Source organism: Polyodon spathula, chromosome 5, assembly GCF_017654505.1.
Source record: "Polyodon spathula isolate WHYD16114869_AA chromosome 5, ASM1765450v1, whole genome shotgun sequence".
Lineage (NCBI taxonomy): Eukaryota > Metazoa > Chordata > Actinopteri > Acipenseriformes > Polyodontidae > Polyodon > Polyodon spathula.
Window position 1 is genome coordinate 21,020,018 of NC_054538.1, and position 68,331 is coordinate 21,088,348.

Consider the following 68,331-nt stretch of genomic DNA (forward strand, 5'->3'; position numbering starts at 1 on the left):
TGCAGCAGGATTAGGCATACTATATGTGGTAGAGATGAGAATATATGTTAAAAAAAAAAAAAAAAAAAAAAAAAAAAAACACTTTTCCAAAAACATTTAGATTTGGTCCCTGCTACTATATACTATATCGACGATATATATTCCTATTCTAGATGCATATCACATAATATATATATATATATATATATATTATATATATATATATCACCAACAATACCGCCCCTTTCAGTGTAGCTGCTACAATAAGGAAACCTAAGCTATGAACTCTGGCTGTGTCGCAAAACCGCACCCTTGCTCAATCTTTACCTTCCCTAGAGAGACAGAAGTACTATGTTTGTCATCTTAAGGGTTGTCCCAGTTCCTTAGGGAACGAGTGAAGGGTGTTTTATGTGCCCTTCACTGCACCCTTCGACTGAGTGTAAAACATTTGACATCTGCAGAAGTGTTTTTGTGCTGAAGTCCCAGAACTCGTTGCCTTGAAGGCGGAGACACGCGGCTGTAGTGTAGTTAGCTATAGTACATTAAATTATTTGTGAAATGTATGTTGCATTGAGTCGCTTAGCTAATAAAAGTTTTAAATTTATGATCACGATTTAAATATATGATTAGAAAGTACAGCGAAAAATCTTTTCAGTACATATCGATTGCTGGAATTAATTATCTGTCAATTAATTTATGAACTAGATAGGTAGCTACAAAAACTAGCAAATGATATAAGCGAGCAATATATTTTCAAAATTATTATTTATTTTTTATGAAATACAGGGACAGAGGAAGAGATCCTAAAACTGATCCAGCTGCGTGCGGCAAACAATGTCCTCTTCACAGGGAAAAGAAACACCGCGAAGCTGGGCTGGGAGTGACATTTGAAACTTTAATGTAGCCTGCACACTTTTATCATTTCCATTATATGTTTTTGCAGTGATTAATAAATTAGCGTAGAACCTTTAGTCATTTCGTAGTCATATTGAATAAAGCAAAATATATTACCTATTGGATTTAAATTAAAATATGTTCACCATTATCAATGTTTTTCAAATTATCTCAAAGTTTAAAAATTACCATATACATGTTAAATGTTCTAAATATCTCTTGTTCGCTCAGTATCCTCTGGTTTTTCTTTTAATTAGTTAAATGCCTATTTATTTAGCATCCTCTTTTACGAGGATGCTAATTGGATTTTTTTTCTCCACCCGTCACAAATGACGGCTGGAGGTGACGTTTGCCTTTTAGGCATTTAAATAGGACTACTTGCCGAAATCCTTGCCACAGTAACTACAACGACAAACGCCAAGTAAAGTGTACACTTCTCAAAGGGCATAGGGTGCAGGGGAATAGTTTGAGACATGATGAGAGGCTTAACTTCAGGCGATCGTTGTTTCGAGTAGGAGTACCACATACTCACACCCAGTACGTCTTTGGAAAACCCAGAGTCTGTACTTTTGAAAAAGCCATGAACCAGGTAGGTGCTTTTACGGTGCCTGCGTAATACGTGCATAATCTAGGGTGCGCTGGCGCCCCAAAATGAATGTGGCTGAGTTTTAAGATTTAAAGCAAAAGTCACCGCTTGCAAAACAACACACAGATAGCCTTAATATCTTCTTTTTTTATTTTCAAAACCGTTTACTTACTGTTGTGTACTGAGTTTCTATAATGCTTAAAGATAGCGCCCGAGAATCACGTACGAGAGAATAAAGTCTCGCGGCACTTAAAATATCCAGCATTACTTTTATTTATGTATTTATTTCAACCAGAAGTAATAAGAATGCGGCTCATATTGCTTTCATCACTGACACCCACTTCATTAGAGGTTGTTGTAGCATTCTAAAGTGGGTGGAAAATACAGTAGCTTGGTTTCTTAAAATATCTCTGCAAGATTTTCCCACACTGAAAGTTACAGATATGCGGGAGCAACTTGGAAAATGCGCGATTCCGCTCTGAAATTCAAGCCCTGCTCATATTGATAAAAAAAAGAGTACACTGGGATCCAAGTATCGAATTGCTCTGTGGTTTTTGCAGTATGGAGCACACAGATACACAATCGTGCTTGGTGCGGCCATGGGAATATGCTGCTTCCAAACACTTTTTTTTTTTTTAATTGTCAAACTAAATAGTTTTTTTTTTTTTTTTGTTAGACAGAAGTTGTTGACATTAGTTATTTTTTGCAAAACTTAGAGTAATCGTAAAAGATTAACTCTGTCATTATACTGTGTGGTGTGGCAGCCTAATTTAGGCATTGCTCGGGTGCCTGTAGAAACACATGAAGTCATTTGGGGTCTATGTTTATCTAATTAAGGACGCTATTTTATCCGTGAAACTGGGGCAGCTGTGAGAAATGCCTGTGTGGCATGAGCTTTAGGGAGAGAGAACCAAACTGAGACTACAAGAAGTGTGTAGATATTTAATGTATATAGAGTATAAATCGAATACGCTGATTGGTTGACTTCCTCTGTTGACTTTTCTGTCTCAAAATTGTAAGCAACCTTGTAAACACTGGGAGTCCATGTTTTGTCAAACCTACTGGATCAGGTGACATTGAAGGTGTGCATGAGTTTATACGAAAACAAAAGGAAACCTTATCTTGCTGTGTAAATGGAAACAAGAAACGCAGAGGTGTAATTCACACCTGCTTGTAATATGAATTAGCTCCTTAGCTAACTGTCTGAAAGCTGCATTGCTATATCAATTGATTCAACATTGTTTGTAACATTATAATTTTGTAATCCTCGTCTAGAACATAACATAAGAACATAAGAAATTCTAGAACGAGAAAAGGCCATTCGGCCCACCATTGCTCGCTCTGGTCTATTAACACCCAGGAGAGGGAAAAAAACCCAAAAAAACCTAACCAAGTTTGTACGGGAAATGAAACCTTTGGCTAAATGGACCGCCCTTCCTCCAGGTGGCTAGCTAGAAGTCTTATTATGGTCACAGAGAGGGTTATACAGTATTGTTCGTGACAGCATCCAGTCTATTCTTGAAGGATCCAATAGTCTCTGCTTTCTTCAATTCTGTATGGCAGTCTGTTCCAATGTTTCACCACCCTTTCTATGAAAAATCTCTTTCTCCCCTCGGTTGTGAATATGCCTTTCTAGAGTTCTGTTCTGTGAGCTGTGAAAAATAATTCTCAGCAGTTAATTTGTTAAATCCCTTAACAATTTTAAATACCTCTGGTTCTCCTTTTTTCTAGGCTGTACAGATTCAGCTCTTTCACTCTCTCTTCATATGACATAGCCTTCAAGAACAACTGTTTTAACAGCAAGAGACCCTTAAATGGGAGCATTCGTCTTTCAGAGAATTTAAATTCAGTAAAAAACACTTCTGCCCATTTTGGAGATTCTGGGTTGATTGACATACATGTTGTTGGCATTAGCTTCAGGAAACTGTTTTATTACCTTGTTTACTGTAAAGACACAATCTAACCCCTCCCTCCATTTTAGATTCAATCATAAACACTTTGTTTTTACTTGCACTTTGTACCAGTTTTATGATGCTATTCAATCAATTCTCCGGACACTGTTGTACACCCCAGACATTAGGAAAGATTAAAGAACATGTGTGTTTTGATCATTAAAATATACCATGTAAGTTATGAACCGTGCCTCTAGAAAGTAGATGCAAGGGTGGGTTGTTTGTGCAAATGAAATGTTCCTTTGAGCTAATTAATTTCAGACATTACTGTTCAAAATCACATGTTCTGGCAACAGAATACACAATATAAAAGTGTTCTCAGTTAAGTCCCTCTTTGACAGCATTCCTACTGTCAGTGTGACTTTGGGTGGGTTTATGGCGTGAAGTGTGATTGCATTGCACAGAACCACAAACCGACTGACCGCGAGCCTCTGTGAAAGACCACTTTACTCTGTAGTTTGGTTATGTGTAAATACTTGTTCTATCTTCCATATTAGTGTTGCTTAATCTCTTCTACTTAGTTTCACCTCCCTCCCCCAGGGGTTAGGTGAGTCCCATTTCGTTCAAGTGACTCAACCTCCAAAAGAGACAGAAACATTCATCAGTGTGAATCTGTACTCTTAACTGGTTCCAGAAAGCAATTCTCCCCAAACAGTGCTATTCAATTTTTTTTTTTAATAATATGACTCCAAAGTACTTAAAATAAAAATGCCTGTTTGTCAGGTTGTGAAAAGTACTTTCTGCCTTCTGTTTCCAGTTACAGATTATATTGAAACTGTCCCTGCACATTCTTTAATGGTACTATAATACAAGTACAATAAAATATATATTTGCTGTGTAAACATGCATGGGAATATTTGGGATAGGGTTAAAAAGATGAGTAGGGTGTTTTAGTGCAAAGTGAACTAAAAACACTAGGTCCAATTATAAAACAACTGTAAAACAACCGAGGACTACTTAAAAGTAGTTTAAGATTTGAAGTTAACAGCCCATGATTGTACTATACATTAAAGCGATAGTTGATATATACATGCAGTATTCTTAATATTTCATTTCTTACCTGTTTAGTATCCTATTATGTGTGTTATGCATGGTTTTCTATTTCTCAGTTGCTGTGCTTACTAGCAATTGCAGCAAAAGGCTAATTGTGGTGAGGTGTGATGGGGAAGCATATTATCGTTGCAATGCGTACGCTGAAGCCCATAGGTGAAGCATTGTGCACTGAAACTTGTGCAACACTAATGCACTTCCCTACTTCACTTGTTCACAATTAGCCATGAAGAGTCATTTCATAAGCCATTCCTGATGGAACCGTAAGTAAATATACAACGCTGCTGTTCAACTGATGAATCTAAGCAGAAATAACAAAAGAGAATCATACAGAACACACAAACTGGAAAACTGGAAAAGTCTTACTATGGACAGAAACTATTAAATACAATTAATGTTTGTGTATAAAAAGGATATATGTACTGTGTATAACATCAATGCAGTCATTTTGATGCAATGTATATTTTAGGTCTTTTTTTAGTAAATTTATTTGAACATGTATTTCTCATGTTTTACATCCTTTTAACATGTATTTTAATATTTGACTATTCATTCATTCCTGTGTGCCTCTTTCAGGTGACTGCTGGCTCCTTGCAGCCATTGCCTCTTTGACTCTGCAGGAGGAGATCCTGGCCCGGGTTATTCCCAGCGGGCAGAGCTTTCAAGAGGACTACGCTGGAATCTTTCACTTCCAGGTCAGGTAATATAAAGGGGAGAGGCTTTACTAGACAGCTGGAATACATTTCATTGTAGCAGCCAGTGCCTTTTTCTTGAACGATCACATTGTGTATCAGAATTATTAATAATTTAACAGTTCATTGACGATAATAATTAGTCAACACGTCTATTTCTAAAACCAGACAGGTTCTTACATAGCTGATATAAAATGAGGAACTTGTTTACCTAAATAAATATTGTAATAGATGTGTCTAACTTACTAATAGTTTACTTATATTTTTCCTGCTTTCAGTTCTGGCAGTATGGAGAGTGGGTTGACGTGGTGATTGATGACAGGCTGCCCACGAGGGACGGAAAGCTGCTGTTTGTTCACTCAGCCGAGAGGTCAGAGTTCTGGAGCGCCTTGCTGGAGAAGGCTTACGCCAAGTAAGTAGGCCTCACTGGTGTGTCATTTGTGGACAAAAAAAACCCCACTTTGGGATAGGGTTGAATAGTGCAGACATTGAAAAAAAAACTCAGTTGAGCCCCTTTCACACTGGCATGATCTACCCAGGTCAGAACTTACCTGAGCAGGACCCAGCGTCATTTTGATAAAGCAGGGTTGACCTGGGTGACAGACGCAAGTAAACAATGCGCATATCGATACCCCGGAAGCAGCTAGTTACAGACGCTTCCATCCAAGCTTCTCTGGATTGAACCGATGTTGAGCCAAATGTTGATTAGATTAAATGTTTCTTCATCTCTGCTGCAATATGGCTCATGTTGTGTCTCAAGCAACAACAATATGGCTAAACAGAATAAACCAAAACATTCCTTGCAGAAGTGAAACCTTCATGCAGATGTGGCTGTTTGTTATTTCGTACATTTTGTCTCGCTCAACCCGGGTCAACCTACATCCTGAGGTGGGTCACTGGGATCCAGCTTAACCCGGGTCCGACCCAGATACGTGGTTTCACACTATGCAGGATTGTGACCCAGTTAGCCAGGACCCAGGGCCAGACCTGAGGAGGAGTTCCAGTGTGAAAGGGTCGTTGGATTACAAGGTTAAAAGTAACACCTTGTTTGTAAACCTCTTTCCTCCCACTTGTTTGATTTATTCAGCTCTTTGAAATCAAAGAAACTTAAATAATGAAAAAACCTACAGCTGCTTTTTGTGCTTTTGTGTTTTCAAAATAATAGAGCAGGCATGACTGTATATAGCTGGAACAATTGTGCTACAACAACATAAATGTGTATAGAGTTTATCAGTTACACAGGTGTGTTAGAGTCAAGTGTTAAACTAATGGCCACACTCACCCAAAGACTCAATAGATAGTATGTGAACTCTCATTGACCAGAGCCAGAGCTCATTATATAGGGCAGTCTTTGAGGTTGCCAGTTAATGTCACATAACCTCAAGGGTGGTAACATATAAGAATGGTTGCAGGAACTGTTGTGGTTGTAACACTAGTATTGTATTATTATCTGGTAGGTCTTATTTAGATAGGTGAAGGCAAAGCTCTTGCTGGTTTGAGATGTAGAAAGCAACAGTGATTTACACTTGTTTGGTTTATGCTCAGGGTCAATGGCTGCTACGAGGCTCTGTCTGGCGGATCCACCACTGAAGGCTTTGAGGACCTCACCGGTGGCATTTCGGAGATATACGAGCTGAAGAAAGCCCCGCCAACCCTCTTCAAAATCATCCAGAAAGCCTTGAAATCAGGATCCCTTCTTGGATGCTCGATTGATGTAAGAGAAATAAGAATAAGTCATAGAGATTAGAGATTCCTAATGCCAGTATGGTGCCTGTAAAAATGGACTCCCTATGATTTCAGAAACGATCAGTCATTCAGCTGTTTAGCAAATCAAGCCCTTCATTAACTTTCAGTGATTTGAAGGAGTGCTGCAAACCTAGGTGTTAAAGGGTGTTTTCTTTTGTTGTAATTCAAACTTGCTGAGCATTAATAGTTAAATGGCTTGCCATGGACAATCTGGAGGATAGATTTTGCCACCTGTATAAACTGTTGCATAAACCATGAAGCTTGTCCAGCTCACAAACTGTGCGTTTTGTTTGAAGATCACCAGTGCATCCGATTCTGAAGCTGTCACCTCTGAGAAACTGGTGAAGGGCCACGCTTACTCCATGACTGGAGCTGAGGAGGTAAGACTGAAATTTAATCTGCAGTAATTCTTCACGGTGTGTACTTACATAGAAGACTGACACTCAAGACTGATTTGCTGTCTTGGCTGAAATTCTTATTACACAGTATCAGATTTCTCATAGCGTGGAGCAAAAACCATGTCACCTTGAAACATAATACCAACAATAATTGAAGTAGGAACAGAATTTGATTCAAATGTGTATTATAGGCCTATAGTTTGGGCCTTTGTTTCCAGTTTTTACGTTTTTTCTTTAATAAAGCACACCTGGTTCTTAGTCTGCTAGTAGCTGACACCCCAGGTATGGGACTCACTGCAGTACTGCATTGTGTCTCAAACAGGTCATCTATAAAGGACAGACAGAGAGGCTTGTCCGGATCAGAAATCCTTGGGGTCAGGTGGAGTGGACAGGAGCATGGAGCGACAAGTAGGTTTTAAACAAATTGTTATGACGATGATGATGTTAACTGTAATTTGGTTTTAAAGAAGGACGAAAAACACAAACACAACTGTCATCAAACAGTATCATTTAGAGGGGAGGGAAGACAGCCTAACTGAGTTTCTGATGAATGAATGCCCCCTTATAACAGTTTACAATGGGAACTTATCATTTACTCTTCTTAACTACAGTTTGATTTGCTTTCACCAAGAAGGGGGTTTCCCTGCAGATTAACTGTAGGCCTGCAAAGTAGAATGCACTGAAGTAGCACTATCAGTAGCTTAATAAAGAGCTCCAATGTATGTTTCAAAGTGTTCGGTGGCTACCTCTAATCAGACTGTGAACAAAAGTGCAAGACAAAATATATGATCAGCTCTTAGGTAGCTAACTTATTATAAGTCATTAACTCTAAATACAAAACAGACAAAAACCTGATATTAACATACCTAATCTGTTTTTATAGAACCAGTTGTAGTTTCAACATTTCAATTGCATTGCCATTGACATTTAAAGTGTGAGATCTATACTCTCGGTGAAATTGTAAGTGTAGTTGTTACTAATTGGTTCCTATGGGGAGGTGACTTATAATGAGAATTTCAAACTTTGTTTATCATTGGAAAAGTATGTTTAGGGTATTTTGTTGTAACTACACTGTATGCATATTACTGTTGCTTGGTTAGGAAAAAATTTAAAATTCATGAGCAGGACTTTTCAAGCTGGCATCGCTGTATTGTTGTCAAATAGCCATAACCCTTTGAACAGCATTGAACTGAAGACCCTTTCTTTGTTAGCTCGGGGGAGTGGGACCATATTTCACCTGATGAGAAGCTGAAGCTGGATAATAAAGCAGAAGATGGAGAATTCTGGTAAGATGTTTTTTGTTTTTATTTAAAAAAAAAAAAAAAATCCTTTCTAAATCTATTCCTGTTTCCATTTTCATAGTCAAAATGAAAGAACTGAAGAGTTGTCACAGTACATAAATATATGTAAATAAATAACTTGCACATTCAAACATTAATTTCTAACCTCGTACATCCTGTTTAGCTGGTTTGAAGATCCTGTTAACTTTAATGAACAGTTTGTTGCAGTTGATCATGAGACAAATAATAATATTACCTAGATATGAGGTTAGAATTTTTTTTACTAAAAAGGCCATGTTTTGTTATGGCTGTAAACAGGAACTGGTATTGAACTTTTAGAATTGTTGCTGGGCATTAAAAAAAACTTAGAGTACAATACAGGTGTACATTTTAGGGAAAGTGCTTTCCACACTAAGTGCTGCAGTTAACATTCCATGCTGCTCTAGCCAGTCCAGACCAATATACTGTCAGTTTTCTTTATTTGCCCTAGCAATAACTGCATTGCAATATTACAACAAACTTTTGTGTAGTCTGTCTGTGGTAATTTAAACAAAACTTGCTAATGCAGTTGCCAAGCTGAATTCTTACTGCAACATTGCTATGTCCAAAAAGAAAAAGGAGAAAGTGAAGCTCGATTCTCTTGTATTTCCTGTGGCTTTGTTTATTATGCTTCTTTCTCTGGTTTTGTTTAGGATGTCCTACAAGGATTTTGTGAGCCGTTATTCAAAGCTGGAGATCTGTAACCTGACCCCTGATACCCTGAGCAGCGATGAAGTTCACAAGTGGAGTCTGTCCCAGTTTGAGGGGCAGTGGAGGGTCGGCTCCACTGCCGGGGGGTGCAGGAACAACGCTGGTACAATACCGTTCAAGAACCTCATCAAATATTGCCTTAACTGTAACTGTAAAACCTCCTGACTGTTGTATATGAGGAAACAGCAGCACCATGCAGCTTCACAATTAAAAATAAAACTTTACTGGATGTGATTATTTTCCTCGAGAGGTAATTGACTCCTGTTATTTATTGCCTTCCTCCAGCCACCTTCTGCTCCAACCCTCAGTTTGCCATCAAGCTGCTGGAGGTAGACGATGACCCTAATGATAATGAGGTTGGCTGCACCTTCCTGGTGGGACTGATGCAGAAGAACTGCAGGAAGGATATGAGATTGGGGAGGAACATGAACACCATCGGCTTCGCTATTTATGAGGTATTGTTACAGGTTTATAGGAAATGAGAATGTATGAGGGTCACATTTAATTGATGTAAATAAGCACCACCTTTTTTTATCAACCAAATAGGAGTGTTCCATATTTTTACAGACAGAAATGCGCTACAGAGACTTGCACACACTGTTAGATGTTTGATTTTCATAAACTAGGTATGAAAATGGATGTCAGTATTTAGATGTGCTATAGTTTAGATCAGGGCTGTCCAATCACAGTCCTGGAGAGCCATTAACAGGTGAAATGAAATCAACTACATTGAGGCCTGGTTTATTCGGACCATTTAAACAATTCAAAACGTGGCTGGAACAAAGAGCTGGACTGGAAATTACATCTCTGCCCACATATGGCTATTGAAAAAGCCCTGTGGCGTGTACTGAAATTTAAAGAAATGTTTGTGTGATATTTAATATCATAACACTGAACACATTTTTTTTTTATCTTCCAGGTTCCCGATGAGGTATATAAAGTGATGAAGGCTCAAGACTTGAAAATGGCAATTAGCCAGTTGTTCATGTTTGTACTGTAATGTAGCCAGGAAGGTAAAACAGGAAGCAACAGTTTAACAATTTAACAATATGGATGCTGACTTTCATAAGGAATCTACATTTAAAATGCAGAGATTTGGCTTTTTTTTTAAGTTGGATCCCAGGACCTTGCTACCTATTTGTCTATGATAACTAATATATTGAAAATAAAATATGGAAAACAACTATAGTACAATGATGATATTATTATTACCAATGTAATCATTTAGTTTTAAGTCAGTGGCGCCATTCGACATTATTAAGTGCAGCAAAATTATGATTTTTTAAATTCTAAGTTACGTATAAAATGTCTTATCTATCAGTGGCTTTGAATGTTTACAGAAGTATTTAGACAAAGGAATTTTACAAACTCATTCCTGGTCATGTATTTCTTCTAAATTGAAAAGATTGTTTTTATGACTTGAACAAACCCTCACATTGTCCTGTTATGTTTTTAGCACAAAGCAGCTTTAACGACAGATAACCCTCAGATATCTGCATACATGTCTGTGCAACGTTAAAAGATGTGTTACATATTCTTCGGGCACAATGCTCTACTTTCTGTCACTTAAGTCTTTTTAAAAAGTAGTAGGCAGATGCAATAAATCCGAAAAACAATGTTATTGAAATGAATATACTGCCCCCCCCCCCCCCCCCAGTACAAGGGCCGCAGCAACATCCGCCTGGGTCCTGACGTCCTCTGGGTCCTGACGTCCTCTTGAGGCAGCGTGCTGTAGGCATGAGCGGCGCCTTCATTAACCTCCGGGAGCTGTGCACCCGCTTCACCCTCCCGCCCGGCGAGTATGTCATCATACCGTCCACCTTCGAGCCACACAAAGCAGGAAACTTTGTCATGCGGGTCTTTTCTGAGAAGCATGCTGAAACAAGGTGGGTGTCAGCAAGACTGGAGCTTACAGTACTTGTAGACAAGCTAACAAAATAGTTCCGTACATTTTCTCTGCCATGCACATTAATTCGTCCATTCGTTATATGGGCCTCAAAAGTGCAGTGTCGAGAGAAACACATGTTTTAGCAAACATCTATTTTCATTTTAAAACATGATATCTGGTACTACTCAGGTTTAAATAAATCTCTGTTTGCAAGCCATGCTTTTAGACCGTCTTGAACTTCCTGGTTCGATTCACTTGGATGGGGAAATTGTCCCCACCTCTTCACATGGCTCCTTTTCTGTCAATGAGCGTCAGCCGCTTCTGCTATTGATTGACGTGTTTTCAGCCAGTAACATGCTTTTACCCAGAAGACACTGCTCTGGTGAAATGACCAAGGAAGTTAATCAGTAACAGACTTCCTGGATGGCATTGCTTTCAAGCAGACATTTATTTAATCGTACCAGATATCATGTTTTCAAATAGAAATATATTTTTGCTTGAGCATTTGAGACCTCTGTAGCTAATGTAAGTGCAACATAGGTGAGATTTCTGTCGTAATACTTTAACATGGTTTAGGTGAGGCAGTGGGTTAATTCACTCTGCTTTTACCTGTGGGTGCTGGGATGTGTTCCCATGTAAAATGAATTTGGAAATCTAGTTCCACCAAACCGGCTCTTATTTCTGCACTTATTGAATGGCAATAGAAAGTAGTTCATCTTGTGACGGACACCCCTATAAGCAGATATATTTATAATTCAATAATCCATTTGTTCACCTTTTTTGCAGTCTCATGGAACTTAATATTGAGGCAAACGTGTATGAGGTAAAGCATTCTTTTTGTTCTTTTTCTTATTAAACTGTGAATTGGTTAAAACTCTTGGAAGTGCCAAGAGACCCATTAACTACATGCAGCTGTAATTTTGTAATGTAAATCACAATAATTGTATGCTCATTAAAAGCAGTTCTCTGTGCTGCAGAACCAGATATATGGTGGTAAGTTTATGCCTCCCATTTGCAGTATAATTAAGTTGATGATACAGCTTCCCTGGAACATTTTGGCACAGTTAGTGTTTAGCTCATATCCCATTAGATTTAGGCACCTTTTACCTCTTTAAGAGAAGCAGGACTACAGGTACCAGAATACAGGTTACAGAAGTTTAAAAATAAAAAAAAGATCAGCCCAGTGAAAATGGGCAAATCAAATAAGGCACAGTTTAGGAGTGATAAATAAAATATCCAAAGTAGTTGCAGATGTGTTTAGTAAAAGTTTACCACATAATCTCATACAACAAACAAGTAAGCAACAATATAAATGTTCTTCTATATAGCTGTATCACAGGATGTAGATGATGGTGTGATGGACAGAACAGGGTTTGAAAAGGAACATCAAGGGCTTTGCAGTGGTTTAAGAAAGATGTAGATCTCTCCAAAAAGTCCGGCAATGAAGATTTGTAACGGTTAGAGTTAGTAAGACCAATTAACAATGGGTATTTAGCTTATAGTAATTCATAATGAAAATCGTTTGGTTCCCTTTCTATTGTGATAAAAAACTGTTGTTTCTTCACTTAATTCAGAATATTCTATATTTCAAATTCATCACTACTGCTGAATCTTAGTACCTGTGTAGTAGAGAATGAGTAGGATCGAGCAAGCCTGAAATCAAGTATAAAAAAAAAACAAATCAAGTAGTTTTTAATCAAAAAAAAGAGATGAGGGCAGAAATGTATTTTAAAGGATTGCTTAGCACCCATTTGACATACAATTGTTCAGACCACTGCCCTGTAGTTCAATAATTCTTGCTGCAAAACATATAGGCATTGTTTTGCCTGCTTTTGGATGTTGAGGTGTAAATAGCCTTTGTGGTTGTGGTCGAATATTGTGCCAGCTTCAAAGCAGGACCCCCCTCTTAGCAATATGGTCATGTGTGTTTATGTAGTGTATGCACTGTGCAAGACAGTTGTTTTGTTCTTATAAATCACAGCCTTTTGTCTCCACAGCCTGTAGTTGATGAAAATGGAATTGACCCCCACTTCAGAAAACTGTTTGTACAGATATCAGGAACTGTGAGTCACACAAATTACTTGTACTGAGGTATTTCTGGTGGCTGCTGATATTCAGCCAACTGGCAACCCTTCTCTGGTTAGCAGGAAGGTGTGATGTTCACTAGAGGCAGATACTTGCATGTATGACAGCAACTTCATCTAGGCTTGATGCTCGTACTTGCCCTCATAAGTGCCTTTCAGAAGCATTTATCGGCAGGTATTAAATATATCCATTAATTAATGTGTTGATTTCAAATTAAGAAAAGTTGTCTTTCCCTCACCTTTACAGCGGAGTACCAATCAATGGCAATTAACTTCTGCATTTCCTCTCATCCAGGGCGCTGACGTTTTTACTGCCAAAATGCATACCAAGGCTGTACATTGCCAATTAATATTTTGGGTACAGAGGTAAAAATGTCAGCACCCTGGTTGAGAGGAATTTTTGCTTTCAATCGGCTTTTAAACAATACAGAACTTAATTGCCATTGATTGGTGCTCGGTTGTAAAGGTGAGGGAAGGACATGTTTTCTTGTTTTGAAATTAACACATTAATGAATGGATTTATTTAACACCTGCAATTACGAGTAGGAGTATCAGCAGACCCCTAAGTCTAAATGGTCTCACCCAGTGATAGGAATTCATATTAAAATTATATTTTTTTATTTCTTGACAGGATTCAGAGGTGTCTGTCTTTGAACTTGTTACAGTTCTGAACAAAGTAATGGCACAGCGTAAGTACAACATATTTGGGCATTTAATTGGTCATCATTTGCTTGGTTACCCCATTCCTCGACTGAGAACATTGCTTTGTAAATTTAGAAGCACAGGGACCTGTTGACAGTATTTAAGGAGGTGTTTTTTATCTATATATTTATGAAACTGTTCTAAACCAGTTCTAGATTTTTGTTAACTTCTTTAACAACTTTTTTGTGAGGTTTTAAATATCAAAGTTGATTCTTTTTAGCTCAATCGTAGAGAGTAGATGTGATCAGAGAGTAGGAACAGAGCAGATCCACCAGCACTTTGCTTTTTACTTATAACTCATTAAAACAAACGTTTTTGAGAACTACGGGACAGTCGACAGTAGTATCTCAAATACAGACGTGGACGGAAAATCAATGAAGTTTTGTTTTTGGCTTTTCAGGATCTGACGTCAAGACTGATGGTTTCAGCGTGGAGACCTGCCGCCACATAGTCAGCTTGCTCGATGTGTCCTTTTTCAGCTTGGACTTTCTTTCTCTATTTTTATTTATAAAATATGGTAAAGGAGTCCTCGACGAGGGGGCATCCAGGCTAAAGTTCTTAGCTGTGCCAAGTTGGCAGAGAGGATCCCACAGGGAGCATCACTTTGACCCCGGTGCTCCCACACACTGGGGAGCTAAAATTGATGATTCAACTGGATGTAAAGAGGCTGGTGGCGGTGGTGGGATCAGAGGACACTCTCTGACATTACATTTTCCAGAAATGTTGTGGGGGGTACTGCTGCAATGAGGGAACATCATTTGACATTTTTAATCAGGGAGAACTGGGGTATAAAATAAAAAATAATGACCATTTTAAAATTTATATATTATGAGCTTCCCCACATTGGCCGTCAAAAGTTCCTCCTCCTTTCCCCGGGGGAAGCACTCTAATAAGGAGGGAGGGAGGGAGCAGTTTGTGCCCACCCAATACCATTTGTCTCAGACTTCCTTAACTAAAGAGCCTCTGCAATAACTCAACTGTTTGGTTATTTTGTGCATGAAAACAATGTTGCAAACCTGAAATAAACTGCCTGTACTCCGGTGAATGTACAAGCTTGTATATCCCCATAATACACTGAACATTCAATTATGTATGGTGTAGTTCCAAAATTAATCATTTGATTTGCTGACAATTAATTAATTTGTGATCAGATCAAATCAAAATGCTTAACCTAGCTAATCACACTTGACCTTAACAGTCTTCAGAAAGATGGAACTGGTAAGCTAGGCCTGGTGGAATTCGCCATTCTGTGGGAGAAGATTAGTAAATACCTGGTAAGGAAAATATTGAGACCCATTGTTCACTCAGATTCCTTCAGGTTCCCATAGCTAAACTGCACACACCTAAGAGAGAGAAGCATTTATTGTACAGTAAATATATTATAGACTATTGTTTTGCAGGGTTAGAAAAAAGACTCCTATTGCATAGCATTTTTACTCCCCAGGTGTTTTGTTATTAAACTTCTAGTAAAACCAGGAATGTGATTCTTATTTCCATCTTTGTTTTGAAAACCTGGCCAATAAAAAAAATAAATAAAAAAATCACTGTGGCCTTTCTCTAATTGGATGGCCTTTGCATGTAGTAAGCCAGTAAGTTATCTATACAGGGTCAAGGGTCAGCCACAACAAACTAAACTGAATGTTTCAACCTAGAAATTCCCTGATGCTTGCAGTAGTCCAGCTCTTTAAGGATTAAACAGTTCTGTATAGATCAGTGGTTTTCAATAAAAAGTCATATCAATATTATCATAGTCTGACCTGCTATTATGCAATTTGAAGACCTAATCCACCTGCATAAGTGATGACAGCATTAACCCGTTTTCATGTGTGCAGAAAATCTTTAAGCAGTTTGATTCCGATCGATCTGGCACCATGAGTTCCCATGAGATGCGAGGAGCTCTGGCAGAAGCAGGTAAAATTATTCTGGAAAACAGATCTGTTGCAATATCACAAAGACTTCTTGAACTTGCCTTGAAGTGATGTGTGTAAATGCAGATTATAATATATATATATATTATAATGTAACAGGGGAGGTCTGTACTGACTGTCTGGCGCATGCGTGGTACTGCATTGACACGGAGAGGTGGGGAAGAGGGTGTGTGGGCTTTCCCTCTCTGAGTGGCTGAGAGGCGGGCCTTGGGGGATTGCTTGGCCCATAAGTACTGCGCTTGATTGTGAATTTGAGGGGCCGTGATTGAGAATACATAGAGACGCTGGCAGAGAAGGCCGGTGTAAACATAGACCAGGCAGTGGTTCAAACAAGCAACCAAAATCAGGCAACCACGGCTGAGGAAGACAGCCAGCCTTGAATAAACCGATTATTAAAATATATGGTTACTTACCTGAGGGGACGTGTGTAGTGACAGGGGAACCTTGGGCACCCCAGTGTGTAGGAAGGAGACCCGTGCTGACTGGCATAGCGGCAGTGGGGATACTGCGTAAGCAGCACTTTTGTTTTGTAGTTTTATTACTGTGTTTTATTTTCCCTTCTTTTATTTTCATTATTCTTTTGAGAACCTGTGAATGCAAAAGCATTGGACTTTACCGGCATTGTTATTACTGTGGACCTGACTACCATTGTCGGAACTCAGGCCAAGGACAACAGCGCCCTCTGAAAAAGAAAGAAAATAATAAAACGGTGTTGCAATGAAACCTGCTGTATCCCATGTGTGTCGGTGAATTGCCCACCAGCCTTCCCTTAACGCTTCCAAGGTATATATATTATTATAATTATATATATATATATATATATATATATATATATAATGTGTATATATATAATGTATAGACCAATATACAAACTAATACTGTATAAAAATGTAATTATTCCTCTAGGTTTCCGTCTAAACAGCTCTTTGATTCAACTTGTTGTAAGCCGCTATGCAGATGACCACTTTGCCATCGATTTTGACAACTTCGTGGCGTGCTTTATTCGACTGGAAATGCTGTTCAGTAAGTTTATTTTATTTTTATTGAAACATTTTTTTTGGCTCCAACTTGATGAATAGAACAGTACTGGATTAAGGGCTCAGTTAAGGTAGTCTAAGTGTTAATTTGATACCAATACATTTTGTTCTACATTCTTCCTGATTCTTACATGGGAATATAAGCATTACAATATATCTCGGCTGCCTTAAAGACCCAGTTAATGAGATTCTTGATTGGGGAGAATCTCCAGCAGCTGGAATCTGAACAGTCAATCAGCTCATGTTTCACCTGTTGGTCTGCACGCCACAAGGCAGGGAAATCCCCTCCTGAACTCCAGAACAGTTCACAGCAATGAGTTTGTGTAGATGCAGGCCAGCACCAATCTGGATTCAGAATATTGAGTATTCTCAATTCCAATACCAGGGATGTAAATCAGGTGTTCAGCACCCAGGAGCTCAATTCTGAATCTGTGTTTTCGGAATCCGTAGAATGGAATATACCCAACTCAATTCTGATTCGATGCTGCTTATTGTCATGTCCCGACACCCACCAGCATTTGGGTTGTTTAGCAACAACCTGAGCATCATGACAGTGACAGAAAGAAGGCTTACTACTGGAGCAATGAGTTTAAAATGTTTTAAACCAAAATAATGTAATGGCAATCATTGGGCACATCTTCACAAAGCTAAAACGCTTTAAGAACAAAGTTGTTCTCTCTACTAAGTCCTTTGAGTACTGAAGCTCACGGGCTGCAACAATTGGCCATAAATACCATTTCACTTGATGTAAGCAGTTTGTTAAATGTCTCTAAATATCAAAGTCTGCTAGAGCTAGGACTTTAATGGGGGTTAAGTCATTAGACATGCTCAATATTGTATCTAGTACTAAGTATTCAGACTACCAATATCCATCATGTAAACACAGGTGAATTAGAATTCAATTTCTGTAATGATATCATGTAAACAGTGCAAACTGCATCTATGTGAACACAGTCATTATTACTACCTCAAATGGTACAGGTTTACACTGATGATCCATAGTCAAATACCTTGGGATAACCTTACTTACATTTTTAAAAAGCTAATATTTACTAAATAATATTTAGAAAGAATTGCATCTGGCACAATCATTCTAACTAATGTTAAAACATTAATATAAATGATTTACCTCATGATTGATACAAATATGTTACTTGGCTGCAGATGGAGGTTTATATTAAATGCATGTTTTTATTAACAGAAATGTTTAACACTCTTGATCGTAATGAAAGTGGAACTGTGGAACTCAATATTAAGCAGGTATGTAAATGACAAAATGCAATAGCCTTTCTTTTCATCTTTCTCTGTCCTGCTTTTATGTTTTCTGCTATGAATGGGCACACCCTGTTACGACTGACTTGTGAACAGGGCAGAGTCAGTGACTACAGGTTTATACGTTTCAACACTTATGCGAATGGAACTAAAAAAAAAAACTGACCAAGGGGCTTGTTTCTCAAACATCAAAACATGTCCGTTAGGACCTAAACCACATTTCAATAACTGGAATTGGAGAAAATGATACAATAGATGAATAGCTGTGCTCAATCAAACTTGGCTTCAACGGTGGTGTTTGTGTAGGCATTTTCCATTTAGAACTAAAACTATTGCTAAATACAATTACCAGTAACACATTTATTCCATTATGCAATCTATTTTGCAATAAATGATATTCTAAGTTAATGTGGTAGGTAGTAATGTCTCCCTACAGTCAAACAGTTACTGCATTCAGCTAATATAACTTATTTTTCCCCACAGTGGCTGTCCCTTGCAATTTAACTGACTTCTGGAGACAATCTCTTCTGAGCACCTTGCAGACACTTCTCTCCTTTATCTTTTTAAACTGAGGAACAGTTTTATTTTTTTGGAAGGGGTGGGGTGGGGGATTATCATTAGCACGTTTATTAAGACACATGTCCCCCAAGTGGTTTATTTTTGGTACATTTATTTTCAAAGTAAACTTTATATTTAAGCAATGAAGTAGTTAAAAGTAGATTCATTATTCTTTTCAATTGGTTAAACTGTACTGTGGTTGTGGAATTGACAATTGATAAGGTTGCTGCTGGCAAGGTTTGTGCTAACAACAACATTCATGTTTTGATGTGAAGACTGGAATTCTGTACTCTTTCTTTTTTTCCTGCTGTGTACTAGAAATAAATTACATTTTGAATCGACATTTCTCTGGTGTGATTCTTACTATTTAATTATAAGGTTGCATCATTGTGTTTGTAATTTTCATTTTACATTATATGTACAATATGTCATCTATACATTGTGGTCTGACATTTGAGGCAGTACTTAAAACATATTAGAAAATGATACAAAGTTATTTGAACTGATAGTCTGCCATTATTTAAATCACTTTCATAGATCTATATGTTGGCGTGTGTATGTAAGTGAGAACCAGCTCCATCTAGTGCACCGTGGTGCATTGGCAACAGAAAAAAAAGGATATTGGATGTGCCCTAGATTGTGCTGACTCTTCTACAAAAAAAAAACATGTGGCTGATCGAGCCTGAAAATTTAAGTCAAAGAACCTTAACATAGACGCAGTATTTTAGTTATTATAAAAAAAATAACAAAATCCTCTCTGCAGTTTACTGGCTGCGTGGTTCAGGTGTCCTAGTCCAGGTTTACATGAATACAGGTTTTTCTTTCTGTATTAGAAGGGACAGTGTAAGCCAAGAAGGTCAACACAAGTATACCATTACAGCTTTCCTCCAGGAATGGACTGACCCTGCCTTCATCCCAGTACTCACACCTCTTTAAACAACTGCACGGTATAGAAATGCTTTCCTTATGTGAGGACACTTACCACAACTCTTTACTGTTGCAACTAAACCAAGATGGAATCAGGGTTTCTTTTGCTGTCTCTGAAGAATCACTGGGCCCAAAGATTGAATCCATCTACTTGGTAAAGAACATTTGGTGAGAACATTTTATATTTCACTCTAAATATCAAAAATAAACCAATTACAGTGAAGTATTTGCCAAAATTCCACTACATCTTATCCTGTGTATTTCAGTACAAATACCAGGATCTGTAGACTCCTTTGCCTGCCCAGACCGCACCCCACCTGGAGTTGGATGTGTCTGTCATCACCACTTGACGGTTGTAAATGACTCCCATCCTTATGCCTTTGCTCAAGTGAAGGGCTTGCCTACACCAGCGTAGCGCTTTCCAGCACAGACGAGACACTGTCAGCTGACCGTATCTGTTGCGCTTGAGGTGTAGCTGAAAGGCATTGAGCCACGCTTAAAGCAGGCGCATGTGAAGTAATCCCAATTGAATGGTTGAGGATGCTGAGGCCATCAGACCCAGTAGTTTCTGGCACAACACTAATTGCACTGTGGACCCTGGCTGAAACAGGGCCAGGCAGTTGCAAATAGCAGATACCCTGGCATCCAACAGGTAGGCTCGCATTGTAAGGGAATTCAGCCAGAGACCCAAATAGACTGTACTCTGCACCGGTGATAATTGGCTTTTTGCATTGTTGAGGGTGAGACCCAGCTTTGACAGATGCTCCATCACAATTGCTGTGTGCTCCTTCTTGGGACTGGGAACAAATCAACCAGTCGTCCAGGTAGTTCATCACCATGATCCCTTGCAGCCGCAGGGGAGCTAGGATGGCATCCATGCAGTTTGAAAATGTGCGGGGTGCTAAGGAGAGGCCAAATGGCAGCACGGAGAACTCGAAGACTGGTGGAGGGGTGGGGGCTGTAGTACACTTCAAGTTCCCTGACTGTCTCCAGGTCAGAGGCCAAATTAATAGCTTCTTCCAAGCTCTGTGGCTTTCCACTATGTAGCTGTATTCAGAGTTCCCCACATGTGTAATTAAATGATCACAAGCAATAATCTCTCTGGTTCAAAGATCTGCCCCAGGGTAAGCCTTATTAATCAAACGTCTGATACTACTGCCAAATTCTCTCACACTTTCTTTCTCTCGCCGCTTACGACTCTGCAGCTCAATGCGATAACCTTCCTCACTAGCCTGAGGGGTTAAATACTTGGTTATTTTTAAACCCACATAATTTCTTTGTGTTTCGTCGGGTAGCCCTTCACAGATTTTCCGTGCACAGCCTGTACTTAGTGGTGGCACAAATTTTACTTTAAGTTGTTCACTCCGATTATTTATGTCAGCTGCTGGTTCAAAGTGCTCAGCCCAATCTGCCTAAGTACACCCTGTCCCATTAAAAGGTGTCAGGCATAATCACTGGATGGGGTATTGCTACCCTCGAATTGCCAGGAGTATTGGATTCTCATCTACATCCTCAGAGTCTCCAACCTCCATCTCTGCACCAGATTTTAAAAACCTAAACTATAAATCCCACTGTTCCCACCAGTGTAACAACGGCCCCCTCTGTCAGGACATCGTACCAAGTTCCCAATAGTAAACAGGAGGGCAGCGAAAAACGCTGCAGCTGCCACCACCTTTAACCAGTGAGGTCTAGCTGGTACATAGGTGTAGGAGGATGAAAATATAAACACACAATGGGCTAAAATATTGAAAATACCAAAACTTTATTTAACAGTTCTATATACTTAATATACTGTACAACGGGTCAGGGGAAATCCCAACACAGAGTAGGTTATCATTAAGCTCATGGGTTTTATGTGACCTGTTTTTTTTTTTCAATTGTAATTCAACTGGTATCCACTAGATGTCCCTGCAGCCACTCCACTTACAATAATCGAATTTACAATTAAGAAATCAACACATTACGCTTTGACTAATTAGAAAAATAAAACCTAATTCTGATGAGTAAAGAATTTAATTGAGCGAAACCATACAACAATATCCACCTGGTGTTCTGTACACCGATGGGTATAATTTATTTTGCACAACTTGCAATTTATTTTTGGACCATACTCAAACGTTAACAATAGTACGACATTTATCATCAGAAAAACACAGAAAACAAAAGGCTAAGATTGACAGCTACGAGACGGCGTCATCCAGTAAAAAAAACCGTAAGGAACGAAAATTCTGAACGCCGACGAGGTGTTATTTTCGATTTGACAGCGGCATTTGTTTGTGCTAGTTTGGGATAATGAAAAAAAAAACATTATCCCAAACTACGTGCATTTCTGAACAAGCATGGAATAAATGCGGGAGCTTTTCCTATAAGAGGTTAACTGAGAAGGGAATATCTACCCAAACTGCTGAGTTGCACAAGATGAACACTGTACAACTGGTAAAGATGTCTGACAGTGTACCTGAGGTTACTGACGAGTCTACAGATGCAAAAGATCAGTATGTTTTGCACATTTTGTTTTTTCTCCAAGGACTTTCGAATACCTTCGAAATGAAAGTAATATCAGCCAGTAAAGTTAATCGGCACTCTGTGAATTACTCTTCGGTGGCAAAGGGCGTTCTGAAATGTTTAAACGCATTTGAAGTTAAATTTAATAATGTGACTGGATTTGTCTCCGATAATGCTAGTTACATGATCAAGGCATACAATGACACCTGAGCCATGCATAACATGATGGGGCACTTGGTATTCTGCTGCTGAATATCATTCCAAATAAATCCCTTTTTACACAGACTTGTGGAAAAGGAAATGCACATTTCACCAAACGCTGTAGTGTTAAAGGACCTCCAGAAATTGCTTAAAGATGTGCAAAGTTTAAAATCTCAACTCTCCCTAATTGCAACTCATGCCAAGGGACTGGTGGATCTGATTCAGTGGTTTGAAAGCCGTGAAGTGAGAGTCCATCAAACATATAATAAAGTTACAGAATTAATAAATACATAGCGAGCAATGGCACATGAGGTACACAGCACAGACGCTGCAATAAACAAACTGTTTATAAAAACCTTCCATGACTTTTCTGAAAAACTGAGTAATTACCACAACCCGGATCAATGCAAAAAGAAACCATGTTTTTTTTCAATCAGCTCATATCTTTCTGATGGCAGTGAGGATATTCAACCCACAACAAGTGTGTAGTTTGGATCTGGAAGTCCTCCCATTATATTCTGTTCCAGGATTTGATGCTGACTGTAAATCAGAAATGGACAAATACCTACCATATGCAAAAGAAAACAGCAGTAGAATGACTTTGAATGAATTTTGAATTAAAGCTGAAGAATTATTTCCCAATTTCACACATAAGGCTAAAATATATTTGTCAGGTTTTACCAGTTCTGTAGATGCTGAAAGAAATGTTTCTTATGGCCAAGTTTTTACAGAACAATGTCAATCTATGAAAGAAAGCAGGGTTAAGCAGCTGACGATGTTTAAGTTTAATAGCAACATTTAATGCATGGGATATATATATATATATATATATATATATATATATATATATATATATATATATATATATATATATATATATGCACATGTCCCATGCATTAAATTTGATATATATATATATATATATATATATATATATATATATATATATATATATATATATATATGCATCGTGGAAGGGGATACGGGAACGTTCCTACGGCCTTTTTCTATCATTTTTTTATGAGATTGGAGAAAACATTAGAATAGATCTTAGACCAATCCTCCATACAGAATCTTTCCAGATTCTTGATATCCTTTGGTCTCCACTTATGGACTGCCCTCTTCAATTCAAAACACAGGTTTTCAATGGGATTCAAGTCTGGAGACTGAGATGGCCATTGAAAAATGTTGATTTTGTGGCCAATTAACCATTTCTTTGTGAATTTTGATGTGTGCTTGGGGTCATTGTCTAGCTGGAAGATCCACTTGTGGCCAAGTTTCAGCCTCCTGGCAGAGGCTACCAGGTTTTTGGCTAAAATGTCCTGGTACTTGGTAGAGTTCATGATGCCGTTGACCTTAACAAGGGCCCCAGGACCAGTTGAAGCAAAATAGCTCCAAAAAGATCCACCACCATATTTTACAGTAGGTATGAGGTTCTTTTCTTCATACGCATCCTTCTTTTGATGCCAAACCCTCCGCTGGTGTGCGTGGCCAAAGAGCTCCATTTCTGTCTCATCTGATCATAGCACCCGGTTCCAATCCAAGTGCCAATGCCGTTTAGCAAACTCCAGGTGCTTACATTTGTTGGTTGCTCTCAATAAAGGCTTTTTTTCTGGCAACCCTTCCAAATAGGCTATTGGCATGGAGGTGGCGTCTAATTGTAGATTTGGAGACTTGGTGACCCCAAGATGCAACCAAGTTCTGTAATTCTCCAACTGTGGCCCTTGGATTCTTCTTTGCCTCCTGAACCATCTTCCTCACTGTGCGTGGGGGCAAGATGCACTTGCGTTCTCTACCAGGCAGATTTACCACTGTTCCACCGGTTTTGAACTTCTTAATTATTGCCTAATAGTGATAAATGGTATATTTAGGTATTTTTGTACCCATTGCCTGATTTATGAAGGTCAGCAACCATTTGTCTCTTTTCATTTGTGAGTTCTTTGCCTTTCCCCATGGTGATGGATGACAAATGGATTTTACATGCGTGTTACCTCATTTTTATACCCCAGTGAAACAGGAAGCTATGGAAGGCCACAATACAGTTCCTTAAGACTGAGATTTACTTAACGTAGAATGTTAAAGGTGATTTAATTTTGTTTGATTTTATTTATAAGAATCTTTAGGGGTGTCAATAATTTTGACACCGTTTTCTCTGAGCAATTGTATTAGTATAAAAGAATATAGTTTTCCCATATTTGACCATAAAATATAGCTCTTTACCTGTGTTGTTTATTTTATACAGCCTTTTTTGCACATCTGTATCAAGGGTGGCAGTAATTTTGGAGGTGCCTGTATATATGTTACAGCATTGATGTTATGATTTCAGTATTTTATATACATTGTCCCAGGAATCAGTGCTGTTTTATATATGACAAAATATGTGTTCCTGCTAGTAAACGGAAACATTTTAATTATTTATTGACACATTGTCACAAGGCTGGCTGAGTGGTGACATCAGAACCAGGAATGGAACAACGCAGACAGGACGAGTGAAACGATGAAGGCGCTTTGCGCCGGTTTATTGTAAAATAAAAAAAGATTGTACAAAACAGAAAAAAACACAGACTGAACAAAACAAAACTGCGCATTGGCCAAAGTAAATATACAATAAACAGACAGACAAACGAGTGGACCCACACACAAACAAGTACCGCGCTGGTTCTACCAACGCGCAATAGCAATTGTTAATTTATACCCCTTATTTCTCCTCCCTCCGTGCAATCCCCGTGCCTAAATACAAGTATATATTTTAAATCACTCTACACAGACCCATTTATATCCTGTACACCAACATTAACACACCACACGCAACACATCATAACACACAGGGGCGGGGCACATTGCCACACCCATTCTAAGAAATAATACTCAATAAAACGCATTGGTAATAAAGGGATGCATAACTAAATAAATGTCCGTGGCTGCTGCTGCCGCCTAATCAGCGTGCCAATGCGCGTTAATAGAATGACTAGCTGAGGTGAGTAAAGGAATTAGGAGATTATTAATCAGTAAGTGCTTTAATTAAGCAGACTACACGACCACCTTGCCGTGGGAGGAATGAATGTAGCTTAAGAAAGCAGGTCGCGTAAAACGCAGGTCCCTAGCTATCAAGTAATATATTTAAAACACTGCAGGTAAAATGTAAAGGGGGCTATAGGCCTACTTTACAGACAGACGGACAGCTGATCTCTTGAAAATTCCGCTCAGTTTACTCCGCAGCTACCGCTATTCTAGTCTCTGCGTCGGCTGCAGTTCAGTTTTACAGCGGAAGGTATCCTCTCTCCCTGCCTGCTTCTTCTGCTCAACTGTTTGACTCTCGTTCTCTCTCCCCCAATGCCACACCTGACTAAGACACCTCCCTTGTTGTTAATTATCCCACCCCTTTTAACCGCCCACAATCAATTATCAGCTCGTTAACACATTTATCCACATGCAGCAATGGTCATTACATGTCTATGGACAAAATTCAGGAAAACATTAAAGAAAACCAAGGACACATATGCTGATTCTGCCATATTAAAAATAAATAAATAAATAAATAAATAAAACATTTATAGGGGATCTCAAATCTCCTTAGGGCTGAAAGTTACGCCCTAGTTGACTCCACCTAGACTCCAGCTTCCAGCATATAAATTGAGTGCTGGGAGTGAAGAAAATGCGCATACGATTATAAACATTATAAACAAAATGTGTATTTGTGGAATGTTTAATATATTTAAGTATGTATTGTCGGTTTTAACTCACTAATGTCGTTTATATGTTACTGCGCGAGGAAAAAAAAAAGTTTTCCTTAATATGTTTATTACGATAGCCCACTGTATATGCCAAGCTGTTACTATCGTTTAAGACAATGTTGCTATATCTAGTTATTCAACAAAGCTACAGCTTAAAAAAAAAGCATTGGATTTTGCACACCCTGCACCCCTTATTAAACATTACATTTGTTATTAGAGTAGGAACTGATCATGTTTGCAAGTTAATGCATTTTTCTATTTTATTTCGCGTACCTTCTCGTTTCTGCTTGGAACATCGAATCCTTCATATACATTATTTAATTTCTTCATTCCCCCCCCCCCCCCCCCCCCCCCCCCCATGTACACGACAATTAAAAAAAAAAAAAAAAAGATTAACAAAACGTCATGAAGAGAATCCGAAAAATCGGAAAAGCATGATTGATTCTGCAGAATGAATAGGGGTTGGTAAAGATTTGGATCTGAAATACTGTCAAAATCCCAGAACCAACCAGAAATAACAGGGATGTAGGCGGGGCGGCAGTTTCATCAGACTGTCCGTTCCACACGCCTATGCCACTGACCAGCGCTTCTAAATCGACAATAACAAGTACAGGTATCTCATGCCAGAGCAGCATCAGCGGGTGAAAGGGTTGTGAAGGTACTGTAGTACGGTGTATTCAAAAGCAATGTCTGGGATTGCGTCTAAACTTCAACGCGACAGGGAAAGGACAGCCGGCATTGGCACCAACGAAAATGCAGTGAAATATATGAACCAGGACTTCGACTGTCTAAGAAAGCAATGCCTGCAGACCGGTAAACTATTTACAGATGAAACATTCCCTGCTTTGTCGTCTTCTCTGGGATTTAATGAATTGGGGCCAAATTCCTCTAAAACTCGCGGTGTTAGCTGGAAAAGACCCACGGTAAGGTAGAATTTTTATTTTTAAAAATAGTGTTTGCGGTTGTGTTGTTAGCATAACTGTAATGATGGTGCATTTAGCTAAGTGCTTTCACGCAGTGCGCAACTTCATCGATTTACTGAGTGTTTGTGACCTGGCTTAACATTTCCCGTTAGTAGCCTTTACTGGCTTTCATTCCACGACTGAAACGTGATGCATTTAAGTATCTGATGCAGTCAATGCGTTTGTGCAAAAAACTAGGCTTTTGAGAAAAAAAAAGTGTTAATGATTCTATGAACAGAGAACCGTATGTAAAATAAAGTAGTAAGTAGCATGCATGAGTATTTGACTTGGAAATTTTAAAAATAAAATAGACATAGAAACAGTTAGTAAACACACCACACTAACAAACTCATTTTTTCCAAGGCACTTTCCAAACTTTTCCTGGATTCAAAGTGCGTTTCATCTTTCCTATTCTAAATAGTACTTTGCACTGATTCCCTCATGCTGAAGAAAGACAGCTTTTGTATGCAGGACACCTTGGATGTTCAGGGCAATAATCTGCAGATTGACAGGAATGCCCCCACATACTGTATGTACAGTATGTATAGGCAGGCTCTGTAAAAGTGACATTTCAGAACATTTGCAGTGGACAAGGTCAAACCTATATGGGATTGTTTTGTTATGCACTCTATCATATTGCAGTCATTTGCAAGAGACCTCGCCCTAGTAAGGATGATCATAGAAATGTGACAGACTTCCCGGATGACCCTCACTGACATAGTGACACCTTAACCAATAAGAACAATAATAGAGGGACACATTGATAAGAAGCATTACCAATGCTGTCCTTCAATAAACTACTACAAACATGTGTTTTCAGAGCAGCATGTTCAGTTTATTTTAAGAGGGACCAAAAGATGGATATGTACTGTAGATTAGCCATGTTTTGCATCCACCAATTGTGCACACTGCATGTAATAGAGCACAGAATGATCTTCCATCAGATTCCCATACTTCTAATAGCAGATCTATACAGTATGCGTACAGTCGTAAGCATCCAGGTGTTTTGTTTTGCAGGAGTTGTGTTCCAGTCCACAATTTATTGTGGGGGGTGCCACCAGGACTGATATCTGCCAAGGGGCTCTGGGTAAGTTTAAGTTTCACCTGGCAGCTTTAGGCCGTCATATACACAAAGGGGTTGGAGAACAAATAGAAATACATGTGCTCTATAATCTATAAAAGTTAGTCTCCCTGATGAAAGTTTCAATCATTAAATGGCAAGACAGCAGGTCTGACAGAATTAGATCGAGAGCTGATTGCCGTTGCTCAATTGACAGGAGCGTCTTTGTCTATGACTGCACACTTTCCAAATGCTTCTCACTAGTTTTAGTGGGGAAACCAAGGCTGAAAAAGTAGAAGAGACTTGGATCGTTTTTTTAAGTTAAACAGAACAAACTTGTTTCATGAAGCAGGTTTTCTAAATAACAGCCTTGTTTCAGTTAAACCTGTTTACATGAGTCTACAACCTTAACCAGACCACAAAGACTCCAGTGTGAAGACTGCCCATTTTAAAAGCCAAAAGTACCTTGGATACACATACGGAGATCAAAAGTTGATTACCTGATAGAAAATGTTCATTTCCTTATTATTTTAATTTAGTTTCACAACAACAAAAACAAAGCTCTAACGTGTGGTTTATAATCAATCTGAGGTATTTACCATATTTCCACTATTGTTTTAGTATGCTTTATTGCTGTATGCTTGACAGTATAAGGGTCACAGTAGGTTTGGGAGTTGCTAAGGGCCCTGTTTCTTGTTATATAAAGGGGATAAACCTTCATTTAAAAATATTTTATCTCAATTTCAGCCAAAACTGTCAGAAACTATTTAGGCTGTAAAGTACAGGTACATGAAGATCAGACATCCTTCAAGGAATACAATCAAGTTCCTCTGGAAGTGCAGTAACAGTGCTCTGTTCTGTAAGTCTGATGGTGTCGCACTGGCTCCACTGGGTCAATGCTTCGATCATTGTCTGTCTTAGTAATTAAAAGGAGGCTACCTTGATTCTGGAGTGACTACCTTACAAACACTTTCAAAACTAAAAATGAAAAGCGCTGATTTAAAGCCTTCCTTTACTTCCTTATCCTCATATGTTTTGTTCTTTTTATTTGTTAGAAACAGTGTTTCCATTATGGTACTTTTTGGCTCTGATTTTTCCTTTGTGCCATGTACTATTGAAGTATTAAGTCCTGCTTACCGTATCTTTAAATGGGAGATATTTTCCCCCTTCCTTTATTTCTTTGTGCATCCTGAGTTAGAACAGCTTGTAGATTACATTCATAACATTCTACAAAATGTCAGCAGTATCCAAAGAGTCTCTTTGGCCTTCTTGTATGACAAAGTGTCAAGCAGGTTTCAAAGGTGTGATGAAGCTTCAGTCCCTGCAGCTAAAACTATCTTTGGGAAATGTACCTTGGGCCATAAATACAATGGTAGCATAGAGTAAACATACACCAAAGAATTGATTCTCAGGACAGTAATTTACAATGAGTGTGATATCTATAGCAATTTAAATTTAGTCGTAACTATGGAGGTATACTGCATTGCCAGAGTTTGGGCCCAGTGATTGTTGCATTCATTGTGCAATAATTTCCTTAGTGGCTCAATCGCATTGCTATTTCCCAAGTCATGCATTTATTCAGCTGCATTCAGTCCATTTGCCTCAACTTTGTCCTACAGGGTTTGTCAGTACTTAATACCCATTCCTTTCCATTCTGAGTAACCAGTTAAAAAGGTGCAGTAAAGGTACCAAAATGCACCTATTTTATTAACTCTCGTAGTTTGGCCAATAATCAGTCTTACTGGTTATAAATGATATATCCGAGCTAAGTAAAGTACCATGTGATTTCTTTGGATTAAGGAAGTACTCATAATGATCAGGCAACTAGGGTTTCACAGGCACAGATAATGTCAGGTGGATTCTTATACAGAGAAAATTGTTACAATTCAGTGTTGAATCAATTGAACTCAGAACCACTGCATCATTAAAATGGTCAGGGAAAGATAAAAAAAATAAAATAAAATGACAAATCCAATTTCATATAAAATCCTGCATGAATTCAGTCGGAAATCACATGCGACTGTAGATCAAACTGGTGCAAAATTGCATGTGACCAGTCAACTGTTATTATTTTAAAGGGGAGCTACTATATTTCTTTACTGTATTTCTTGGCACATTTCTCATTGCAGCAAAAGGAAATCTCTCTTGGAATGCGGGTCTGAGTCACAAGGATTCATTCTTTCCAGTGCTGGCACGCATGTGTGGGAAGGGAGTAGAGAGACTAATAACTGCCTTCAGACGGATATCAGGCATTAAACTGGTCATATTCTTCAACTTTCCTAAGAACCAGTGTAAATATACAGCCCTGGCAATCTACCAGCCGTGCCGCCTTTGGTTGCCTTAGTTAAACTCTGCCCCCCGCCCATTGCCCCAAGAGCAGCCCAGAGAGTCAGCTGTGTTCAAATAGAACTTTCTTGTTTTGAACAATGAAGAGAAATTATGAAACATTCCATGTGATGACACACTGGGCATGCACAAAGAGGAAGGAGTGACTCAGTCAGTTAGCACCATTGTTCAACGAGCAAACACATGCCAGCATGAGTTTTATAAGAACTGAAAAGGGGGTCCTATAATAAATCAAATCAAATCAAACTAAATATATTCATCAAGTGCTTGTCTAATCCCTCACTTCTGCTTTTGAAATTCTAATATATAAATAATATTAATTTATCATAAAATATTATAAAATGTGCACCAGAAATAGTTTGTTGTCATTTTTGGGTACAAAAAAATAATAATAAAAAAATTAAATCCAGTTTTCATTTCCCTGACCATTTGAAAAATGTTAATGTTAATCTTTATGAGTACTTCATGATTCCAAAGAAATCACGTGCTACTTTGCTTAGCTTGGACATGTCTTTTATAATCTCACACCGTAGAAGAATAGATTTCTGAGTGCAAGACCAACCTCGTTTCTACAAAAGATATTGAGCAAAGAATACATGCTTTATATGTCATTACTGTTAACTATTGATTAACTCTGCTGAGACAATATATATATATATATATTATATAGTTATATTATATATATATATATTTTTAAACTGATTTTTTAACAAACTAGTAATCTGAATGAGAGTGGAATTTGTATCTGTAGCCTTTGACGTTCAAGTGTGTACTATTGAAAAGACAGTTGTGTATTATATTTTTTGCGTTGCAGTAGTAATTCAGTTATTCACAGATGAGACATTTTTGTATTTGATTTAATTTATTCAAAATACCGTCCATGCTTATGTAGAGGAGAAAACAGATAACCAACGCCTGCTCTTTTCTAGCTTCAGCCTTAATGACAAATTAGCCCAATGAATACCAGTTACCCTCCAGGTGGTGTCAGGCACATGTATATTCATGTCATGGAATAAAACATGAAACTCTTATTCAATTTATATTCAAAATCATAAAAGTATGCAATAAGAAAAACAGGGTATTTAATTTGTTGAATTGCAGCTCTTTTGTGTTGTGCTGAGTCTCAAAGCCATACAGATTTGCAGTTGTTAAAATGTTTCTTGTTCATTTCTGAAGGGGACTGCTGGCTCCTGGCTGCCATCGCCTCTCTGACCCTCAACGAGGATGTTTTGGCCCGAGTAGTTCCCAGCGGACAAAGCTTTCAAGAAAACTATGCTGGAATCTTTCACTTCCAGGTCAGGAGGCTACCATAAAACTTCATTGGGCCCCTGTGGCAAAGTGGTTAGCCATGTGCAGGTGCAATGGTAGTTTATTTGTAAATCCAATGGTCCGATGACCCAAATACAGTAAATATTAATGATGCTAACAGGCAATACAGTGGCATGTATTGCTCTGTTTATGATCCACGGGTTGGTCCCAAAATAATACCACTGTCCCGTTAGTAAACACCCACGTAACACAAACACAAGTCCACAGTGAGTGATTTAGTGCTCACGGTGTAATTACACTTTATTGGGAACAAAGGTGCAGTGTTGTCCAGGTTCACGATGGCCTTAAGCAACAGTTCCTGGATCACGTTTAGCCGTCTAATATATCACAAACAGTCACAGTAGTTAGACATGATAAAACAAACAAATGCTCACGGTCTCACAATGTGTTTTTTGGTTCAGCATTAACTATAGGAAAAATGAACAGATCCCATCACTGCTTCGCCTTTTTAGACCGTAGTAGCTAGCACACCTGTTCCTCCAATCCATGGATACCACGCCGTTAACCTTCCGGGTCAGTGGTTTAGCGTACCATAGCTCTGCCCCCTTTCTAGATGTCCGACTTCCGCCAAACCCTGGCAATGAATTGTTGGGCCAACAAGTCCAGTGTTCTTTGTTCCGTGTACACAGCGCCCTCACAGGTCAAGAGGGAGATCTAACACCAAGAATAATTCGATCTCTGTCACTGCCCCACAGAAAAAATGAAGCAATGAAAGAGCAGATTTTTTTTTAATATCACAAGTGGTAGTTTCCATTCATTAGAGATCTATGGGGGGGGGGGGGGGGGGGGTACATATTATAACAGTGTTTTTTTGTTTTTGTTTTTTAAGACTAGACTCAAAGGTTAAACGTGACATTATAAAAACACCATAGTTCATCTGTCTAACCTAAAAAAAATTCTCATCTTCATCTCAAGCACCTAGCGTAATGCAGATTTTTGATAGATGGTAATGGAAACTCCTGCTGGCAGAAGGAAAATGCAGTGCTGAGGAAATAAACAGCGTCATTGACCTGGAAGTTCACCATGCAGAAAGCTTTTAGAATTAGGAGCCTTTTATTATGCAATATTCTACAATAGCCCTTTCTTCTTTTCAACACACTTCTACAGTAGTTACTGGCCAGGGTTAACAGAGCATACTGTTATATTATAGTGTGTATAATGCTATGACCCAAATTATAATAAAACATAACCTCTCTTGTTAATGTGGACGACCTATTCTAATAGTGTCTCTGTTTCTCTGCTTTCAGTTTTGGCAGTATGGAGAGTGGGTTGACGTGGTGATTGATGACAGGCTGCCCACGAGGGACGGAGAGCTGCTGTTTGTCCACTCAGCCGAGGGGTCAGAATTCTGGAGCGCCCTGCTGGAGAAGGCCTACGCCAAGTAAGGAGATCCTTACCTATTTACCAGTTAATTTTGTAAAATACTCTATACGGTGCCATGGTATTCCAGGGCTTTTATTTATTTATAGCAGGGCCTAAATACCGTGATAAAGAAATCACTGTTTGTATAGGTCCGATTCAGTTTATAGAGGTTGACCTGCTGAATAGTTAATCAAACAATTCAGAACACAAGCAGGTTGGATGCTGTAACTCGCTCATGCTTAACTTGCTTACAGCGAGTCAGAATCTTACAGCAGGTAACACGTTGCTGTGCCATTAGGATTCTGCTATTGAATCACTAGCCCACCACCCCCATTCACACACACACAGAGGATGCAATTGATAAGAGCATTAGTTACACTTTACAGACTTCTTAAATTATAAATAAATATATAGCAGTTTATAAACTGTTGTAACAATACATTAGCATCTCCTTTGTGCATTTGATTGTTGCTAGTGTCATAGCCCTTGCTTCAAAATAGGGTTCTATGTTGTTGTGTGGTCAATTCTGACCAAATCTTCTGTGGGGTTTAATGCTGCACGATGGAATGCACAATCCAGCACTACAAAAACCACATAAAAATGGAGGTCTTGGGTTTGCAGATACTGATGTTTTTATTTGGAAAATTGTTATTTGGTGCCAGCAGAACATTAATTTAAATCAAGTTTAGCTTGATAGTGGGCTTTAAGAAATGTCAGAATGGAGATGCGGATACTCACGGAAATAATCCTGTCTGCATCTACAATCCTATAAAAAAAAGCTGAACTCGAAATGGGTTAAGTGGTGGGTTTCTATTGCCACCAGACGGATTTGTGGGTAATATAAACCATTAACGGAAACGGATATTAACCCTTTCAGTACTGAGTCATTTCTTTTGTCAAACTGAAGAATAAACTCCTTTATTGAGTATACATGAGAACAGGAGAAATACAGATTTTTAACAGATATTTATACACTACCTCAGACTGGGACCTAGGAGTCCCATGAGGTTCCTACGAGGTCCCAGCAGGCCTGAAAGGGTTAAACCCCCCCAAACTGGCAGTGTGTGGTGGTTTATTTTTTAAGTCCCCTGCTCAGGAGAGTCTTTGTATAAGATTTCAGGTCACTAACCCTGTCCCCTTGTTCAGGCTGAACTGCTCCTACGAGGCTCTCTCGGGCGGGAGCACTACTGAAGGGTTTGAGGATTTCACTGGAGGCATTGCAGAAGTTCATGAGCTCAAGGACCCTCACCCCCAGCTCTTCAAGATCATCCAAAAAGCTCTGAGGAGAGGGTCTCTCCTGGGCTGCTCCATAGATGTAACTATTTTAACCAGTACTACTCTGTCATTTTTAATGTGTTGATGGTGCCACTTGCTGGTCAAATATTGCCACTGTACTATTATTTTTAACCCTTTAAGGTACAATTATGCTAACTTATTTTTGCAATGAGGTGCACAAAAAAGGGTTTCGAATTTACAGACAGGCTGGATCTGCTCATCCAAATTGTCAGTTTCCTTATGATACTTCAGTCACTCAGATGTATTTTAAGAAGAAACCGTTTGAACAGCTGCTCAATTCCTTCTGTATCTTAAGGGTTTTTAAATTTAATTTGTAACTGTAATATGTCTCGCAATGCATAAATTACTCATTGAAACTGGAGGTAAAGAAAGTTTGTCTTACCAGTGATAGTAAAAGCTAAATTAATAATAATCATAAAAAAATAAATTAAAAGAAAACCTTCAAAAACTATTTTTTTTTTTATTATTTCAAATCCAAGTTCCCCAAATATACATTTTTTTTTCCAAAGGTAAAGAACCACTCTAGGTTTTTAATATTTTTTTTCATGGACCACTACCAAACATTTATGTGTTTATACCACAAACTAACCCAGTGTCAGTGCATTAGATATTGAGTAAATTATTTTGTTTGGTCATTGTCATTGAAATGGCGGCATGTTGTTTCAAGATTAAGATTTTGTTTGAACTTTGCTGTGTTAGATCACAAGTGCAGCAGAAACAGAAGCCGTGACATCACAGAAGCTGGTGAAGGGGCACGCCTACTCAGTCACTGGAGCTGACGAGGTGAGGTTGGTATAAAACTGGAAGACAGCCATAAGGTGCCAAGCCAATTAACTGTTTAGCTGGAGGGAAAAAAAGAGTTTCTGGGAAATTAAGTGGTAAGGCAGTAAATCAGTCAAAACAACATTGAGGATATCAGCTAGCATCATTACACAGGAAAGATAAGCTGTATGTTAATACATTTTTTAAAACATTAACTTAACTGCTTATCTTTCTGTGTTTCACTTACAGTACGTACTGGGTTTTGTGCTCTCTGTGTTTTACTTGGACAGGTGAAATATCGAGGTCGGCAGGAAAAGTTGATCAGGATCAGAAACCCATGGGGTCAGGTAGAGTGGACTGGACCCTGGAGTGACAAGTAAGTCGCTGTCATATGATATTACTGCTAGACATACATGCACTAACGCAACAGAACAACACGACCTAATGTACAGTATAAGCCAAATAGAAACATTTATACGATTCAGATATTTCACAGATATTACAACTCTGGCACATTGTGTGTGTGATTGATAAGGCCAGGCAATGTGCATGGTGGGTGTTGAAGTGAATACAGCCCTTCGATCAGGTCTGAGTGTACAGCCTGTGGATGCAGACCTTTTTAAAATAAACATATCTGTATGGAAAACATGATAGAACGATAGCTTGTACTTGATAATGCCTTTTTGAAACAGAGATTCCCCTACTGGTCAGACAGTAGGAAATCTACACCCAGTCTCACAACTCACATTTTGTCTTTTTCAGTTCTCAACAGTGGAGCTCCACCAGCGAAGATGACAGGGCGAGACTGAGCAACAGATCGGAAGATGGAGAATTTTGGTAAAACAGGTTATTGTTGTCAGTCAATCATGCACTATATCTCCTGTTTCGGTAATCCTTCATAGCTTAAAGCTTTATGCAAGAGATCTAGACTCTTAAGCGAAGCAGACACCTAATGTGTGTATTTGAAAATAGTATTCAATGCTGTAAAAAAGCTTTAGAACATAGGGGTGTCCAATCACGGTCCTGGAAGGCCATTCCACACCAGGTTTAACTTGTAAAATTATAGTACTTACTCTGGATGGAGTTACTGTAATTGGTTCAGTTAAACAATTCAGAACAGGGTTGGAACAAAGACCTGGAGCAGAAGGGCCAAGTTTGGACACCCCTGCTTTAGAACAGTTATTTCTGGTGCATTGAACTGTATAGAGTAATGACATATCCAACGGTGTCATTTCCAGGATGTCCTTCTCCGATTTCCTGAGACACTACTCCCGTGTGGAGATCTGTAACCTAACCCCTGATGCCCTGACCAGTGACAAGTACAATAAGTGGGATTTGTCCAAGCATGAGGGGAGCTGGAGGAGCGGCTCCACTGCTGGCGGCTGCAGGAACTACCCCGGTAGGGGCGGAGTCATCCAGCCTGCGCTACCAGCGCTCTCAACACATCTCACAGTCTAACAGTATAGGGCAGACTTAAAGTAATTGTAGCTAATTTAAAACAATGATATCTGGTACTACTTTTAATCAAAGAAAGCTCTGAGTTTCTGCTTCTTCTTTTCGGGTGTCTGTTTGCACTTGTGCTCCCTGGGTCATTTCATTTGTTACTAACTGAAAGCATGTCCATCAATCGAGAAAACAGCTGATTGGTTACTGACTGGAAAGAAGCCAGTGAAATGGTGGTGGGAATACCATTCTCCAAGTTAAACGAAGTATGAAACGGTCAAAAAGCATGATATCTAAGCATGGTTTTCTTTAACCTAGTGTGGTATGAGATATCATATTTTGAAATGAAAACACGTTTGCTGTGCACAACTGAGACCTGTAAAATGATACGTGTGCATGGCGGAGACATTTCATGGAACGAGCTCGTCAGCTACAATTACTTTAAAAAAAACAAAACACCAGGGCTTGGCAATCAGGTATGAAGTTATCCAGCCAAAGCTGACAGTGATGTAGATCTAGTGGTGAAAAAATGTTCTGTGGCAAGTCACGTTTGTTAATGTTTAGTGTGCACGTCTGCACAGCTGTTGCCCAGTTGAGAAAATCGAGCACATTGCATAAGAAAAAAAAAAAAGTACCTGAATCACGGTTTTCTTAAATCACCAGATACTTTAGCAAAACTAGCTCCCTTTGTTTGTTCCGAATTATGCTGCATCTACATGGTGCTTGTTTGTCAAATATTTTTATAATCATAATGTATGTATAAAGATATATTGTTTTATTATTTGAATAATTGTACATCTGTATTTTTAAACATTTTGTCCCACAATATCTATAATGCTTACTGTTGAAGCGGATTGCATACCCTGGCTATCTCTCTCTCTCTCTCTCCAGCCACATTCTGGACTAACCCCCAGTTTGTGCTCAAGCTGGAGGAGGTGGATGATGACCCCGATGATGGGGAGGACGGTTGCACCTTCCTGGTGGGTCTGATACAGAAGAACCGCAGGAGGCAGAGGAAGATGGGAGAGGACATGCACACCATCGGCTTCGCCATCTACGAGGTACATGCTCTAACAGAACAGTTTGAGTATTAACTGGATTATCTTGTTAAGCCTGTTCTCCCAGATGAATGCAGTGAGCTGAAAGTCACATTTCTAAAAGGCAGCATCTCTGGTACACGTGTCACATGTGGGCAGGCCAGCTCCCGTTTGTGTAGGTATATAGGCCTTGGTTTTCCACTTCCTTTAATCAAGTTGTGATGAAAATGCTCCTTCGTTAAACATTCCAGTCTGAGAGACATGTAATATACCAAAAATATATGCTATCTTACAGTTAAGGGAAAATAAGAATCAAGTGTAATTATAGCAGAGTTTTTTAACCTTACTAAATTAAATAAGTCTTGCCACCTCATTACAGCACAATGGAAGATAGGGCCAATTGCACCGTAAAAACGTACCACTTACAAAGCTGTGATATTTCTCTTACTTCTAACTTATTGCTCACCTTTGTAAATGCTGTCAAATGAAATGTTTATTTTCTTGTTTTTTCAGGTTCCCGAAGAGGTATGTAAGACCAGTAAGAAGAAAAAACAATGTCAGTATTGTTTTGTTTTGATTCGGTTGCTTTGTATAAGGATGAGTTTCAACTAGTTTGCAGACCATCCTAATCCATGTTCGTGCTCAAAACCAAAAGCAATATATTATGTATAGAGAACACCGGTGTAACAGAGAGTTCAATTAGAACAAGGAAGCAGTTTTCAGATTTCAATTTACATTTTTTTTTTTATACATTTGTTGAACTAATTTGCTTACATCTGATTGAGCTATTTAACCAAACTTGATTCAAACAGGATAGTTTTTTTTGACAAAGCAAATGGGTTTTTTCGAATGGAACACTGCTTCATTGGTAATTCCAGCTCTAGCAGTATGTAGCATTTTACAAGAAACTTCACATTTCTGGGGTACCCGAGTGGCTCACCTGGTAAAGGCACGGCCGCGTGGTGTACTGGATGACTTATACAGCCAGGGGAGCACAGGTTTGCGTCCTGACTGTGCAAAGTCTTCGCTGGGCATTTTGGATGGAGCGTCGCATTGGCTCTGGTGCTCCCGTGTGTTAAGGCCTATTCACATCAGCCGTGATACGACAAGCGAATGTGTAATACGACACACCGGAGCACGTCAAAAAAGTGAAACATTTAGTTTTGATGCAAATCATTCGCAATGCTAGTGATGCGACAGGCATCACAGGCATTGTGAATGAAGCTGTGCGAAATAAGTAGGATTGGTGTCTATTTTTGCGAGCGCCTGTCACCACTGGTGTGAAAGGTAGTGACGCGGCAAAAGTATCATTTTATTGCAGGACAAATTGCATTGCATGTCCAGTGAGCTCAGGCGGACACCTGCAGGGCTGGCCTTTGTCCTCCAGAGGTCGGTAGCTTGCTGACATCCGCTCTCGAGTTAGGAAACTGGCTTGGTAGTGGGATTGGCAGACGTCCACTGATCCTTCAGTTCTCCTGAGCTATGTGGGAAAGGTGCTGCAGTGAGGGGAAAAAATGGGAGTAAAATAAATATAAAATTTAAATAAAAAAACCATCACATTTCTGTAGGTTTATTTTAAGAGAATTTCTGCACTATGGGATGCTCAGAACCCAAAAGCTCTTCTTGAAAACTCTTGTATTCAGTTGTATTTCTCCTTTTGTAATTTACTCGGACTAAAAGGCTTTGTCTCTTATAGTTACTGTTATATGTTATGCACTATTTAGTATGTGGGGAAAAGGAATGTGCACCTGAGCAAAAACTTCTTCCTGAAGAATCAGTCCAAGGCGCGCTCGCAGAGCTTCATCAACCTGCGGGAGGTGTGCAGCCGCTTCAAGCTGCCGCCTGGGGAGTACCTCGTGGTCCCCTCCACCTTCGAGCCGCACAAAAACGGAGACTTCTGCCTGCGCGTCTTCGCAGAGAAACAGGCCGACACGCAGTAAGTACCGCGGTCCTGAGCAACGTTAGGGCAGTCGCAGTTTGACAGAGCCTGGGTCCTGTAACCTGTCATCACTTGACCAGCAATTTGGGAAATTCCAGAACAATTGAACATGCTGACACAAGGCATGGCATCCTTGTTTATATCTGGGGTTTTAAATCAGACTTAAGTGTCAGTGGGGACATTTATAGACACATTGTCAAAACTCACCTTTCATCCATTAGTATGTTTCTTTTAAAACCATTGAAGAGATTCAGTTCTCCCCCTGTGTATCTCATTAACCCGTTCCACACTATATAGGTAGGACCAGTATTATGAACTTGATTTCTGAGAGTTGATTTAAATAATTTAAAAGTTAATTTTAGTATTTGTTTCTTTGAGGGAGCTGGATGATGAAATTGAAGCAAAACTGAATGAGGTAAAAGCACCTGATATTAATCAAATATATATTGGAAATGTTGTATAAAGAGCATTAAAAAAATGTAATGTTATTTTAATAAAATATTTTCAGTTAAACACTTCTTGTTTCTGTGTTTCCAGGTTGAAATTACTGAAGATGACATTGATGCCAAGTTCAGGAATCTGTTCACCCAACTAGCAGGGCAAGTGAGTAACCACCTAAAGATATTGTTTACATTGACGTTTTATTCTAGGCGCTCCCTTGTGCTAGTTTCCTATTGGTTTAACCCATCTACATCAATAGAATTGCCTTTCCCAAATTGCTCTGAAGTTCATTCCCCAATTCTCCTTCTAGGAAGTTTGTGGTGGCAATCAGCCTTGAAGGGGATCTAAGCATTCTTACATTGCAAATCTGTTAAATATGTCTCACAGCTGCTGTGTTGTTCTTTGAATTGAGCCTCGAATGAGAAATGTGAATTAAAAAAAACACCCGCATTACCAATGTCCCCAGATCCAAGTACAAGAAATCAGAGCTCAATTCAATTCCTAAATCCCATTACTCAGCTTCTAGTGGTTTAGTAATTGGATTTAAACAGAATTATATGTGCCATAAAAATCTACTCTGTACCACACTAGATCCTGTTGTTTTATGAAATGAAAAGCCTTATAACTTCTTTGTGTTTATATATTGCAGGACAGTGAAATTTCAGCATTTGAACTGCGTAACATACTCAACAAAGTAGTAGCAAAGCGTAAGTTTTATTCTAGGTTTATTATGTTTAAGATAGAGTTAGAGTTACTCTGTTACTTGTTGATCCCCTACTAGGAATGTACAGTATATACAGTACTTGCTAACGTATGTATGCATGTATGTCACACTGAATTTGAGTGGATATTCATTTGTTCTCCTAAACCCTAAAAGGTTGTGTTGTCTTTGCTGTACAAGACTAAGATATTTTAACTGTAAAAAAGTACTCTTATTTTAAAGAATGTAATAATAACCCAATTACATTATTATATATAGGGCTTATATATTTTTTATTTTTGATCACATGGCGTGACAAATTACGTTAATTGCTCATTGCTGATCCTAATTGCATTTCATTTTTGCCGTCGCCTAGTTTATCGCTTGTATGTTGAGTTGTCCTGACATTTTCAGCATAAAATACCCAAGAGTGTACCGTGATAGCAAATCCATAATTTAAAATCTCCTTGATTTGTAGTAAAGAAAAAAATAATCTTAAACCCAGTCTTTAATTGGTAGTTTTCTCTTTATTTGGATGCAAAGACACTTAACAACTACTAATTAACATTTAAAGTGAGGTAGAGATTAGGAAAATAAAAACTGAAAAGTTCAAGCCCTAATTATCTATGATACTGTTAATACATATCCACCCTAAATATCCATAGCTGTTCTTTCTCCTTAAGGTTCTGAAATTAAGACAGATGGATTCAGCCTGGAAACCTGTCGCAACATGGTCAACCTTTTGGATGTATCCTTTCATTTAAAACTGAATTTACACATATACACATATTGAAAGTAAACTGGAGTGGTCATGTATCCCCTCAGAACAATTCAAACAATAAGAAAATAACAATTCTTCATCCTCATGGTGGTAGTTTGGAGGCAAAATAGGCAAGTGTTTACAAACCTGCCTTTGTTAACCTTTACAAATGCAAGTGTTTGCTCATGAGTCTCACATGCCATAGGCACATTTATGAGTCTCACATGCAATGTGCACACTTCCATTGGCCTCCATTGTGTTTTAATTTGTGCATTAGTCAGCAATCAGTTTGTCTAGATATTCCATGAGGCAGGACAAGTGTTTTTGCAGTTTCGTCAAAACTGCTTAAAAACTTAGTTTGAAGCCCCTCGTTAATTAGATTACACCTTCTAGTGCACATTTTAAGCATGCCTTCCACCATTTCACAAGCCACTGGGTTCTCTGCATTCATCACATTGCCTTAACTTTCTTCTTAGAAAGATGGAACTGGGAAGTTGGGCATGGTGGAGTTCAAGATACTGTGGACCAAAATTGAGGGATATCTGGTACGTGTGAGACTACTGCTAAGCCTTTGCTTCTTATCAATGTATCATAATGCCAACCATGCCAACAGTTTTGTCTGTTCCTAAAAAAAGGTATTTTTCACAGAATATCTACCGGAATAAAGACGCTGATCGCTCTGGTACGATGAGCTCACATGAGATGCGTGTGGCCATCGAAGAAGCAGGTACTGTACAGTGTGGGATTGTATAGTGCCTAGGCAGGGTTTGCTAAGTGTCTGCATGCTACTTTAGGTCTGGTGTGTGCGAGTCCTGGCTTATAAAACTTTACCATGGCATTTTTGCACGGTATTGTCCGGTATTACCATGCTTTTTCTATAGTTATACGATGCATTTGCCATAGTTTACCTTGGTTTTTCATATTTGTTAATATGTTTTACTACTCCTCGCTGTTCTTTACAATGCTTACCCATGCTTTACCATATTTTCACTGTGCTTTATTACACTTTGCTATGTTTTTACTATAGTAAACTTTGATAAGGGTCTATTTAAAGTATAATTTACCTTCTAAGGGGGGAGTTCATTGATAAATATTGTATGAAGAGGTTGTAAATCTTTTAAAGTTAAGGAGCCAGGCTAAGCAAACAGTATTGACAGTTTTTTATAATTAACACTGCAGAGGGATTTATTTTTTATTTTTTTTACCAGACATCATTTTGGGTTTTATCCTGCATTTATTCCAATCCAAAATGACTTTCAGATGACACAAGTCACACGTTTCACAGTGAACAGTCTCATTCCGGAGTTTCCAGCACATTTTCACCTCAGCTTTACCTGGCATTTACATTTATACAGCGCCTTTCATCACAGGCACCTGAAGACACTTTACAACATTTTACAATATAATACAAAGTTTAAAAGGCAAAGGTAATTCCTATAAAACAGTTAAAGAGACAGTCTAAAACGATACACAATCAGTGCTAAAATTATGGTAAAAATTTATAAAAATGGGTTTTCAATGCTGTTTTAAAAGTAGAAAGATTCCCTGCTTTCTTGACTGAAGATGGTAGAGCATTCTACAGCATTGGGGCTTTACAAGAGTAGGCCCTCCCCCCTCGCCATCTTTATTCACTCTCGGAACAACCAACAGCCCCACAATCTGCCATCTTAGAGTACGACTTGGAGTTCAAGGGGTCAACAACGCCTATACATAACTTGGTACTAATCTATTTAGGGCTTTATAAGTTAAAAGCAAAATCTTATAATCAATTCTAAAATGCATAGGGAGCCAGTGCAAATAAGATAAGACAGGGACAATATGCTCTTTTTTTTTGGTTTTAGTTAGAATTCTGGCAGCAGTGTTTTGAAGTAGCTGCAAACACCACACATTTAGGAATACCAGTAAGCAGAGCATTACAATAATCTTTTCTGGTTGAAACAAAGGCATGCATTAGCTTTTCAGAGTCAGGTACAGAGAGAATGGGTCTAAGTTTGGCTATATTCCTCAAATGATAAAAAAGATACTTTTCATATTTTTTTTATGAGACTCAAATGATACATTTGGATCAAAAGTGACCCCCAAATTCCTCATTTCCAGTTTTAGATTTGATGAAAAACTACTGAACCCTGACTCCTGTAAGTTAATATTTTTTATTCTGTATATTTGGTTCTCACAGCCCACAAGCAGAACTTCTGTTTTGTCTGAATTCAACATTAAAAAATGCTGAGGCATCCAGCACTTTATATCAGCAAGGAGCAGCTAATAGCACCCCAGTAGAGGGGTTACCTTGATTTATAGACAAGTACAGGTGTGTGTCATCGGCGTAACAATGGAAGCTAACTCCATGTCTGTGAATGATGTAGCCTATTGGGAACTGTCACAGAGACGGCCGGAGTGGGAGGCGTCAGACCAGAAGCAGGAAAATAAAGACAGAGGCGGAGTTTGGTGGAGCTGAGCAAATGGTCTCACTCAGCATTTAATGAATTAACAGACAGACAGAAAATAAACGGTTGGAACAATACAAAAACAAACACAGGACACGGCACACGTCGCCAAAACAAAAAGACAAACAAAACGGACTAGACAGACAAACACAGTGAGCGGATACTTTAACTACTTTGACTACTATTATTACTACTTTTACCTCCGTCTCCTATCCCGTTCTCCACTCACCAAACACCCAACAGCCAGTATGTGAAAACGTGCATCTATATATACTGTTGTGCTGGGATTCAATTACTAATTAATTATTCACTTGAGTCCCAGCACGTTAATTAATAAAGTGCAATTCCCCGTGCTCACATATTATTACATTTTACTTGCGCGTGAAGTGCTGTGCAATTCTTGTGCCTAAATACAAATACACATTTTAAACACTCGTGTTACGCAGACCTGTTTATATCCTGTGTACCAATGACTATACACCAACATTTAAAACACACCACACGCAACGCATAACAGATAATATACACAGGGGCGGGCACTTTGTCACAGGAACATAAAGAAAATAACAAGGGGCTTAAAATAGAACCCTGAGGAACACCGCTGATAACTTCAGATAATACCGATTTATTCTCCCCAGTGGAGACATGCACTAGACATGCAGTCTAGAATCCTTCCATCTACATTCCAATAATGAACATGCAGCCTAGAATCCTTCCATCTACATTCCAATAATGAACAAGCAGCCTAGAATCCTTCCATCTACATTCCAATAATGAACATGCAGTCTAGAATCCTTCCATCTACATTCCAATAATGAACATGCAGCCTAGAATCCTTCCATCTACATTCCAATAATGAACATGCAGCCTAGAATCCTTCCATCTACATTCCAATAATGAACATGCAGCCTAGAATCCTTCCATCTATGTTCCAATAATGAACATGCAGCCTAGAATCCTTCCATCTACATTCCAATAATGAACATGCAGCCTAGAATCCTTCCATCTACGTTCCAATAATGAACATGCAGTCTAGAATCCTTCCATCTACGTTCCAATTTACAGCCCTCACATTTCAATTTGAGTGGTAACAAACCACGGTGAGCTTCTTTTAACAAACACTTTCCGAATTTTAATTGGTGCTACAAAATCAAAAATACTAGACAGCCAGGTATTATAAGCGTTAACCAGCTCATCCAGTGATACTGACTCAGTAGATGGAGATGTTTTAAAAGGCTCACAAAACTTAGCCGCAGTTGTTGAATTTACCATCCGAGTTTTAATTGGGCGTTGCAGGCTTTTAGTAGCTGATGGCAAAAAACAATCGCCAGATGATCAGAAATGGTAAGGTCAACAGAACAACTAAACCATAAGAAATGATTACATCGATAGTGTGGCCATGGTTATGAAAAGGACCTTTCACATGCTGGACACCATCTAAGGAATCCAGTAGCCTTCAGTGTTTTTTTTTTGTGCTCTGGGCAATGTATCTAGATGACTTTTTAATAATCAAGAAGACTTTTTAAAGAATCAGAGCAGTACAAGTGCTCTTTTTGGTTTATTAAATGCTTTAAATGGATCAAGTAGTTACTAGCTACATTGGCTCCCTGCTAATAGGCAGCCTGGGCGTTTCCAGTGCCTTTATAGGTTTAAAAGCATTAGTACCTCAATACAGTAATACAAATATGGTTATCATATGTTTAGCTCTTAGGCTATAAAATGCAAAAAGTTCTACAACATTCAATATGTCTGTCACTCTTAGACTAAAACATAATTTCTGTACCTTATAGCAATGCATCAATATAAAAGACATATTGAATTCAAATATACACTTACCTTCCAGTATATGGAAGTGTAGTATAGGATATATTGAAAAATAAGAACTGTCTTCAAAAGGCAGATACTTGTGGTTACGACCAAACAGTAATCAGTTTTTAAGAGATCCTCAGAGCATGAACCACATAACATGTAGTTAGCAAGTCCCGCGATACTTGACTGGGGTTTTACCGTGGTTTTTTTAAGGATGTTCCCTCCATTGAGTAATCAGGAGTCTTAAATTAAATTAAATCTGATCATCAATCTGCCTTGACAGTTCCTATCTTTGAGTTAATGATATTTTCTAGAAGGTTCCGGTCAACTCTGTTTTCAAAATTAACTGAATGTGAGCTCATGGTTCACTATCTTCCACCCCTTCTTTCCCTAAAAATTAGGTGAACTGGAGTTCACAGGGTCCTTGCTACAGAATACAAGTATATGTGTATTTATGAGAGATGTTTCTAATATATAACACCAGATCTATTTAATTCCAATAACCTCTTAACCGCATATTATGTTACCTTTTCAGTGTGTTGTCAGTGGGTCAGTTTAACTTCATATACAAATGTGTGTTAACGAAGTGTAGAACAAAAAGACTGTAGGGCTTTATCACAAGTCTTTGAATAATTATACAGTGGTAGGTTCAGTTATTTCCATTTAAATTTAAGCTATAATGAAACATGTTAAATATAATAGCCTTATATTAACTTGTACCATGCTTGGACTAAGCTTGACCTCTCGGTTTCTAAATATTCGCCTGCACAAGCAGGTTTCAGACACCCTGTTTACTTGCCAAGGCTAGTGTTTTAATTAATGAAACTCCACGGTAAGCATTTTTAGAAATTCACCACATTAAGTCATTTTTAGGCCGATTCAAAAGATGCCTCGACCGGTATCTTTAATTAATACAAAAAAGCGTACATCCTAATTTTTATAACTAAGCTCTCATTATTTTCTTATAATATAAAGAGATACAGACTCCTGTCTTTCTTAAAGCACTTTCCGTTGCTTATCACTCAAGGTTGGCAAATCCCGCTTTTAAAGAGCCAACACCGAATCCTGCATTGAGGTACCAAAGACCAAGCCTTATCTTTTGAAGGTCTAATGCTCTTCCAGAATTATTCTGTGTGTCTGAGACAAGCATCTACAGAAAAACCACAGACCCCAAAATTATTTATTTCACTTTCAAACGCTATAGCTTTTTCTACAAATAACTCTCTCTCTGTTGATTACTGCAGTAAACCTTTATATAAACTAAACATTCTTTGGTTTAATTGATACTGCAATGTCTAAAGGACTTTTTATTTAGTTGGAGAAACTGAAATAATTCTTAAATTGATTAAATTAAATGAACATTATTTCAAATGTGGCTTAACAACATCTTTACAATATTGTCAACACCATGCTTCTGTTATAATACATTATAGTTCAACAGTTTATTTCCAATTCATATACTTCAGTAATTTTATTTTACTCCATTGATCTGGAGTAATTTAAGCTTTAATCTAAATACAGGCTAGAATTAATATACCAGAATGACAGTGCTACAGTGACTGAACTATGTCTGGCCTTCATCACTGTTCATACAAAATCCAGTCAAAGCAGGTTTTAAGACAACCTTTGCTTTTTGCCAATATTAGGGTTGATCAATATGAAACACTATCATAAGCATTTTTCAGTACTCATTACTTCAAACCAATATCTAACTTAAAGTATTAACACGTCCTATGCTTTCCATTCCCATCTCTTCCTGCCAGGTTCCAATTCATTTCTGTTATATATAGAAAATGATTATTTGTAAGACAAACTCCTATCTTCTGTTATCCGAATGGTATTTCCGTTCATTAATAGTAACAAGATCATCCATTATAGAGAGGATCTTGGCTGTCAAATCGCTGATCATCAAAAATCCCTGCTTCATCGGCCAAAACCTATAAGTCATCTTCAACACTGCCTGTACTTCAAGCAGGTGAGAACGAGGTTGCATTAGAGTCACAGTAGCTGATTCCTTTAGTTCTGTAAAAAAGAGACAGTTATCATTGAGGAATGGTCCCGCATCCCTGCAGAGCCATTTGTAAACTCGTCCTGCGTAACCGGTGCCATCTTGGAAGCCCGTAATGGCGCTGCACCCTATTGCTGTACTTAACATTTTTTTGTCCAGTCACTGTAAATGTACAGAATATATAAAACCAGTCAAGTCCAATCGGTGTTCAGGTGTACTAACAGTGAATACGTTTTTTTTTTTTTTTTTTTTTTTTTTAGGGTTCACTTTAAACAACGTGTTGCTCCAGAGTGTTGTTGCGCGTTACTCCGAGGCCGACCTCACCATTGACTTCGACAACTTCGTTGCGTGTCTGGTTCGGCTGGAAACCATGTTTAGTAAGTCTACTGTGTTGTTGATTGTTTAATAACAGTTTTTTTTTTTTTTTTTTTTTACTTCTCAAAAACAGACTTTAAAAAAAAAAAAAAAAAAGTATTTTAATAGTTAATAGATTTTCAAAAGACCTTTATTTGGTACACTGACCTCAGAAAGAGTGCACCAGTTTGGGAAAGCCTGATCAACATTTTCCTTTTATATTTCTCTATAGGACTGTTTAAATCCCTGGACACAGAGGGAAGTGGATCGGTGGAGTTCACCCTATTGGCAGTAAGTTGTATAAGATGTTTCATTGTTATTGTCTGTCCTTCAGATGAGACGTAAAACTGAGGTTCTGTTGTAAGTAACTTTGGATAAAAGCGTCGGCTAAATTACTAAATATTATATTTCTTAAATGTTTTGAAAGTCCCCCCATTTCCCTCCACTCCTTCCTTTTTAACTGATTACCTTCTTTCATTCCTGCTGGACCAGTGGATGTGATCCTGTGCCAAACTGTCAACATTCTGTCCATCTACATTAATCCATCATGCTGGACTTGATATTTGAATAATAAATTATCTTAACTGTATCAGTTTATAGCCGTTGTTTTTTTTTTGTTTTTTTTTTCTACTGTATTTTAGAGTTTGAGTCCCAAGAGGGATTCCGATTTTTCTATTTGATTTTGATTACTTATTACTTTGGCATTGGGCGAGAACAAACGGCAACATTCAAGCAGAAATAAAATCCTTAAAATCAGGAAGGCTGGCTTGTTAGTTAGATACAAGGCCCTGCTTCCTGTTAAAATGCTTCTAACTTTCTTTGTGTTTGTTTCTGGTTTGTTCCACAGTGGATGAATATCACAATGATGTGAGGCTAGTGAGAGCTGTGCCTAGCCAGACCCAGCATGCACTGTCTCCAGGACTCGCTGGCTGAAACAGAAACCAAAAAGCTGTTGCATGAATAGTGTAGTTAATTCACGCTGTGCCTTTACTAGACAGGGAGGTTGTCACTTTGATTTGCTTTTATTGTGCTCTGATTTAAGAGTTATACATTTATTTTAAGAATATAAGGACTATTCAGTTCCTCTAATGCCATCTCCTTTTATACCTGGTGAATGATGCCTAACATTTGAGGAGGGCCGCTCAGTCTCTGTACCTCACTAGTATCATGCATTTATTTACATGGCCATGCATTGAAATAAATATATTGCATACTGTAATTAACTGACTTTCAGGCAACTTTTTTGTTTTGCAGAAAATGTATTAACCATTTATTAACCAAATGTCATTTTTTTTATTATAAAGCGAAATGAAAATGCATGTTATTAATAGGTACTTCCCTTATAAAAGTTTACCATGGTAAGTTGCATGATATTTTTGCAGTTTTCCTATGCTTTTCCTAGGGTTGTGCTATGCATTTACCACAGTTTACTATGTTTATTAATATCCTATTGCTACAATTTCACTGTGGAAAACTTTTATAAGGGTTATGGTAGCAGTAACAGAAATAATTAAAGAAGATCATTCAAGACAGACGGACCCTATCAGTATATAGTTTACATTTTGAATGAAGACCCTAGCCTTAACCCTAACCCAAACCCTACCCTAAAGGTTAATGTAAAGTGTCCATATAAAAAGTCTTCTTTCAAACTGTACCAAATTGCCACGTTTCACTTTCATGTCTTCTGGTGCATGGTTACTTTGAGTGTTGATAAGTGTGGAAGTAAAGAAAAACTCTCCTTACCTTTGTTTTGTGTCATACTTTGATGCATTGCCAAAAGGCTTCTAGACGCAGTTTTTATAATGTAAATGATTTTATTTAAATGTAAACAAAACCTCTTAATTATCTAGGCAATTTCATACCGCTTTCTCTGATGTAATTTCATGGCGACAGCAATGCAAACCTTAGTGAAAATCCTAGTAAATACAGGGATATTCATACATTGTGTCCTATATGAACACACTCTAAACGTATGCATAGACAGTACATTCTAATATAGATTTTACCAAAATTAACGTCTACAACACCTGTGTCAAAAGAGGGATCCGTCATTTTCTGAAACAGCTACAAGTTATATAGATACAGAAAGCAACCGCAGCAACTACAGTGTTGTTACTGTGCTGTTGTAAACCAGAGGTTTGCACCTTTTTTCATTATTCAGTTCAAGTCTGCATTCATTTATTGGGCAAATAAGGCACATGTTTTTTTTATCCCTCTTCTGAGTAAACAGTAATTTCCTGTTGCTTCTTATTCCGCATCTGACAATGTCAGTTACTCAAAAGTAGAGCCTCTTACTGACACAGTAATGCGGTTATATAAACTATGAAAAGTTCACAGTCAGAGCTAGCAGAAAGCCAGAGGGAGAGAGAGTTATCAGTGCAGGTGTATCAACCTCACCAAGGTCTCATCATGAACTCATTTAAACTACAGCGCTCACAAAATGAAGATCAGTTCACACAGTTACACAAATTGAATTTTTGTGTCTGCTTTTTTTATAATGTGTTAAAATGTCTCTTACTAAAAGTCAATTTATATATGGTGTCTTGCACAAGTTTATTCAATTTTGAAATCTTATTGAAGAAAGTGAAGTCATGAATCATGAATGCATATATATGAACGCATTTTCTGAACTGGCTGTCTGCCTTATTTTAGTAGTAAAGGTGAAAGTTTGTTTGGTTTATTCTGTCTACGTGACTTATGCTTTTTATAAGTTTTTCTTACACCTTATCATTCATTTAACCTGGTGGATGTTGAACTAGTTTACTCATTATACCCATTCCTGATTACAGATTAAATGCTAAGACATTCTGCACAATCATTCATTAAGTTTTAAAAACTCTATATTCCAAATGTTTAACAAGCAAAAGACCTGGCCTAAACGTGTGTAGCCCAATGTAAATAAACCAGCTCATAATGCCCTACCTTCCTGGATCTTTAATCTTCCATATATTGCAGTGCTACTATAGTTTATCAAAAACGATTTACGATATCTTTATAGTTAAGCAATAATAACCAACAGGCAGGGCATTTCCTGGCTGTTAATGCTTACATTATTACTATTAGAAACCGTCTTTTTATAATAATTTTTCTCTATATGTCCTCTGGTGCTCATCCCGTGCTGCTTCAACAGTTCTTCTTTGGTATAATTCCGCCTGTGAACAGCGAAGGGACCTATTTTATTCTTAACAAACAAACCAAACATTAAAAAAATCAAAATACAGTTTTACAATTTAAGACTGAGAAAACATTTAAGACCGTTGTGTTGCGTCTGCTTTTTAGAATTTTTAAATAGCTAAATAAATAAAATAAGTTTATTTATTTCTTGCTGAATTGCAGGTTTCCTGCGAGTGCAGTTTTGAAACATAGCGGAAATGTTCGTGGGCGAGATTTTTTTTTGGTTTTTGAATGTGCTTTTGCAGGTTTGCAGTTTGTTGGAAGGTTTGCTGCTCATTTTCAACTATTGATGGCTGGTGGACATCAACAATGGCAGGAGTTAAGACAATGAAAGGTGTGAAGACCATTCTTGTTTGTTGGATAAAGATGGAACCGGTAATTTTTTTATAGAGGATTTGTTTTTGTGACCTGTTATAGCCATTATTTCATGGATTTGTTGTGGTACTGATAGTTGACAGTTATAGATCTTTATGGCAAATTGATACCTTACTGTACTTTATCAGTGATGGTTGTGTGGACATTCTGAGGGCATTTCCTGGCCATTAATGCCCTCTAGAGCAACCAATCAGAAGACAGCATTCCTGTTCTATTCATCTAACAGGTTCATAGTAAGTACTACTGACCAACAGTAAACATTTCAAGTAAACTACACAATTTTATAAGTAACTTGGAATCTGTAACTTTTTAGGAGCTGAAAACTGACTATTACACCAACAGAAGGGTAGGACCAGGACTGGGGACTAACAAATACCTGGACATTATATACACATATGCATTATTTATTTTCTGTATTATTCACCTCCCTTATTTATTTTGTAATTTAGCTTTCTTGTTTATGTACATTTCTTGTTGTTATGTATCTATTTCCATAAGTGTGTTGCAAATCGGACACGCACGGTTTTCACAAACGGGACAACTGTAAGACCGACTCACAGAACTTCTAAGAAACGTGAAGAGTGGCCCGTCTTGCATTCTAAACCCTTTAAGATAGCCCAGGACACAGAAATGGAATTGATTTATCGCTGACGCGCACTTTTAATAAACATAAAACAAAACAGAAATAAACACCTAACTCTGTTTTGGAACTCTGACTATACACCAACAGCCCTCTGACGCACGCACGCCTAGCCCTGATCTCTGGCTGCCTCTCTTAAATACCCTGCACCTCGCTCCAATTTACAATTAGCACCAGGTGCAGGGGATTAAACTAAACAATTAAACAATTAGCCCGCTCACCCAAAAGTGCATTCCCACATGTTTTTAGCAGGGAAGGATTTTAACCCCCTCCCTGCTATCTTACTATATATATATATATATATATATATATATATATATATATATATATATATAATCTCAATAAAGCTGTTTACATAAACAAGAAAGTTAATTACAAAAGAAATAAGGATCTCCCTGCTTTCTTCATCAGACTTCAGCCCCAGTACACAGTCTCCTCCAAAGTATGTCACATAGTTTGTCTTGTGCGATTCTTCTATAGACCTGGGTCAGGAGCTCCCAAGCCATCAGGATTGCCTCCTCCTGCATGGTTGCGAAATCAAACTTTTTTTTTTTCTTCTTTTTAAAGCTGCAGTGCCCCACCACCATGTACAATGATAGCTTAGAAGCGCTTCCTTAGTCCCTGCCTCCAACATTCTTTCATCGACCTCCAGTATACTGCATTGTAAGCAGGCGTGATTCCTGCACGGTTGGAGTCGATTCCTGTTTTTAAATTCCAATTCCAACAGAATTTATATTTTAGAGACACAATAACTGGTGTGATTGTTCAATTGCTTTCATCTGAAGCCAATTTAATTGACTAAGTAATTAAGTAATTGATTTAAGTAATTTGTTGCCACTGCGAGAAGCACATTTTAACGGAATACTGGCAATTGCAATTGATTGATTAAAAGGGCATTGGAATTCAGAATTTATTTTAAAAAGGAATTGGAATCAAAAAACCTGAATTTAACACAACCCTGATTGTAAGTATTTGCTACCCTGCTTGTTTGCACTTCCCCAGGGCAGTTTTAGTTGCCTCCTATTTGAAACCTGTTTGGCACTGCGTCACTAAGAGTCTGACAGACTGACAGATTTGCTAATGCACGTGGGGCAAGACCTCAACAAGCGCTGCCAAAGGCAGAAGCAAACCAAAATTAAAAAGGAGATGATTTTTTTTTTCTCAATATTCATAAATAGCCCTTGGTGCTCAGTGAAGCGTGCGTTCTCAATAAGACTGAGAACATAAAAAGTGAACACTCCTGTTTCTTCTGAATACAGTAGCTTCTATATATGTGACCTGCTTGAGAGAAGCCCTGGAATGAACAACAGCAAGGGAGGGTGCATTGTGCGTCTCACCTTGAAATAATCCCCAAAGGACCAGTTTCCTAACATTTAAAAGAAGGTGTGGTGGTAGACATCCCTCCCCACATCTTCCAGGTCATTATGTTCTCCGCCTGCTCAGACACATTTCTGACTGATCACTGCCTGCCTGTACTGAGCCATCTCGCAGCAAGGGTCCACTGTGCCCAGGAAGATAGGCTTGAACTGACAAAACAAACAGCAATTCACAGAAAAATGTTACTGAATCCCTAAATTACAGCCCAAATAAACCCCACAGGCTGTGTAGCTTCCAGAAGAAACCAGCACAGGGTTCCCCCAGGAATTCTGTATAGCCGGCCACACTAAACGGAAAAATAAACTTGCCTAAACTTAAATATATAATACGACAAAATTTAAATAATGCGTCTTTCGTTGACTATATCTGGTTGCGCTTTTAAATGATTATATTTTCATTAGTGTTATTTATTATGGTAAATTACCGTGCTCATTTAGGCACTCTATGATTTGACTGGGGAAAGGTAACGTATGGTTATTGGAGAAGAAAAAAAAACAAAACAACGGTAACCCCTTCACTTCCTTTTTAGCTTAATTATTGAGCTTACTGCTTCATTTAAGTTGTTTTCTTTATGCTAAATTTTCAGGGCATTTTGTTAATGCACGTCTATTTTTGTTTTTTTGCTGTTCTACCTTTAATACAACTGTTTATTTCAACCATTTTTAAAAACTCACCAGTACTCACACGTTTGGTCACCATCACAACTGTTCAATGAAACCCTTTCGTACCTAGTTCGTTTATAAAGATCCGATTCAGAATCCACTTGCAAACAAACTAAAATGTTGAAATTTTGCTTCTCTTGGTCTCACACTGAAATATCAAACAAAGCTTTTTTTTTTTTTTTTTTTTTTTTCTCCAAGCGAGTTTAAGTTCGCCTTCACAACTAATCGCACCAGAATGCGTTTGCTTTTACATTACAGTTATTTGAAGTGAATCTGATCGACTGTTTGTGGATGCGACCAAAATGATATATTTCTGTTTATGCCAGGACAGAGTGGCGATGTCAGTAAAGAGCCTACAGTGAACGTATAAACATGGAGGGTTCCACCCGTGTTAGTCTTGTGATAGTACGACTATAGGAGATGCCACTTATTATCAACCCCTTGGTTCCCAGCCGAAAGTTGTTAATAACTGCAGTTGTTAATATGCAGTATGTTAACGTTTCAAGTTAATTAAAAGCTTATTTATATAGAGCCTACATACACCGTGCTTTTAGAAAGCTCATTGCGGAAATATGCGTTTTAAGAGAACATCGCTGAGACGGACACTACACGTTAATGTTTATTAAACAAAATACAAGAACAAACCATTGTAAACTATAATAAAAATAGGCCTATACCATACTACCAATTGTCCTTAGCGAAAAGTAAACTGTTGATACTCCAATTACATTTAATAAATCAAGCACAATTTTAAAGATAGCTGTCCAATGTTGTCTGCTTTTACGATTCGCCATCTCCATCTGTAAATCCCTACTAATCTTGCAAGCAGCTTCATAGCTGTTTTCAAAGCCACGATTCTGGCATATCATGCAAAATGCGTGCACAGCCTGCAACTGTTCTTCCAGTGAACTTTACCGGTTATAGACAGGTCTACACGCTTGGAAGACATCAGCGGATATAAATGTACATAGCGTCTAATAAATATTGTATCTGTAATAATTACATAATGTATATTCATTTGGTTTGTTTGACATCTGTTGTTACAACGTCAGCACGAAACCCGTGTTAGACATGCCGCTGAGGAACACCGACATTTTCGTGCATCATTATGTGTTTTTTTTTTTTTTTTTTTAAGCATACAGTACACACAGTGACCCCCTGCATTCATTGTCACCATTTTTCTTTGAAATAATTGTGATTTTTTTTTTTTTTGCAGTCATTTTTAATGTTAGCCTCTCAAAAGTGCTACACACACAAAGCCCGCCCTTTCAACTCTCCGATTGGTCAAATGATGTGTCAAGACGAAACACAGTTGTCACGTGGTTCCATATATCGAGGATATAATATATATATATATCTATATTATATATATATTATATTATAGATATATATAATATATATATTTTATTATTTTTTTCAGTCAGCAACGTGTGCAACAGATCTAGTATCCTAGAAGCGAAATGAATCTTTAAAAGGGTTTTTTCAGAACCGGGCTGACAGCCGACTTTTCCGGCCTGGCGACTCGCCCGGCTGAAAAGGCCTGGGAGAACCCTGAACACTTTGTCCGTATTTCGGTAACAGAGTTCGGGGGAGGAACCTACACGAAACATGGCAACTCTGGTGCCCCTTGATGGCACTCCTCTTGTTCCAATTTCTCCCAAGCAAAAAATGGGATAGTGTTGTACATGTGGGGAACAGTGATACGGTACAATAAACCAGGGTACTGTAAATGTAGCGTACTGGGGAAAGTATGTTCTTTTATGTCCTGAATATGACAAATATTAGACTTACCGATTCAACAGTACCATATGTTGCTATACAGTATGTTCCCCAAGTACAATACTCTCCAATAATAAAGGTCGGTGGGGTTATTGTGAATAAAACCACATTGGGAAATAATCTACTTTCAAATAAGTCATTGATTCTTTCAAAACGGCACATATAACGAGATTCGCATTGCGACAAATCATACAACAGGTAAGAATTACTCATTAGCTACAACACTTACCGTGATTTCAAGGAGTTATACAGAGCCATACTTTCAAAAACAAGTCTTTCCTCCATTATTTAATGAACTCCTGTTTTTGCAGCAACACCTTGAGATTGCTTAAAATACGTGAATTACATGACTTAGTTGTTTGGTTCTAGTTTTGTAAAGTGAACACTTTCAAAATTGGAACCATAGTTTTTTTCTTTTTTTTTTTTTTTTTTTTTTTTTTTTTTTTTTTTTTTTTAAGTGTTATACTTTGCATTGTTCTGTTTAATGATTTAAAAAAAAAATCTTAGAATGGCTTCCCTTATTGCAGGAATCCATCTCAACACCAGAGATGGGAAGAAGACTGCTATTCCATAGTAGTGTAACGCATTCCATGTTTTATTTCAGGCTTGCTTAGCCACAGACTATAGGTAACGTGCTCAAGTGTGTGATTAAATACAGAGTGAAACCAGGAACAGATCAAACTGCTATGGAATGAGGGTCTACTTGACACATCCCTACTTGAAACCCTTCAATTTTAGAATCATGCGACCTTGAGATTGAGCGATTGTGACAAATGAAAGGACTTTCATATTCACGGTTTCACAATTCTCGAAATAAGATGAACATGGTTTTGTAACTGGCATTTAACTTTGAAGAAAACAAACCATAAAAGTACAGCTGCGTACCAAATATGAAGATACAAACTCAGTGCACCGTCAATACCACTAAAACGTAATCGGAGGTTCAATGCCAAAGTCCCCAACTCATTCACACGCAGGATTGACAGGTCAATACCTCACACGGTCGTTTCAATAACACAGAAAAAATGAAGTTGCCACCTGAAATGGTAGAGATATCAACAGTTGAACTGACAGATTGACAAGAACATAAAGTACAAGCAACCTTTAAAAAATATTACCGTACAGCCCAAAAAACTGCAGTTTCTATAGTATTTCTATAGTTTCCTACTTTAACCTATAGGAAACTAGTGTGGGTTTGGACGAAAAGAAAGTATTTTTTCTTTGGGATGGCTTATTGTGAGCTCTTTAAAATAAAAGCCTCTTTTATATAAAAAATAAAAATATAATTTATTGTATATGTAAGAAAAAAAAAATCATTAAAAATGTTATGTACCCTATAAATAACCTGACAGTGCCTGGGTGTTAAAAAGCAACACACAAAATCTATTTACATATCAGAAACTTCAATTCTAATTTGTTTTCGTTTTCTTTGTTTTTTTTTTTTTTTTTTTTTTGAGAGAAAAGTTGTTCCACTCCAGGTCACTCAATCACTGCTTTCTCAAGTTCAGAATTAATTCTAGGCTTGGTTCTACAAAAAACAAAAAACAGAATTTGTTCTGGACAGGTGATCAAACATCATCAAATATTCCAATTGGCTAAAGCAAGAAAAATGAAATCTGAAAAGAATCTATGAGCTTTTGCTGAAGATGCTTTGTCGCTGTTGACATTGACATGTACTGATGTGCATTGATGTTTGTTACGGTTGTAACTCAGAATTTATGTTTTGCAATTATGGGTGAAGAAAAATGTTGAAGTTTTATATTGAAACCCACTTAATTGAATGACTGGTTAATTGAGTCAACCACATGTAACATGTTGTAGTCACAAATTGCATTCCCTATTCTGAACCAATCAATCGCCTTATGTGATCAAAATCAAGGTATTTAAACATGATTACATTAAGAGGTTTTCACCCAATCTCTTTGATCAGCACTATATCTAACAAACAGTTAAGTATTTTTGTCGACTTTTGACGTTTGTTCTTAAATATAGGTTGGATGCAATGCTGGAAACAAGACTCCCATTCCATAGTAGGTTGATCCAGTCCTGGTTTTACTATGAGTTTAATAAGACACACCTGAGCTTGTTATCTATATTCTGTTGCTAATCATGCTCGTAAGAAACCTGGAATGGGTAAAACCGTAGTGCACCAGACTAGAGTCTTATTTCCATCCCTCGGATGACAAAAAATATATAAACGTGGGATACGAAGCACGCATTTTTGTTTAAATGGACTATCACATAACGGGCCTGTTTGCTGTGCAAATGGAGCCCTGCAATGTCCCCTGACCAATTCTCTCATATTACCAAATTACAAATGGTACATTGAAATTTCGTTCTGTTTGATATTTTATTTTTAAACACTGAAACTCAGAATCAGTTATTGTAAGGTGACATTGGTTTTATGTTGGGAAATATTTTTAAGAAAAAAACTGAAATATCTTGCTTGCATAAGTATTCAACCCCTGTGCTGTGACATGGTTTATTTAGATTTCCAGAAAGCTTTTGACAAAGTCCCGCACAAAAGATTAATTCTCAAACTGAACGCAGTTGGGATTCAAGGAAACACATGTACATGGATTAGGGAGTGGTTAACATGTAGAAAACAGAAAGTACTGATTAGAGGAAAAACCTCAGAATGGAGTGTGGTAACCAGCGGTGTACCACAGGGATCAGTATTAGGTCCTCTGCTATTCCTAATCTACATTAATGATTTAGATTCTGGTATAGTAAGCAAACTTGTTAAATTTGCAGACGACACAAAAGTAGGAGGAGTGGCAAACACTGTTGCAGCAGCAAAGGTCATTCAAAATGATCTAGACAAGATTCAGAACTGGGCAGACACATGACAAATTACATTTAATAGAGAAAAGTGTAAGGTACTGCACGCAGGAAATAAAAATGTACATTATAAATATCATATGGGAGATACTGAAATTGGAGAAGGAATCTATGAAAATGACCTAGGAGTTTTTGTTGACTCAGAAATGTCTTCATCTAGACAATGTGGGGAAGCTATAAAAAAGGCTAACAAGATGCTCGGATACATTGTGAAAAGTGTTGAATTTAAATCAAGGGAAGTAATGTTAAAACTGTACAATGCATTAGTAAGACCTCATCTTGAATATTGTGTGCAGTTCTGGTCACCTCGCTATAAAAAAGATATTGCTGCTCTAGAAAGAGTGCACAGAAGAGCGACCAGAATTATTCCGGGCTTAAAAGGCATGTCATATGCAGACAGGCTAAAATAATTGAATCTGTTCAGTCTTGAACAAAGAAGACTACGTGGCGACCTAATTCAAGCATTCAAAATTCTAAAAGGTATTGACAGTGTTGACCCAAGGGACTTTTTCAGCCTGAAAAAAGAAACAAGGACCAGGGGTCACAAATGGAGATTAGACAAAGGGGCATTCAGAACAGAAAATAGGAGGCACTTTTTTACACAAAGAATTGTGAGGGTCTGAAATCAACTCTCCAGTAATGTTGTTGAAGCTGACACCCTGGGATCCTTCAAGAAGCTGCTTGATGAGATTTTGGGATCAAGAAGCTACTAACAACCAAACGAGCAAGATGGGCCGAATGGCCTTCTCTCGTTTGTAAACTTTCTTATGTTCTTATGTTCTTATGTTCTTATGAAGCTCCCAGTTTGCACCGATGAAAGAAATTGCCCTAACGAGGACACAATTGCCTTACCATTGGCCTCCACCTGTGAACCATTAAAGTTGCTGTCACATTTTCTGGATAAAAACCCCACTGTTGAAGGATCATTGGTAAGGCTGTGAATCTGAGGGAAAATGAAGACCAGAGAGCATTGTACAGAAGTTAGAGATAAAGTAATACAAATGCATAGATTAGGGAAAGGGTGCAAAATAATATCCAAGTTTTTGGATATCCCAGTGAGCACAGTTGGATCAATAATCAGGAAGTGGAATCTGCATCACACCACCCAGGCACTGCCAAGAAAAGGCCGTCCCTCAAAACTCCGCGCTCAAACAAGAAGGAGACTTGTGAGAGAAGCCACAGAGAGGCCAACAATCACTTTGAAGGAGCTACAGAGTTCAGTGGCTGGGAGTGGAGTAATGGTGCACCAGTCAACCATATCAATAGCTCTGCATAACACTGGCCTGTATGGGAGGGTGGCAAGAAAGAAGCCATTACTCAAAAAGTACCATCTGAAAGCGCATCTGGAGTTTGCCAGAAAGCGTGAGAGTGACCCAGCTGTGATGTGGGAAAAGGTTTTGTGGTCAGATGAGACCAAGGTTGAGCTTTCTGGCCAAAACTCAAAGCGCTATGTGTGGCGCAAACCTAACACTGCCCATGCCTCAAGACACACCATCCCTACAGTGAAGCATGGTGGTGGCAGCATCATGCTGTGGGGATGCTTCTCATCAGCAGGGACTGGGCATCTTGTTACAATTGAAGGAAGAATGGATGGAGCAAAATACAGGAAAATACTGCAAGAGAATCTGCTTCAGTCCGCTAAAAAACTGAAGCTTGGGAGGAAATTCTCCTTTCAGCAGGACAATGATCCCAAGCACAAGGCCAAAGCAACATTGGAGTGGCTCAAGAACAAAAAGGTGCAAGCCCAGTCAAAGTCCTGATCTCAATCCTATTGAGAATCTGTGGCACTATTTTAAAATTGCGATCTACAAGCATCGTACAACCAACCTGAACAAGCTGGAGCAAATCTGCCAAGAAGAATGGGCCAAAATCACTCCGACACTGTGTGCAAAGCTGGTACATACTTACCCCAAAAGACTTAAAGCTATTATTGCAGTGAAAGGTGGCTCTACCAAATATTAATGTGTGGGGGTTGAATACTTATGCAAGCAAGATATTTCAGTTTTTTATTTTTCTTAAAAATATTTCCCAACATAAAACCAATGTCACCTTACAATTATTGATTTTGAGTTTCAGTGTTTTAAAAAAAAATAAAAAAATACCGGACAGAACGAAATTTCAATGTACCATTTGTAATTCAGTAATATGAGAGAATTGGTCAGGGGTCTGAATACTTTTGAAAGGCACTGTGTGTGTGTGTGTGTGTGTATATATATCTATATACATCTATCTATATATATATATACATGGCAACTAGTCTCCCATTGGCTCCTGACTGCATTCTCTTGGAATAATTTGTTGCCGCAAACAATGAGAATAGATACACTGTGTACTTGTAATCAAACGTGTCACATAAGCCATTATCTCTAAACGGGTGAAGCATCTGGGGGGAGAAACATCTGTCAGATGTGACTGTTTAGGTCACAATGTATTTTTTTGTGTTTTAAATAAGACCCGGAAATAAACCTTGCCCCGGGGCAATTGTCGTTATAAACAAAACAAAACAAAACAAAAATCTAGTAAAATGTAGGTGTGCGTCCGCTTGCTGTGCAGACCGTCCCAATGACATAACCAAACTCTTACTGACTGAGGATCGCATCGGAGTCGCAGCGTTGCATACTGTAGTCTCATCTATCTTTCTTTTGCGGTTACTTCGCACAGAAACTCGGCAAAATGGTAAGAATCTAAATTTCCCCCAAGCAGAAAGACGTATATAATGCGTTTAGCGATAGCTTGCCGTTATATAGTTTAGAACGTACATACTTCGCTTTCTTGGAAACAATGTAGGTATGTTTCATCTTTTTTACTGTCGCATTGTTTCAATTTAATAAACCGCTTCAGACAAGTGATGCAAACAGTAAGCTATTGTTAAATAAAAAATGAAGGTGATTGCAAAAAGACAGGTTAAGTGATAAACGTCTAAGAATACTGCGTTCTAAGATGGATCGAGCTCCAGCGTGTGCAGTGATACTTAAAAGAAATGTTGTCGATTTAGTCCAGACGTGTCGTGTAGTCGGTAACAAACAAACGCATTAGTTGCACTCCCCTCTCCCCTCTCCCCTCTCAAGCATGTTAATCACTATAAACAGCTTCACTTTTATAACTACTGGCGGAAGAAAATGGCCATAAAACGTTTGACTTTTTTTCAGCAAGGGTGCTAGACTTGTACTTCAGTAGATGCAGGGATGACTTGCTATTAACTTACAAGTTCGCCACTTTAGGGACTGGTATCAGCTTGTTCAGACAGAGAAGCTATTCAAGCAATGGGCGTTAGCAGGTATGTTGCTGCTTGCTGGAAAACTACCAAATTAACATTCTTCTGCCCTTCCCCATTGCTTTTCAGTGCTGGAGTTTGTAGTCGTGTCAATGAAACTGTAAAAAGGCAGAGAAGTAAAGATGAAAGAAAATGGTGAACTTTGAAAACTCTGGAGTTATGCCCCTGCTGCCCCTGTAAGGGCAGGAGGTGATAGCCGTTTGTTTTACAGCAAGAACAGCTTATAAGAGAACAACGTTAAGCCCTAAAATGGGAACTACAGCTTTCTTTAAATATTCAACTGCTAATGTCTTATAAAACCATTTCAGATGTTGACTTCATATTTTCAGTCTTCTGGAAAATCCTCTAGGCAAATCTACCAGTACCCTTTTAAAGTTACCTATGGCTGCCACAGTGTCAAGGCAGGCCTGGTATTTTCAGGGTTCTATGTGGTTGCTGTATTGAGGTCATGTGTTTGTTTTGGGTTTTTTTTTAGGTTTCTGCTGTGTAGAGACGGTACACTTTCCATTACTGGTGTTTTTTAAATTTGCCTAACTGCTTCACTGCCACATTGTTTGTTTTATCTATGGCTGGCTAGATCAATCTAGTCCCATATACAAGTCACAGCTAAACCCCAAATAGTTTGAGGTCTGGATTAAGTTTTGTAAAATTTGGTTGTGTTTTTTTTTAATTTTTTTTTTAATTTGATGTATTTATTTTTAATTAGTCATCTGAATAGTAATATATCAGCTTTTATTAATTCCTATATTCCCCAATACTTTGATCTGAAATCTGCAGTTGCTTAACACGAAACTGCAGCATGGCTAATTATTCGTTTAATGTTGCAGTGTTAATCAGCATTGGTAGGGTAGGTCCACCATGGCACTTATCCAGTGTAACATGTTTGTAGTGTGTTCAAATCGTTTCCTGGTGATGAATGAGGTGTCTCTTCCCCAGTGAGTACACCTCCTAGGGAAATATATAGGATGAAATATTCAGCTGCCATTCAGAATGGCCTGTAGAGAATTCCACCAGTTCATCAGTTCAGTAAAGACTGGATTATCAGAACTTTAATCCTGATATTTACAGGGCAGTCTATTACTGTATGTCTATTGAAGGTAAAGGGGTTGTATATCTTTATAGGAAGTAATATAAACAATTCCACAGAATTTGATTTGTTTAGAGGTTTTATTGTAATTGTGCTAGCTTATACAATTCAAATGGTGATGTGGCAGATCTGTCTTGAGCAACTGTGACTTTCAGCAGCAGTGTACCATTTATAACATGGCAGGGAGGCAGTTTGCTTTACACATAGATGAGTTAAGTGTGGGATATCCCAGCGGACCAAAGTGTGTGCTACATAAAGTATGTACTTGCAATCAGTGTACTTTTCCAGTATACTAGTACTAGTACCCTAGTAATACAGTATACTAGTCACATTCCCTTTTTATTTATTTTTTTAGAGAAGGAAGACCAGTTGTGAGTGGGTGGATGGGTGTGTATTTAATGTACTGGTGTTTGTTTGTTTCTAGACTTCTGGAGTCAGTGTACATGATGAGGTCATCATGCTGTTCCAAAATATGAAAATTAAGAAGATGTCATCCCCAGATGAAAAGAGGAAAAAGGCTGTATTGTTCTGCTTGAGTGACGACCTCAAGTTCATCATTATCAGTCCAGGCAAAGAAATCCTGGTGGGAGATCAGAGCGATGATCCCTATGCTGAATTTGTTAATATGCTCCCTCGGGATGATTGCTGCTATGCCCTGTATGACGCAAGTTATGAGACTAAGGATTCCAAGAAAGAAGATCTGGTTTTTGTTGCCTGGTAAGCTTTTTTTTTTTTTTAAATCTTCTGGTAAAACACTACCCGGTTTGTAAGAGTAGAAGGTACATGTTTCTGCTCTAAATGAAAGGAGCTAACATTGTTTTGCTTCTGTACAATCCTTGATGTCTTTTGTCCCGAAAGGTTTATATTCAACTCTTGTATGTGGAAGCAGTGCTTATGTATTACACCCTTTTGTGGCTCAGTGAGTAATGCTCTTATCATCTGTGGGGGTCCATGTAAACACAAGTGTCTTATGTCCTTAACCTGTTACTTCCTTGTTTTCATAAACCAGGGCTCCAGAAACTGCAAAAATCAAAAACCGGTTGATTTACGCCAGTTCAAAAGAAGCATTAATTAAAAAACTTACAGGTAAGCAGTCTTGACATTTCCTGGCTATAGACAAGCCTCTCATATGTTAGCAGTTGAAGATGTTTTACTCTAAGCTTAATTGGCTTTGCATAGGCTGCTGAACTATGTGTTTCTTGAGTAGGAGGTGTGAAATTGACTTATTTTCTAGAGATGTTTTAATCAGTTCTGTGCAACAGCAAGTTACACTGTCTTTCTAATGCTTCACAATCCCTGATTTAGCACTGATCTTGGACTACCTTGTGTTACATTGGCTTAGGTAGTTTATGAGATTTTAGAGCTTCTTAGGGCTCTGTGAAACCACCCCTTTCATGTCTTTGCTTTATGCAGAAGTGTATGCAGAAGGTCTTTGACGAGACCAGTTTTTACTGGTGTCTGGGAATCGAGGTCTTTGTGGGCTGTATGGGTTACAGGACATTGCAGTGCTGCTAAAGTTTAGCTACTGTTGATAGAATTGATAAAGCCAGAACCCAAGTCCCACTGTTTGTTTTCTTCTAGGTATCAAGCACAGTGTGCAGGCTACTTCATGGGATGAGATCAAGGACCGCTCTGTCATATGTGACAAGCTCGGGGGGGTTATCTCATTTGAAGGGAAGCCTGTGTAAATAACTGCACGGTGCCGCTTTATTGGATTCCACACTAAAAGTCCTTTTATCATGTTTATGGAAATAAGTACTTTTTCAAGAAGAAAATATCTCATACTTTTTTTTTTTCTTTCGAACCTTCCCCATTCCATTTGTAATCCAGGCTGTACGACTGATCACCATCTTGCACCCAAAAGAGTTTCTAGATCAGTGTTGGTCTTGGTTTTGTCAGCTTCCGAGTCCTGCATCTAAATGCTTGAGCAAGTCTGGACTGTATTGCATTGTGTGAATGCTCAGTATTTTTATTTCGAAATGTGCACTGCTGGGTAGAAAATTCTGCCTTCCCATTATATCTGCAGATATAATTTAATTAAATAAATTAACTGATGGGCAGTTTGTCCTGCTCTATCAAGGTTCCAGAGAGGAGGGGAAAGCTAAAATTTCTTTGTGTAGGTTCTTTGGTGATTTTCTTCTATAGTTGTATAGGAAAATATAAAGGAAGCATTCCATTTCTATAGAATACAGAACTGTCCTGTTCACAAGCAGCATGCTTCCAAACTGTGATGGTAACTGCATTCCTTTTTCACCGAACTTGCAGTACATTTCTGCTGACTGGGTTACTAGTCAAGCGAGTCTTCCAACTGAAAGGCAACTTCAGAAGCACTTTTTTTTCTGTTTCCACTGCAGTGTCTTTGAGACATCTTTGGGTTCTTCATGAGTAATCATTTCTTGTGATGGTCGTTTTTTTTTTATTATTTTTTATTTCAGTTTTGCATTATTATGCAGCCAAGCAAAGTGAACAACGAAATTCCTTGGTTTTTAAAATGTGAGGGAATGTGTGGTTAACATCAGTGGTTTGAAAGTGGCATTGTTGCCAGTTGTAATAAAGAGATGTATCAAAATTGCGGTGTGATTTATTTATTTACCACTGCATCTACTACTGCTAATATCTCAAACCATTGCAGCTTGCAGATTCATACTTTCACTGTGTTATGGAAACTTCAAGTAAAATCCTAGATTGCTGACGTAATTTTTTTTTTGTTTCTGAATAACACTGAGCTATTGGCTTAATAATTGCTATACATATTCTGCGCTACCCATAGTCAAGTTCAACTGTGGCTCTCACACATTTAAAAAAATAAATAAATAAATAAATAAAAAAAAGCTCAGAAACCATTTCAGCTAGTGACTTCATATGTGCAGGGTTATATTAACCCTCCACGCTCTACAGGTTGGTGATCATGACCCCTTCTCTAATCTGGCTGCCATATTAAAGGCATGTGACTAAATTAGTTCAGTAGAGAGACCGCACAGAGTTTATGTCTTAAGGTTTGGTACGTGTGGTCTTTGATTTTTCTTAGTTCTGTTAGAGGTCTATGACACCTTTTAATAGTGTTGGTGTCCAGTAGAAATTAAAATTTTCATTGCCACAGTGTTTTAACCTCTAGACCTCTCTCGCATTTAGATTTTACTTCATGTCTACTGACCATTCAATCTGATATGACACATAGCTTGAATTATGCTTAGTTTTTTGTTACTCAAATCTCCCTTTTCTAGTATATTTTTGAGTGCACCATCCAGTGCTTTTGGTGGAAAGAAGTAAGTCAATAAAGCCCAACACTGGATATGGTACAGGTAATGGACAAAAAAAATGGAAACACCTGGGTAAATGAAGGACACCAAGATACTGAAAGCAAGGGCTTCCACACAGGTGTGGCTCATGTGTTAATTAAGCAAATAACATCCCAGCATGCTTAGGGTCATGTATAAAAATGCTGGACAGGCCAGGTTGCCTATAATTATGGCTAGCATGGCTGCAAGAGAACTCAGTGACTTTGAAAGAGGGGTGATTGTTGGGGCGCGCTTGGCAGGAGTTTCAGTGACCAAGACAGCTCAGCAACAGTGTCTAAGGTGATGTCAGCATGGAACTCTGAGGGAAAGACATCATAAGCAAAGGGCAACAGTGGGCTGAAGCGTATACTCTAGGATTGTGATATCAGTGCATTAATTCGAAGTGCAAGGCAAAAAACAGGCGAGCAACTGCAGATCAATTGACTGCAAATTTTAGCCTGGGGCGCAAGCAGCCATTTTCATCAAAAACAGACCGCCTAGATCTCCACAGAACGGGATACCACAGACTGGTTGCAGTGCACAAACCGCTCATCACACATGGCAGTGCACGTTTGCAAGTCCAGTGGTACAAAGAGCACAGGCAATGGACTACCGAGCAGTGGAGAAATGTGATATGGTCAGATGAATCATCCTTCACCATGTTCTCGACAAATGGACAAGTGCATGTGTGGTGCAAACCTAAAGAACTCTGCTTGGTTCCATCAGTGAAGGGTTCTGGTCGTTCCGTAATGTTGTGGGTCGCATTTTCCTGGCCTGGTTTGGGTGCACTCATTCCCTTAGAAGGCAAGGTCAATGCTAATCACTACTTAAAGGTACCCAGTGATCATCTTCACCCCATGATGCCGCATTTCTTTCCTGCCGGGGGTGTCTTCCAGCATGACAGTGCCCCCATCCACAGAGCACGTGTGGTCACCCAATGATTTGATGAGCATGACACTGATGTTATCCATATGTCATGGCCTTCTCAGACACCAAATCTGAACCCAATCAAGCATTTATAGGATATTCTGGAACAACGCCTGAGACAGTGTTTTCCACTTCCATCAACCAGTCGTGAGTTGATTGAAGAATGGTGCCGCATCCCTCCTGTAGAATTCCAGAGGCTGGTAGACTATGCCACGGTGCACACAGGCAGTATTGGCCACATGTGGTGGCCCAATGCCCTATTAAGTGACTTTACATTGGCGTTTCCATTTTTTTGTCCACTACTTGTATCTAATCTTAATTTGTGTTGTATGTAAATTGGATCCAAACTAATGCGGATCTGTGTAGCTGAGCATTCTTGGAGTCCAGCTGTATGATGTCACAAAGCCCCCCCCCCCAAAAGTTTAAAAGTTCTGAGGCTGTAGCTGCAACCCAAAGAAATTCTGCAAGGAGTCACCTGCTGATCTCAGTGAAACTAACCAGTCATCTAAAATACTGCCACTGTGAAAGAGAACCATTTTTTCCAGGTTTAAGATTTTAAGTAACTGTTCTTTGCATAATGCGTACATGCAAGTGGTTCAAGTGATATTTAAACAATGCATTTAGTTTTGTTAATGTAACTAATACATTGAGATAACATTCACTTACTGTACATTGCATTTGTAGGTAATGCAGTACTTATGA

The 68,331-nt window shown here is 38.3% G+C and overlaps 2 protein-coding genes and 1 pseudogene across 2 annotated transcripts; all 3 read left to right on the forward strand.

Moving 5' to 3' along the window:
- Positions 1-19,132, forward strand: part of LOC121315711 — a 22,846-nt pseudogene extending 3,714 nt beyond the window's left edge.
- A 7,458-nt stretch (positions 19,133-26,590) lies between these two features.
- On the forward strand, positions 26,591-49,434 carry LOC121315712 (calpain-2 catalytic subunit-like). Its single transcript, XM_041250054.1, has 21 exons — positions 26,591-27,086; positions 28,143-28,212; positions 31,708-31,826; positions 33,108-33,241; positions 34,369-34,537; positions 35,218-35,301; positions 35,571-35,656; positions 36,043-36,117; positions 36,519-36,679; positions 37,615-37,784; positions 38,274-38,285; positions 39,485-39,696; positions 40,078-40,114; positions 40,237-40,302; positions 40,790-40,847; positions 41,524-41,588; positions 42,077-42,145; positions 42,249-42,327; positions 48,122-48,238; positions 48,448-48,506; positions 49,063-49,434. The coding sequence occupies exons 1-21, from the start codon at positions 26,850-26,852 to the stop codon at positions 49,084-49,086; spliced, it is 2,103 nt and encodes a 700-aa protein (XP_041105988.1). The 5' UTR covers positions 26,591-26,849; the 3' UTR covers positions 49,087-49,434.
- A 12,129-nt stretch (positions 49,435-61,563) lies between these two features.
- On the forward strand, positions 61,564-65,993 carry LOC121315713 (cofilin-1-like). Its single transcript, XM_041250056.1, has 4 exons — positions 61,564-61,739; positions 63,849-64,141; positions 64,434-64,510; positions 65,006-65,993. Exons 1-4 carry the CDS (start codon positions 61,737-61,739, stop codon positions 65,110-65,112), a joined length of 480 nt encoding a protein of 159 aa, XP_041105990.1. The 5' UTR covers positions 61,564-61,736; the 3' UTR covers positions 65,113-65,993.
- Positions 65,994-68,331: the final 2,338 nt, after the last annotated feature.

Excerpts from the sequence above, each read along its gene's own strand:
- LOC121315712 (XM_041250054.1), top strand. The coding sequence starts at position 26,850 with ATGTCTGGGATTGCGTCTAAACTTCAACGCGACAGGGAAAGGACAGCC. Across the intron at positions 34,538-35,217 it reads TCCTGGGCTGCTCCATAGAT|ATCACAAGTGCAGCAGAAAC; the intron begins GTAACTATTTTA and ends TTGCTGTGTTAG. Across the intron at positions 42,328-48,121 it reads TGTGGCCATCGAAGAAGCAG|GGTTCACTTTAAACAACGTG; the intron begins GTACTGTACAGT and ends TTTTTTTTTTAG.
- LOC121315713 (XM_041250056.1), top strand. Across the intron at positions 64,142-64,433 it reads GATCTGGTTTTTGTTGCCTG|GGCTCCAGAAACTGCAAAAA; the intron begins GTAAGCTTTTTT and ends TTCATAAACCAG. Across the intron at positions 64,511-65,005 it reads ATTAATTAAAAAACTTACAG|GTATCAAGCACAGTGTGCAG; the intron begins GTAAGCAGTCTT and ends GTTTTCTTCTAG.